Raw genomic sequence first — 72,089 nt, forward strand, 5'->3', positions numbered from 1 at the left:
TGTGACTAGCATGTTGACAAGTTTGGAAATAGTGCAGTCAAGTTTCTTCATATAAAAATTCATGATGAATTGACTATATGAACTGGTAAGAGATTAAAGGATCAGATCCATCTGTAATTCTTTTTGCATATCAAATTCGAGCTTCTCAAGCTCCTCAATATCCTTGATCACTGTCATACAGTGCTCATGAACAGATTGTCCCTCACGCATCTTGAGGTTAAAGAGTCTCTTGGATACTTCGAAGCGCGTAGTATGGCTTTAATCACCATACAACTCTTGCAGGTGAGTGATCATAGCCCGAGTAGTGGGCATATGCTCGTGCTGGCTTTACAACTAGTTTGACATGGATGCCAGTACATAACACTTGATCCGACTGTCTTCATCCGTCCACTTCTCAAAAGCTGCTCTTCGCTCAGCAGCTGGACAGTTTGGTAATACAACGAGATCCTGATCGAGAATATGGCTTAACTTTTCTGAGGTCAGGACAACCCTAAGATTTTTAAGCCAGTCATTGTAATTATTATCGATCAAATGATTGGTTTCAAGGATGCAAGCTAGAGGGTTTGAGACTGATATGATGGTTTAACTGCAAGAGTAGAGATTCAAGTTAGACTTTTATACTTAATATTTTAATTTACTTCTAGCAATTTTAATATATAAATAATGACTCTCACTAATTTTTCGGATCCCTCCACTCTCCTGGAAAAAAATGAAAATCCTAACGCGACAAAAGATTCCTAGTGGATGCTGCGGTCCCACCGATGACATGCACCTCACCTAACAATTATTGGTAACATGCACACCAATGCATAGGCAACTCTTTACCCAGATGCTTCACTAAGCATGTTGCAGCTACTGGTCTCTAAGTCATGTAGGCTCACTTAACAGTTATTGCCCACACTTCTTAGTTAAGCCCGACCTACCGTTTACAAGCAAGTGCAAGGTCGTCATTGGGTCCCTCACCTAACAATTATTGGGCCCAACCCCATCCTTACCCTGGAGCAACTCTTTGCTAATAGAGTGGTTGCATGTTTCCGATGCAACTGAACCATTGTGACCAGTCGAGAATAATCAATGCTAGTAACACACCCGCACATCTACAATGATGGAAGACCTATGGACTTAATATTTATGGAGAGATTTGAGTTTAGATCTCATCTAATCAGTCATCATATGACTGATCTAACTGGCATGGGCTAAACCAAATCGCTAAGCAACCTAATTCAAACCCAATTTTTTAAATTGGCTAGGTAAGTGAAAAATGGTGGGGGTCTCTCCGTTGCCTTCCTTAGACACCAATGAATTGATCAGATCAGCTAACGAAACTAATTAAATAACTACATCTCATTAACTTGCCTTAGATACTAATAGGTCAATTGATCAAAATTAGTTAGCTCAAGTGAATCGGGCTCAAACCAACGAGCCAAATTAGGTCCTTAGGTTAATCGATTCTACATATGAGACTCAATCGATTTGATCAACAATAATTGTATGATCATTAACTTAATTGATCTAACTCAATTTAACACTTGACTCAGTTTGACCAATTACTTAATTGAATTAGACCCATATGACTGAAATCAAAAACCTTAGATGTAATCCTATTACATGATCTAATTTTTAATTTTTTCATGACCAAAACTCTTATGAATAAACATAAATTTTAGATTCTAAAATATGAAGGTAAGTTTTAAAATATGAAAATAATTTTTAGATTTTAACATATACAAACATATATCATATATATGCATGTATAATTAAATCTAAACTAAATTTCAGATCTAAGCATGATATTATATATCTCATATACAGTCATGAATGAGATTAAAAATAAATTTATGATCTAAATATGCAATCATATATCACATATATGAATCAAAATTTAGATTATAAAAAATTTTAGATTTTATGTATGCATATATATTTCACATCAATATTAACTAAAACTCTTTCTAGATCAAAATTCAGATCTATGCAAGCAACAACATATCAACTATATATTCTAAAATTAAATCTAAAATTAAATTTTAGATTTAAAAATCTATCCACACATCTCATGTATCAAGAAAAAATTAATTTTAAATTTTTTTCAAAAATATATATATCAAAATTCAGCATATAAAAATCTATGGCTCTGATACCATTGTTAGAATTCTGAGTTTGATGCATGCAAATACATTTTAAAATTTTTATTTTCTAAATACTACAGTCGAGAATAAGATTAAAATATTTTTAATCTAAATTTTACATGTATAAAAATATAAAACCACATGGATCTATTTGATAAGTTGAAATTGATATATTCTGAAATTCAGATTGTGATCAAATCACATACCTGTTTCATAATTTCTTTCTTCAAAACTGGATTTGAAAGAGATGAGACTCTCTGTTAACCATACAAACATCTAACCTCTATGAGTATCCACTCGAGATCAGTCTGGAATAGCCCTCTATAATCTAAAATTTGATTCTTCAAAATTCAGCATGCTGAATTTGAACAAAGCCTGGATCGCGATCAACACTTGATCTTTCTCCTTTATCTTCTTCTTTTCCTCTGCTCTAGAGTTTTTTCTTACTATGTGCTACTATCAGATACTAGAAACTAACAAGAAAGAGGCACCCAAACTCTTTTGGGCATAGAACTCCTTGAGACATGCATTCCAAAGAAGGGGTGTATAAAACACCCAAAAGAAGAGAAAAGGAGAGGAAGAGAGAGCGTGGGAAGCTCTTTGGGTGTGGAGAGGGGGCGGGTTGAATAATCTTAGGATCTTAGGAGAGGTCCTCTTTTATAGGTACAAAGATTGAATCCTATTCAATCATATAATACAAGTCCTACTTATATTAGGATTCCTATTAACTTAAGTTATCCAACTTATATTAGGAAGTCCATTGGGTGCCAACCATTGGAGCCTTTGCATCTATAATTAGACACCCTCTTTTGCACCCAAGAGACATCTTATATGAGAACTAAAGGCCCTCTAATCAATGGACATACCCAAATTGAATAATTCAAAGTGGCACCTCATAATAACTATCAAGGAGATTCATAAGGGACCTGCATCCTTAATTTATGTGATTCATAACTTTAGACACTCAATATTTGAAGTCTCATAAATCTTATTCATGTAGGTAATCAGTAGATAATTAAGTTAGAATTAATTTATCAAATAAATAATCCTAACTGAAAGATGAATTGGATCCAACTATGTGCTAGTAAGGTTACCATGAATCCAATGGATTTCTCTAAATTCAATTGACACTTCATAAGCTTAGTTACTAATTTCAAGCATGATTTCTTTATTCTGTGACCTCATAGATTCAATTTTATCTGGTAGTGAGATATACAATGATATCTATCATTGTATCATTAAAACTCATTTCAATGGGTCGAAATAATTTCACTCTAACTCAATCAAGGATTGTTGATCCAAAACAACCCTAGTGAGCTCTCACAATCCATCAGTGATATCTAGCAGTATATAGTGACAACTCAGTAGAACTGAAATAAATCTCTAGGTGTGATTCAGTCCCTCTATCGTGAGTCCCGACTAGATGGCAGGTCATGGATAAATTGTCAAACCTCAACATCAGTCATATGATAGATTCAATTAGCTCAATTCCAGATGTGATGTCTATGAAAACTCTTTTCTATCAATCATTCTACTATGATCACAGATGCATGAATTTAGCTTCTCAAATCTCATAGGACTACTACTCTCTATCAAGGTTGATAGATCCTATCTTGATACGCATTCTACTCCTACAGTGCCAATATCCATTACAAGAACTCATTAAGACCCATATTTATATGTCAATCAAACTCAACAGTCTCACTGTGAGCAGTAGTACCATCTCAAGTCAAAAAATCAGTCACACAACTACAGCATCGAGATAATCCCTGACGATTGAATAGAAATTCAAGTGATCTATCATATGGTCATGCTCAATGCTAGTTGTTCTCTAACAACCACCTACACTCATCGTCCTATGTCTCTACATAGTAGATTAGAGACCCATCTATCTCGAAAAAGTGATTTTATGTCAGTCTATCTGGATCTATCATCGTCCTCATGATGATCCTATGATCGAAAGCCTTTAGGAATTAAATACATATCTCTAATTCTCAACACCTTGAGAATATGTATCGAAACTAATTCCATAGATGATTCAAAGACATATTACACTTGAATAAAAAAAATTTGCCCTTTTATTGATCATATCAATATATTAAGTACAAAATTGTACCTTAGATTAACCACAATGAGAGAGCCATATTAACTTCTAGGATATACATCTAACACCATCTCCCTCTCCTCTCCACTCTCTCCTCCTCTCCCACACCCAAAGGTGTTGGGCTGATCCACTTGAAGTGCTCGAGGGGTCGGGTGCTGGTCGATCTATGTGAAGAAAGAAGAAGGTTGCGATTAAAGATTGATCAAGGTTCTGTCGGAGATCTGATCAAGGGCTGATCCAAAGGCTTACTGATCCATCTTGGAGAAAGATGGATCGAAGTTGGAAAAAGCATCCTAGTCTAACTCTGAGTGGATACTTATAGAAATCCGATACATTTGCGGCTCGACAGCGAACCTCAACACCACAATCATCGGACAGCGGTGTTCACTACTCGCACAAAGGTGATGATGCGATCATCATGATAATAATCATATTTTAAATTATTTTAAATTTTTTTAATCTTAGATTCATGAACGCTCTGACATAGATCGAGATGCGATCTCTATCGGATCGCATGTAGAGTCAAATTTTAAATTCCACTGCATCTTGATTCTATCAATCAGACGTGTGGTCTTCCCTTCACTTTGTAGCTTACAAGTATCCCCCAAAGTACATCTACTAATGTACCTTTATTCATCATTTTTTTACACCAGAGGGTGTATTTGAATCTGTTTAATAGTAGAGAGCTGTAAGTGAAATGAAGGAAAATTTTAGGGGTGGTTATCGAAATTTTATAATTTAAAAGGGGATGAGATTTTGACATTCAAAAAAATTGAGGGGTGGTCACTGAAACTTTATAAATTATTTCAAATTATTACTTTATGATATTTTAACTTCAAAAAATGAATTTCATATTGGTTCTCTTTTACTATGCTACTAGTGCTTACTTCAGGACATGATTTTGCAACCATATGAATTACATTTGAGGAAATACATTACATGTTTGTCCTTTTACTATGCCTACTTGGGACAAAAAAGCATCTATAGAATTAATGATGCAAGAATTACAACGAGCATATATGCTAGCAAATTTAAGAACAGGTTTCTCATTTTCTAAATCATTAGACAACAAGTTAACTTAGAAATTTTCCAAAATAAAACACTCATATTTTGAACAAACCTCAAATATTTAACCCAGCATACTTAGTACATTTAAAACTTAGACCCCATTACATAAAAAATCATAGCAATCCAGCATGCTATCAACTAGTAACTAGCCTATTTGACCTTTCTTTTGTAGCTCGAAATTTGGTCCTCAAGTTTCTTGTTCCATTGCAATAGTCTATTCATAATATCCTTATCCCTTGCATTTGAAGGCAAATCATGTGAATGGAAATAACCATAGCCCCCATTTATCTGAAAAAATAATATGGGGTGGGAGATTAAAGCCAAAAATCAGATAAAAAATCGAAAATGAGAAAAATGGCAATTATCTCATACATCCCGCATCCAAAGAAACATCGGCCAATATTTCTAGTAGTCCATGAGGTCCTCAAAAGTAATCTTGTTCCATAGTGGCAAAAATCGATAGTTCAGAAGGAGTAAATGGAAGAACCTAATTGGGAATCCTCCATTATCTCCTTCTCTCTTAACAATCCTTCTTTGTTTCCTCAGATTTCTTCTCCACCCATGGCTTGATTGAAGATCTTTTCTTCTCCACCCATGGCTTGATTGAGGATTTCTTCTCTTCACATGGTTTGATTTTAGGTTTTGTTTTTCTTCCCTTTTGATTTAGGGTAATTGGGTATCATTACCTTAGGTCATGTGAGGCACATGCTTTGACATTTTTGGCACTATAGCTAACACTCTACTAGCAACTAAAAGTAAGGTACCTATTGTCATTTCATAAAAATAAGATATCATGTAAGGGTCATGTGATACCATTCCATTAACGAAAATAGATGGTAGGGCCACATTCATATACTCTATTAAATATGAGAATCCATTTGATACATTTTAAAGTACATGGGGTGTAAGTGAAATCACACTAAAGTTGAGGGGATGTTCCTATAATTATTTCTATTTCTATCTCTCTCTTGGTAAAGACCCCCATTGTTAGGCCACATTTGATTGGTGGACACCTAACTAGTAGGTTAATAACCTTAACTGATATCCACCAATTACCCAGTTAAACATCAAACTTATCCAGCCCTAAAAAAAATGCATTAGTAAAGAATGGTAGAAGGTGAGGGGAGAAGGATAAAATGGGAATAAATGAGGGAGCTTAACCAAGTGGTTCTAAGGCATCTTTGACCAAATTAAGTGGGCAAATGAGCACTAATCGGTACCATAAAAGTGATAATGTTCATCTGATTAGTTGAATAGCTGATACCCCATGAGGGTTATGCACAAATCAAACAGAGCCTTAAAGTCCATGTAATAAGATAGGTCCTTAAATGTTATTCCCGTCAATACAACTTTTATAAATGATAATTTCTATGAATGCACCATTCCTCCAAATAGGCACTAAACTTACTATTAGTCGTTAACACCGCAATTAAAAAAAAGTTCTACAAATTTGGACATGTATTAGGCACCACTTATTAATGGAAAATTACTCAAAATTACTGTACTATAATAAAAGATTCTGTTGCTGCAAGGCTCTGGAGGTAAAGTCGGTGTTGAACCAAGCTAGAGAGTTGAGAGCTGTGCTGATGTGAACTGCGAGCAAGATCTATAAAAGAAGTCCTAAAATTATGGGGTTCCCTCTTATTTAGGACCCTCCGATGCTTAAGTCAGCTAGGCCTTGAGAACAGATAATAGAAATGAAGAAGTAGAAAGCAAGAAGTGAGAATTTGAGTGGAGAAAAGAGAGAGAACTCTTTTTTTTTTTTTTTTGAGAAAGCTGATAGAGTTTTATCTCTGTTCTCTTCGACTTGACCTAGACTTACCTTCTGAAGAGCACCTTGTCCCCCTTTTATAAAGAGAGCTTGCTTAGGCCTTAAGAAAATGCTATTTAGGCCATTAGAGATCTATTAAATCATTAAAGATGGTTAGTCTATTGGGTTGTTGTAACAAAATGGCCAGCTATATAGAGATCGTGTGACGGTTGCCCACGTGGCAAATGAGTTGGAATATAAATAAAAGGCAATTATGGCTAAGCTAGATGACAGTTATCAGATGAATATCTGTACTTGTGATGACACATCAATAATAGACTGATGTAGAATGACTAATATCAGTAAATATCTGAACTAGATGTCATGCCTTTAGTGTCAGTAATCAGGTCAGTCAGAAATCAATGTAACTTCTAATTCGATGAGAGAGATCAGCAAATAACCGAGGTGAGTATCTTGCTTACTAGCAGTTTTGGACTAAGCCGATTTAGCTGATAATACTAAAGAGTTAGGTCAGCTAGAGGCTGACATAAATTGAGAGTGTCATTAACTCAGATAATGATCTACTGGCACATGCCCAAATGAGGATGATCTCAGCCTTCTAATGAGGTCGGCTTTTCGATGACCTTGACTTTCTGATGAGGTCGGCCTTCTGTTGAGCTTAACCTCCTGATGAGGATGACTTTTTGATGAGCTCGACCTCCTGATGAGGTCAGCAGTCAAGGATCATATCAGTATTCTTGTCAACTCGAGAGCTCCTAAGCCTCGAAGACATTAGCTGAGGTGCGATCCCATAATATTTGCCCACCACTTATAAGCCAGAAGAAGTTTGAATGAAAGTAGTCCATGAAAAAAAAAATTAGCTTGTCCTGGGTGATGAATCTAGGCCATTTGGTTCAAGTGAACCATTACATCCTTCCCCTTGAGCTCGAAGTGGGCAGATCGCATCTCCTGCATATTTGATAGGATTTCAATCTTTAGTACCTCATTTTCTTCTCTTTCAAAGGTATGTTGTTTGAGAATTTAAACCAGAACTTGTCAAATTGACATTTTAAGAGGTCCGATCCGAAGATAGGATATCTCATTTTTTTGTCTTGGTCCTTTCGGTGCTTTTGGTCCAATCAGGACTTTGGATTTTTGTGAGGTCCAATCCAAAAATTTGATATCTCACTTGATCTTGATCCTTTCGAGACTTTGGTCTAATCGAAACTTCGAATTTTTATGAGGTCCAGTCCAGAGATCGGTTATCTCAATTGATCTTGATCCTATCGAGATTTATCTCGATCTGAAATTAGTATTTTGGTCCTCAAGGAGACTTGGCCCATTGGGGCTTTAAATCGACCTAGAGATCGGATTTTTAGTCCTATTGGGACTTATCTTGATTCAAAGATTGATATTTTGGTCCTCAAGAGGATTTAACCTATTGGGGTTTTAAATCGATCTAAAGATTGGACTTTTGATCTCGTTGGGACTTTTCTCAATCTAGAGATTGATATTTATAAGGTTTTAGGGTGGAGATGCACAGTGAAAGCATAATAGATTTCAAAAAATTTAAATTAAGAAATCTTAAATATTAAACTCTTAAACTAGCATCATCTTAATGATTAACAATCATATAATATATATTCATAATAAAATTCAAACTATAGAAGAATATCTGCAATGCTTATTCCAAATTCCGACAGAACCTCCACCAAGTGCCCAAGTGTTCGTCCTCCAACGGTGATCTACACAAGGCTATGATCAGGACACCAACTCCTTAGGATGATTCCTCTTTCAAAATTCTTACTCTGAGAATTTTCTTGGCAGCAAGACCTCAAGACCTTCTTCCTCTCCTCTTAGCCTTCCTATCCCTTCCTTTCTTCTCTCCTTGTCTTCTTTAAATCTTTTCCTAAGCTCTTGTCCTAAAATCGAACTTGTCCTTACTATTTTTGGACTTATCTTAATAAGACAAGGAAGAGACTAATTGGACAATAGGAAGAGGATATAAGAAAGAAGGGAAGAAATTAGAAATCTGAATGAATCAAATCTCCGATGTAGCCTCCTTTAAATAGTTAGCAATAGGTTGCCTTCGGAAATGACTCCCACCCTCTCCATGTGCCATCTCGTGCCTATCCAAAATTTTTCACACCCCAAGATAAAATCTCATGCCCATCAGGAAGCTTCTGACATATGACAATCATCAAAAAAAATTCGAGAGATGCTTCGCACAGAAAGACTCTTCGAAATATTTTTCTCGATATTTCTTCGATGCATCGCGAAGCTTTCTTGGGCGTATTTTTTTTCTCCACTACATATTAGTGCACTTTGGCCATCCAATGGACCAAAATTGAGGTGCTAACCTAAAGATGGCATGGAAAACAATCAGAGATAAGATGTGGTGTGACATTTAGATTAGAATCCTTAATAGATTGGACTCTCTATTAGGCACATGGATTGATTTAGCAAGGTTTCAAATTTTAACCAATTTTAATGATTAAACCAGAAGGTGATTTAGCCATAGAAGGACTCCTCTGTACTCAAAATTAAATCATGATTCTCAAAAAAATTATTTTACCATGAAAACATTGGATAAGGATAAGCAAGGGGCATCCCATCTCATAGGATGCCAACTCATGTCTTGCACACAAAAAATGCATCCCACATGCAAGAAAAATTTTTGATGTGTAGGGACCTGATTATATGGTGTCAAATTCTTGATACATGTAGCCAATGGTTAACCCAACTCAAACCTAAAATTAATTTGAATAAATTTAGACTTAATTAGCCCAATCTAGAATCAATTTCGAACCTGATTCGAAATAAGCAGCTAGGATTTGCAACATGTGCTAGCATGTCAATTTTGCAAACATGATCTAATCCAATTAGATCTCTAATTAATTTTCTTTGTATATAACCCATTAGGTTCCACATCTAGCTAGCAGTAGATCCGAGTGCAAGTCGATCTAATTTGATTAGAATTTAATCTAATCGATCTAGATCCAATTGAGCTAATCTGATTTTAGCAATTAGAACCTTTCTAATTGGTGATCGAATTAAACTCTTGAATTTGATCAAATCCATAAGACAAGATTGACGTCTAGCAATATATCATGTCTATCTGAAAGATAAAAATTTTGATAGAAATATTAAAAATATCCTTCAGTAAAAAGTTACCATGCAATTCAATCCTACGATCTCTCTACATCCCGAATATGACTCTAGATATAAAATGATATCAAATCCAATCTCATATTCATATCTTTTTAATTTTTAATGATGATTCGATTAATGAAATATTAGAAACTCTTTCTAATTTTCATTCTGTTTTGATCAAAGGCTTCCTAAATCATCAATCGATTAGAGTAAGTAGGATGCGATCTCCTTTCACCAGGAGTGATCGATTCCATGTTGACCTACTCACAATCTGCATACACATTCCACCATATCTAGATCATCCCGTACATGACAAGTCATGAATGAGTATGAACCAAAATATTGATTCATGTATATAAGGTTCTATGGTAGTCTCAAGTCAAAAGATTACATGCACAACTCTCACTATAAGAAAATATCTTTTGACGGGTATGTACATTCCAAAAGATGTTTCTTAAATCGGATCAATTCAGTGAACTTATTCTCTAATGAGCACCTAAGTTCTTGTATTAGTATCTCATATAAGTGGCTTATAAGATCAGCTACCCTCTCCATCGAGCATACATAAAAAGTACTAGTCTATCCGAAACATTGATCTCCTACTAAATGTTCCTATGACTAAGAATATTCTAAATCAAAATTTTTAAGATTTTAGATCTCATCATAACCCTAAAGCCATTGCCTTGATTTTTAGAGTTCATCATAATCATTACAAAAGTAAGATACAGCATATGATGAAAAATATCTTTTATTTATAAAATATCAATTACATGAGTCTAGAAGATTAAAAAAAAAATCTATGAAAATATAAATTTCGATTGGCTTGTAGGGTATTTTTCTTTCAATCTCTCACTTACACTAAAATTAATCGCTCTTATATTTTATCCCCATACAATCAAGGTGGCGATTGAACTACTGCTGTGGTAGAACCTTAGTGAACGGGTCTGCTATATTATTCTTTGTTTCTATTCGTTCAATGACTACATCTTGTCTTTTGACTATTTCACGAATGAGATGGAAGCGCCTTAGAATGTGCTTAGATTTATGATAAGACTTCGATTTCTTTGCTTGAGCAATTGCTCCAGTATTATCACAGTAAAGTGGTATTGGATTCTTAATCTCAGGAATGACATCTAACTCAGTGATGAACTTCTTCATCCAAACAGCTTTTTTGACGACTTCACTTGCAGCTATATATTCTGTCTCAGTGGTTGAGTCAGTTACAATCTGCTGCTTAAAACTTTTTCAACTTACTGCTCTACCATTTAGAATAAAAATATATCCTGAAGTGGACTTACTATCATCAGGGTCTGATTGGAAACTAGAGTCAAAATAGCCTTCTAGTTTTAGATCAGATCCTCCATATATCAGAAAATTATTTTTAGTCCTTCTCAAGTACTTAAGAATATTTTTCACTGCTTTTCAATGAGTCTCTATCGGATCAGCTTGAAATCTACTAACTATGCCTAAGACATGGGCAATATCAAGCCTGGTATATAGCATAGCATACATGATTGACCCTACTACCGAAGCATAGGGAATAGAACTCATTCTTTTAGAGAGATGTATGCCTTGACTCATGGGTAAGGAACCTTTCTTACTCCGATCAGCTTGAAATCTACTAACTATGCCTAAGACATGGGCAATATCAAGCCTGGTATATAGCATAGCATACATGATTGACCCTACTACCGAAGCATAGGGAATAGAACTCATTCTTTTAGAGAGATGTATGCCTTGACTCATGGGTAAGGAACCTTTCTTACTCCCATCCATGCTAAACCTTTTTAGCACTAAATCTATGTACCTGAATTGGGACAAGCCTAACATCCTCAGTAGGATAGTAAAAGAGGTATCCTATACTCTCTTTAGGATAACCTACAAATAAGTATTTATCTATCCTAGCACTCAGCTTATGTCTAAAATTTTTCTTAACATAAGCTGGTCAACCCCATATCTTAAGATACTTAAGATTAGGCTTCTTTCCTTTACATATCTCATATGGAGTGCTTGACACAAATTTTGAAGGTACTTGATTCAGGATATAGACAGCAGTTTCTATGACATATCCTCAGAAGAAAATAGGTAAGTCTGTAAGGCACATCATGGACCGCACCATATCTAACAAAATACGATTCTTCCTTTCTGCTACACCATTTAGCTGTGGTGTACAGGAGGAATTCACTCTAAGAGAATTTTATTTTCTTTAAGATGTTTTAGAAACTCATTGGATAAGTATTCTCCTCCTCGATCAAATCAAAAGATTTTAATACTTTTTTCAGTTTGTTTCTCGACCATACTTTGATACTCTTTAAATTTATCAAAGACCTCAAATTTATGTTTCATAAGATACACATATCCAAATCTAGATAAATCATCAATGAACATTATAAAATAAGAGTATCTTCCTCTGACTTCTGTAGTCATAGGACCACATATATCAGTATGTACAAGTTCTAATAACTCATTTGTCCTTTCTCCATGTCTACTAAATAGAGTCTTAGTCATTTTTTTCATAAGACAAGATTCATAAGTTTTTAATGATTTATAATCATAAGGATCAAAAAAATTTTCTTTGTATAATTTGTTAATCCTTGTCTCACTTATATGACCAAGTCGATAATGCCAAAGTAAAGTATTATTTATTTCTTCTCTCTTTCATATTTTATTTTCATCAATATGAAAAATATTATCATTAGACAGAATCAGAAGATTATTATTAACAATGCCATGATAGAGAATTTCATTAGAAAAAAAAATTAAGCAACTATTGTTCTTTCCATTAATTTCAAATTTTTGTTACAATAGCAAGGGTACAGAAATAATATTTCTAATGATCTTAAGTATATAATAATAATTTTCTAGCTCTAAAATTTTTTCAGAAGATAACTTCAACATATATATCCCCACAGCTTCTATCTGGATGGATTCTCCTCCAGCACCGTAGAGTTCGAAGTCACCCTTCCTCAATACTCTAATATTCTGCAACCCCTGCAATGACTTGCATATATAAGAACCGCAGGCGATATCCAATACCTAAGAGTCTGAATTAGAAGAACTTAATGATAAAATTATATGTATCTCATACATAGTTTTTGGTACGTCGCTTGCACCAGCCTTTATAGTTGCAAGATATAACTTGCAATTCCTCTTCTAGTATCCTGCTTTACTGCAGTGAAAGCAGGTATCTTGTTTGGAGATTTTCTTTCTGTTCTTCTTCATCTTGCCATCCTTAAGGTTCAATACTTTCTTTGAATCCTTAAAACCTGACATCTTCTTAGAGATTTTACCCACAAAAAGAAGTGGATCCTTTTCTTTCTTTATCTGGCTCTCAGCTGTCTTAGCATGTTTAACAGCTCAAGCAAGGAGGTATTCAGTTTGTTCATATGACAATTTATGACAAACTGAGTAAATGACTCAGAGAGAAATTGTAGGATCAAATTCTGACTTAATTCTCTATCCATCACAAAACCCAATGGACCCAATCTAGTGATTAGGTCATCAATGACCTTTAGGATATGATCTTGTACGGATGACCCCTCGATCATTCTAGCACAGAATAACTACTTAGATATCTCATATCTAACAGTCCTACTCTGTTCTCTATACAACTCTTTAAGATTGAGAAGTATGGATTGAATATCCATGCTCTTATGCTGCCTCTGTAATTTATTGCTCATAGAGGCCAGTATGATGCACTTGACAGTTAAACTGTCATTCTTCCATATCTTGTATGTGGATCTCCTCCTCAGTGGCATCATCTCCAACCACTTGTGGTTTAGGAACATCAAGAATATAGGAGATCTTTTCTTGAGTGAGTATAATCTTTAAATTTCTCAACCAGTCCACATAATTGGGACTAATCAACTTGTTGGAATTTAAGATTCATTGCAATGATAATGAAGATGCTATTTGTAGAATTTAATTTATAATAAATAAAGAATATTACATAAGCAAACAACTCACGTTGACTTACACAATTAAATAAGATCTTTTAGACTTAATTGTATCTCTCACTATTTTATCGAACATCCCTCTACTATGATGAACGAGACATATACTATATTTATCTTAGTGAGATTGAGACCCTAATTTCTCATAATGATCTTGTATTAACACAATAAATCCTTATGAGTTCATAGGTAAGAAACTCTTTTCAATTACATCTCATGCAATTCTTAATATTATTTCTTGGCCTCTAAAATATTATTAGCCTTGTGGTAACACAACAAGCTATAATATTTTAATTAAGTAAGACCCTTCATTTCAATATAGTTAAATTTGAATATAACTGCCCTTGTGGTAACACAACAAAGTAGTACATCCATATTATCGTAAGCATCTTTTATGCACCAGGATTATATTATATCAACCTTATGACAAGCCTTGTGGTAATAAAATAAGCTTGCCATAGTTCATGATATAATATTAACCTAGCATGAAAGAAGGCCCTTAATAATATTTTCAACATTAAAATTTTTCCAATATCAAGATCACTTAATCAAATTGACCAGATAAGTAGGTAGGAGTCCTCCCGTTACTTTTCTTAGACACCAATAAATTGATCATATCAATCAACAGAACCTATTAAAGAACCATCTGTAGTATTTTTCTAGACACCAATTGATCAATGGATTAAGAATTAGTTAACCCATTATTGCATATCACCACCACTTAATATAATTTTTTAATGAGGCTTCTTTGGTCTCATACATATTCTAACTATATAATGTTAATTTATACTAATATATATTAGTATTAAAATATTTTATATGTGTCAGTATAATATATGGACATTCATCATCCTAGGACAACCTTGCAGCATAACCCCATTATGCAAAGACAGCCTTATGTCAGGATGATGAATTGGTAGATCAGATATGCATCAATTCATATCATCACATGAAAGCATAATTGATGGCATAATTAATTTCATAGCATGAATTATAATATGCATCACATAAATATTGTGTATATATGATTGAACCAAATAAGGCCAGCTCTAATACCACTGTAGAGTTTTAGGATGAACATGCACAGCGAAAGCATAATAAATTTTAAAAAATTTAAATTAAAAAATTTTAAATATTAAACCTTTAAACTAGTACCTTTTTTATGATTAACAATCATATAATATATATTCATAATAAAATTCAAGCTATAGAATAATACCTACAACGTTTATTCTAAATTCTGATAGAACCTACACAAGCGTCCAAGTGTTCATCCTCCAACGGTGATCTACACAGGGCTATGATCAAGACACCAACTCCTTAGGATGATTCCTCCTCCAAAATTTTTACTTTGAAAATTTTTTTGGATAGCAGGACCTCAAGACCTTCTTCCTCTCTTTTTAGCCTTCCTATCCCTACCTTCTTCTCTCCTTGTCTTCCTTAAATCTCTTCTCAGGCTCTTGTCTTAAAATTGGACCTGTCCTTACTATTTTTAGACTTATCCTAACAAGAGAAGGAAGAGACTAATTGGACAATAGAGAGAGGGTGTAAGAAAAAAGGGAAGGAATTAGAAATCTGAATAAATCAAATCTCCGGTGCAGCCCCCTTTAAATAGTTAGCGATAGGTTGCCTTCGGGAATGACTCGTGCTCTCTCCACGCGCCATCTCACACCTATCCAAAATTTTTCATGGCCCAAGATAAAATCCTATGCTCATCAGGAAGCTTCTGACATATGACAATCATCAGAAAAAAATTTGAGAGATGCTTCGCACAAAAAGACTCTTCGAAATATTTTTTTCGATGCTTCTCTGATGCATCGCGAAGCTATCTTTGATGCATTTTTTTTCTCCACCACGTATCAGCACACTTTGGTGATCCAATGGATCAAAATTGAGGTACTAACCTAGAGCTGGTGTGGGAAAAAAATTAGAGATAAGATGTGGCGTGACATTTAGATTAGAGTCCTTAACAGATTGGACTCTATATTGGTGCATGGATTGATTTAGCAAGGTTTCAAACTTTAACCAATTTTCACGATTAAACCAAAAGGTGATTTAGCCACAGAAGGACTCTTCTACACTCAAAATTAAATCATGATTCTCAAAAAAATTATTTCACCATCAAAACATTGGATAAAGATGAGGAAGGGGCATCCCATCTTATGGGATCCCAACTCATGTCTTGCGCACAAAAAATGCATACCACGTGCAAGAAAAATTCTTGATGCATGGGGATCTGATTATATGGCACCAAATCCCTGGTACCAAGGGTTAACCTAACTCAAATCCAAAATTAGTTTGAATTGATTTAGATTTAATTAGTCCAATCTGGAATCAATTTCGAACCCAATTTGAAATAAGGAGTTAGGATTTGCAACATGTGTTAGCATGTCAATTTTCGCAAACATGATCTAATCCAATTAGACCCCTGATCATTTTTTTTTTATGTGTAACCCATTGAGTTCCATATCTAGCTAGCAGTAGATCCAAGTACAAATCAATCTAATTTGATTAGAATTTAATCTAACTAATTTAGATCCAATTGAGCTAACCTGATTTCAGCAATTAGAACCATTCTAATTGGCGATCGAATCCACAAGATAAGATTGACATCTAGCAATGTATTATGTCTATCTGAAAGATATAAAATTTTGATAAAAATATCAAAAATATCCTTCAATAAAAAGTTACCATGCAATTCAATCCTATGATCTTCCTGCATCCCGAATATGACTCTGGATATGGAATGATGTCAAATTTAATATCATATTCATATTTTTTAATATTTAATGATGATTTAATTAATAAAATATTTAAAAAAATTCTAATTTTTATTCTGCTTTGATCAAAGGCTTCTTGAATTATCAATCGATCAGAGCAAGTAGGATGTGATCTCCTCTTATCAGGAGTGATCGATTCTATGTTGACCTACTTACAATCTCTATACATATTCTATCATATCTAGATCACCCCGTATATGACTAAGTCATGAATGAGTATGAACCAAAATATGGATTCATGTATACAAGGTTCTATAGTAGTCTCAAGTCAAAGGATTACATGCATAACTATTATAAAAAAATATCTTTTGACAGGTAAGTAGATTTCATACGATATTTCTTAAGTCAGATCAATTCAGTGAACTCATTTTCTAATGAGCACCTACATCTTTGTATTAGTATCTCGTATAAGTAGCTTATGAGATCAGCCACCCTCTCCATCGAGCATACATAGGAAGTACTAGTCTATCCAAAATATTAATCTCCTACTCAATGCTCCTATGACTAAAATATTCTAAATCAAAATTTTTAGAATTTTAGATCTCATAGGTATGATCTCATCATAACCCTAAAGCCATTGTCCTAATTTATGAAGTTCATTATAATCATTACAAAAGTAAGATGCAGCATATGATGAAAAATATCTTTTATTTATAAAGTATCAATTACATAAGTCTGAAAGATTAAAAAGAAAATTCATCAAAATATAAATTTTGATTGGTTTGTAGGACATATTCCTTTTAGTATTTTGATCCTCAAGGGGACTTGGTCCATTGGGACTTTAAGTTGATCTGAAGATCAAATTTTTGGTTCTATTAGGACTTAATTCGATCCAAAGATTGATTTTTTGGTCTTCAAAGAGACTTAGCTCATTGGGGCTTTAAATCAATCTGGAGATCGAATTTTTGATCCTATTAGGACTTATCTCAATTCGGAGATCGATATTTTGGTCCTCAAAGAAACTTGGCCCACTGAGGCTTTGAATTGATTTGGAGATCAGATTTTTTTTCTTGACCCTTTCAAGGCTTAAGCTTGATCCAGAGATTGACTTTTTTTCGACTCTTTCAGAGCTTAAGCTCGATTCAAAAATCAGCTCTCGATCTGAAGATCGGTTTTTCTTCTTGATCCTTTTGGGACTTAAGCTCGATCTAGAGATCAGCTCTCAATTCGAAGATCGATTTTTCTTCTTGGCTCTTTCAGAGCTTAAGCTTGATCTGAAGATTGGCTCTCGATCCAAAGATCGTCTTTTACCAATTTGGTTTAGATGAAGAAAGATTCTTTAACAGAAACTTTGGCCAGAACACTGTCTTTATTTGGACAAAAATTGAATTCTTTGTTGAAAAGATCTCATTGATAATACATTCTGAGATTTTTAGCATTCCATATTTTTGAGATGGTCGTACCATCTAGATTTTCATTTCGATAAACTCCTGGGTGAATTACTTCCGTGATCTGATAAAGCTTTTCCCAGTTTGAAGCGAGTTTCTCTTGTTTTGTTGGCTTTGAAACTTCAACTCGTCGGAGAACTGGATCACCTTTATGAAAAATTTTAGGCTTCACCCGAGAGTTGTAATATTTGGACAATAAGTAATCTGGATAAGCAATGGATCAATCTAACTTGGCTTATGATCAATTTGAACAATAAGCAAAATCTCAATACTAGGCTTTTCAAGAATATCAATAGAAATATTTGAATTGAGTTCAAAAAAATCCGATGTGGCTAGATGAGATGGAGCATCAGCTCGGATATTTTTCGATCAAAAATCTGTATAACCTCCAAATCTTCGAAATTTTTTGATAATTCTTTCACATTATGTAAATATTGAGATAAAGTAAAATCTTTAGCCTCAAATTGATCTCGTACCTGACCGACGATAAGTTGAGAATCGATAAAGACTTTAAGCTTTTTAACATTAAGCTCTTTAGCTATCTCAAGCCTGCAATTAATGCTTCATATTCTGTTCTATTATTTGAGATATCAAAATTGAATCTTAGAGCGTGTTCAATAATAACACCTTTTGGGCTAGCTAAAATCAAACCAACTTCACTTTCTTTTGAATTAAAGGCTTCATCAACATGCAATATCTAGAAAGAGTCTGTATTGATATTTTTGAAGCTTTTTAAGATAGATTCTTCATCGAGAATAAAGCATTCAACAATAAAATCAGCTAACACTTGAGCTTTTAATAAAAATCAAGGACGATAATAAATATCAAACTCACTCAATTCAATGGCCCATTTAGCAATTCGATCTGAAGTATCAAGTTGCTGTAGAATAGATTTCAGAGGTTGATCAATCAAAATTATGACAGAATGAGCTTGAAAATAAGGTCGGAGCCATCTTGCCGATGTAATAAAGGCATAGATCATCTTTTCAGTTTTAGAATATCGAGTTTCAACATCTCAAAGTAATTTACTTGTATAATAAATTGATCTCTGTATTCCTGCATCACTTCGGACCAAAATCGAACTAACAGTATTAGTCAAAATAGATAAATACACAATTCCTCACCTTCCACCTACAAGGTTCAAGATCTGAGATGATGAGATCGAATGAAGCTGAGCTGGAGGTCGGTGGATGTCCGATCTGGCAAGTCTTCAAGAAAATCTGTAAAACAAGTCAAAAATCGATAGAAATCCTCCTGATGAGGTCGGTCCCCTTCTGATGGCCCTTCTGATAAGCCCTTCTAATGAGCTTTGTTTTTTGATGAGATCGACCTCCTAATGTGGTTGGCCTTTTATTTTGCTTGGTTCTTCAGGTGAATTATTGTATCCCTTTCGATAAGTTTTCAATATAGATTGTTAATGTGTATTTGCCGGTGACTTCTACCTCGAATCCTGATGAAAAGTTTTAGGTGACCATGGATAGTGTCAAGCTTGACTTCCTCCACTTCGGATCTTGCCAACGATGGCTGTAGATGATTTTTGATGACTTCGGATCCTGTCGAGATTAGTTTCTTCCACCTCGAATCTTATCAAGGCAACCTCAAATTTTGTTGAAGATTTTTTTTTTTTGATTTGGGTTTAACTATCCTATATAGGACTTAAATGATTATATTTATAATGAACTATTGTGGTCAAGGGGTTAGATGGCTCGGATGATTAGGTTAACTCTGCTCCCATGTATATGAGGTATTGTCCGTTTTGGCTCATGACCATCTTTGGGCTTTAGTGAGCCTTAGGCTTCAATGAGCCTTAGTCATTTGAAGCTTATGATTTTATCCTTTATGGGGAGAGAGAAAGTTTCAATCCATACTAGCCATACTTTCTCTTAACTCACAACTAATGTGAGACAAAAGATGTCGTCCCCTTATAATATGAACATTATCTGACCTCAATTTGGTCAATCATGAAGCCTCAGTCTGATGTCGTTATGGGCAGATTAGGTCTCCCATATATCAGATGAGTTTCATCTTAAGATATTTTATCTCCTTCCCTTTTAAGGGTGTATTGTCTTAAAATCTCAAGTTGGAACTTGAGTTTCCTCAAATAGATATCTCATTTGGATAGGCTTTCTTGTCCTTATTTGATCAGACTTCATGACTTCATTTTGACAAAAGATGCTTCAACTTAATTGTAGAGATTTGATCTCTTGTGGATAAGAATTAAGATATTGAAGAAAACTATACTGAAGGCTCATTATCAGTGTGCTGCCTTTTTGGGGAAGAACTTTCATCTGCCTCCCAATCTCCATCAAGATTTGACATTATGTTGATGATCCCAGTAGTAGGCAGATTGTAATGAATTGGTTGTTGATTGTGTTGAGAGAAAGTTTCTTGAGAAATTGTCTCTAGTTGCTACTCTGTGGTGCATTGAAGCTTTTGTACCGCAGCAGTAAGAACTTGGATTTGCTGAACTAAAAGGTTGAATTGCTGAGGATCAATAGTCATTGATGGTTGATTGACTTCTTGAGCATCTCTAGAAGAGAATGTGGTAGGCAGAGGATGAATTGGTGCTTTTTTGTTCACCATTTTCTACTAAAAAATTTTTGGTACTCTCCTTCTAGCTATTGCTGCAAAACTCCAAAGATGAGGTCGATGTTGAATCGAGCTGGAGAGCTAAGAGCTACACCGACGTGAACTGCGAATAAGACCTACAAAAGAAGTCCTAAAATCATAGAATGCACTCCGATTTAATATCCTCCGATACTTAAGTCAGTCGGAACCTTGAGAATAGGTAGAGGAAATAGAAAAGTAGAAAGCAAGAAGTTAGAGTTTGAATGAAGAAAAGTGGAGAGAACTCTGATTTTTTTGGAGGAAACTGGTAGAGTTTTGTTTCTGCTCTCTTCGCTTGATATGGACTTATCTTTCGGAGAGCACCTTATCCTTCTTTTATAGAAGAAACTTGCTTAGGTCTTAAGTAAAGGCTGTTTAGGTCATTAGAGATCTATTAGACCATTAGAAATTGTTAGGCTGTTGGATTATTGTAACAGAATGGCCAGCTGTGCAGAGATCATGAGACGACTGCCTTCGTAGCAAATGAGCTGGAATACAACTGAAAGACAGTTACGACTGAACTGGATGATAACTGTCAGATAACTATTCGTACTTCTGATGGCATATCGATAATAGATTGATGTGAAATAATTGATATCAGTAAATATCTGAACTGAGTGCCATACCTTGAATGTCAGTAATCAAGCCGACCAGAAATCAACGTAAATTCTGATTCTATTGAGGAAGATTGGCAAATAATCAAAATTAATGCTTTACTTACTAGCAGTTCTGGATTAAGTTGACTTAGCGAATAATATGAAGAGTCAGATCTACTAGAGGCCAATGTAAACTGAGTGTCACAAACTCAGATAATGATCTACCACCATGTGCCCAGATAATGATATTTCAGTCTTCCGATGAGATTAGCCTTCTGATGACCTTGGCTTTGTAATGAGATCAACCTTCTGTTGAGCTTAGCCTTGGATGAGGATAGCTTTCTAATGAGCTTGGCCTCCTAATGAAATCGACAGTCAAAACTCACATCGATATTCTTGTTAACTCGAAGGCTCTTGAGCCCCAAAAATATCAACTGAGGTGGTAAGATCTAACAACAGGTTGTACCAATTTGGTTGTACATGTCAGGCATAACCCTCTCTTGGTGAAGTTAATAAAGACAACATATCTTTGAGACTACACTTGTTGTAGGTTAAAGGAGAATAAGCAACCATTAGAAACCCATTCCTAGAGGCCTCCGAGAGAGGGTTTGCTCGTCTAACTTAAATATAAAAGCAGCTATGTCCTGACCAGGAGGATTCTTCAAAGTCCCAATACCAAACAAAGGCAGTAAAGAATGCAGATTACATAGATATCACTAGTGAAGCCTTTTTACCATAGAAATGAATCAGAATATTTAATGCCTTATTTTAGGGATATAGATGGCATCCCTGGCAGTTTCAATAAACCAACCAAATCCCTGGTACACCCGAAGTAGGTTTTTTCTTTTCAAAAAAAAAAAGGGAAATAACCTGACATGAAGCAACAATATTGCCGGATATTACAGTGGCTTTTTTCCTTTTTCCTTTTTCCTTTTTGAACAATACTAGAAGTCTATTTAGCACATTGCTGGCACAGATCTGAACACTTCTGAGTATATCCCGCAATCAGATTTTACATCTCAACCAAACCCCAAGAAATAAAACCTACACTCAATGAAGAAACCAAGCTCAAATCCCGAACCTTACACAAAACCGTTTGAATTCAAATTCTCTGATAATATCTCCTTGGTTAGCTCTATATAATTAACCCATATAATATACGACATATGTAAACTTCCCAGTCATGCACCTGGATTACAGGATTCCTCATCTATCATAACCTTTGATGTTGAAAAAATAATCTCCCTATGCTGCAACTCCTGCACATGTGGTCACCAACAATTAAGCATTAGCAAATTAGGAATCTCCATTTATACATATGAAGAACAAAAGGAGAGAAGTTGAAACTCCAGTGCATCAGAGCAGGAAAAGAAAATCATTTTACATTTTCACATTAACTCCGCTCCATTCTTGATAAGGACATATCTAACATGGAAAACATGCACACAAGAATTTCAGTGTTCTGCCAACATAAATTTCCACATATTAGAATGTACGAGAATGACATAAGAATATGTAAAAGAAATTATCATGCATACGCTCAAGTGACAAGAGAGGAAGGCCTTGACACAAAGATAAGTTTGCTCCTTGTGATATGGATATCACAGGTTTGAAACATAGAAACAATCTTCCCACACACAAGGGTTAGGTCTGGTTTTGTTTGACCCTTCCCAAACTCCAGTGTTAGGAGTCTCATGCACCGTGGCATCTTTGTTTTACACTCAAGGGATGAGAGACAAAAATCTTGACACCATTATTTGCTTATTCTTAAGCCAATTTTTTCACTGCTATAAAGTCAGCCATTGGGCATTTCTTTGTGCATTACGTTTTACACAAGTCATCTGAGACACTATTGTGTGTATAAAAAGCAACTAACAAAATTCCACGCAAATGGCGATATAATTGAAATATATTCCAAAATCAAAAGAGGATTACATCAAAATCAAACATACATTTGTCAACTTTTTTAATAATCATTTTGCCTTAGAAAAAAGTTTCAGGACATAATGATTCAACTGTTCAAGTCAAATCCAGTATATCAAACCAAATTCAAGGGGATACATCGATGCCTATTCTGTAGAATAGAAAGCCCCACAGCCTTGGTGCACACTAGGGCGGAGGTGGATTGCATTAACTTGCTTCTGATTAGGATCAGACCAGAAAAAAATAAATTGGTCCAACCTGAATTGAAGTCATTTGGATTAGACCTGGATGGAAATCTGAACACCAAGGACCTGAAAATAATACAACATGCTTTTCATGTCCCTCAAATTTAGGAAACTAATTTGCTATTACCAATAACTTTTAGGTAGTCAATTTATCAACCTGTGTTGCTTGTGACAATTGATGTTGCTGTCAATTTCCCATACCAGATTGGCATGAACTTTATTGTTAATTGTGTCAAATGTTGTCATATTGTTTTACTACTATTTTCTTATGTTATATGTTTAGCATTAAACTAATTGATTGTTTTAATGGCTGTGTTTGGATTATTCATGATCTAGTTTGATCCAACCTAAGAGAAGGAAGAATTTTCTCAACTCGCTCAACTCAAATCTCTCAAAAAGATGGCAAAAGTAGAGTTTAAGTCCTCTTTTCTTTCATTGATTATCAATAATTCAATTAATGAATTAAAATTGAAGTACATAGTCTCCATTTATAATAATAGTAGTATGGTCAACTTTTGCATAATTCGAGCCCAATCCCACTCCTAGTTTGAATATCACTAGCTTTTCAAAAATAAACATGACTATGAGAAATAAGTACGAAAAAAATAAAATCCTATAGGGTACGACTCCTATATCAACTTTGCCTTTTTGTCACTGCCAATTCTTCTTAGATTCTATTGACCCTAGATTTGATTTTGATGAATAATAAAATCTTTGAGTATATTTAGTACTAATAAATTATTTGAGTGCTTAAAAAGAAGTTTCAGAAAAACTAGGATCCTATCTCAGTGAAGCTCAATGATTTCGAATGGAAGATCCAAAGAAGAAAAACTTGAGAGGTCAAGCCAAGTATTTTTCAAGAAAATAGAATTTTGAGTTGACTCAAAAGAAGCTTGAGCCGACTTTGGCACGAAATCATATTTGGCATAGGCGTTGAGTCGACTCATGCACAGGATGAGTCGACTCCGACACGCAGACTAGCACCAGTACAAACAATAAATCGACTCAAGCACAGTATGAGTCGACTCCCTGAGAAAAGACAGAGAAGCTATTTCTGATCCTACTACTCGAGCAAACTCAAGAAGACCAAGAGCCGACTCATGAGGATCTTGAGTCGACTCAAGGATTAGATGAGTCAACTCATCAGCTCTCGATAGCTCTAACGGCTAGTTTTCAGAAAATTATAGAATTAATCCGAAAAGCTTCAAACAGCTATTTCTCGTGCTCCAACGGCTATAAGCCCATTTTTAGTGATGCTAACCTGGATTAGAGGGTGTCTAAGCTATTATTAAAGCAAAAAAACTCAAGGAAACAAAAATATACATGAGAAAAATCTTAGATACATTTGAAAATTCTGTTCAGCCCTTCAAGTGAGCCTTAAAGAGTTTTTTCCCATTCCAACCACTCAACCAACTGTGCAATCAAATCATTCTCAAGTGAAGGAAGGGAGCATTCATTGTAAGAGCCCTCTAATCTCTCATCTTACGTATCAAAGTCTTACATCAGCTCATTAAAGAAGTTTCTATTTGTATTTAAATTTTTGCACTCATATATTTGTATTTCAAATTTCAATAAGATTTGAAGCTTGGGGATAGATTCATCCAAGCCTTGAATTGGATTTGTACAAGCTTAGGAGTGGTTCGGGGATAGGTTTTGGTTGGTGAGCCCGTAAAACCAACTGGATTCAGATTGTGATCCTGAAAAATAATCTTGCTGTAATCAGTTGATTATAATGAAATTCCAAAAAAATTGCTTAGGAAGTGAACATAGATGTTGAAGATTGACACCGAACCACTATAAACCTCTTTATTTGTGTGTGTGATCTTGCTCTTAAGTTATTTAATTTCAGCATTCATATTTCTGTATATTAATTTACTACATTGACCGCATACACACTCAAATTCAGCACGTTCTTATTTAAATTAGAGAAAATTTTTGAAATCCCAATTCACACTCTCTTGGGTTGTATCTCTGGACAACAAATGGTATCAGAGCAGAGACTCTTTCACTTATGTGTCTTGTGATCTAAAGAAAAAGATCAAGATGACAACCCAAGTAAATATTTTTCTAGTAAAAGGACAGTCCACTAGCCGACCTCCTTTATTCAATGGTTCAAATTATATATATTAGAAAGCACACATGTGCATATTCATTCAAGTACTTGATTATGACCTATGAAGTATTATAATCAAATAAACCACACACATCCACAATCATCATTGATGGCAATATTGCCCCAAAATTTGAAAAGGATTGGGATAACAATGACAAGAAAATGGATCAATTAAATGCTAAAGCAATGAACATTCTTTATTATTCACTTGATGCAAATAAATTTAATCGGATTTCCACTTGTATTTTAGCCAAAGAAATACGGGATAGACTGTTGGATTTTCATGTCAGAGGCATGCATGTATGTTTCAAAAAAAAAATTTCTAAACAACGCAGTAGAATAAAAGATTAAAACATCTTTTAATCTACATCATGCATACATAAAATATAAAGCACTAAGATCTACTTCATATGCTGAAATTGAACACATGCTGAATTTTATGTTGAAATTGAATATGTGATCGAATCACATACCTGTTTCGCAAATCCTCTCTTCAAATCTGGATTTAGAAAAGAATAGGTTCTTCCTTAGCCGTACAAGTGTCCGGTCTCTATGGATATCCACTCAAGATCAGTCTGGAATAGTCCTCTTTGATATTTATTTTTCTTCTCTAAGAAAAATCAATTTGCGAATTTGAACGAAATCTGAATCGCGATCAACTTTTTGATCCTTTTCTTGATCTTTTTTTTCTCTTCTTCTCTTACTTTTCTTCCCTTGATTAAGAAGCAATCAGGGATTAGAAACTAGCAAACAAAGGGGGACGCCCAAACTCTTTTGGGTGTGGAAGATGAACGACACCTAAGCCTTGGGCATTGGCTCTTCAAGGGAGAAGAGGGGAGAAGAGAGGATGCGTGGGCACTTCTATAGAGGCATGGGGCTGCTGGATTTCAATGCTTAGAAGCCTTAGGGAAGGTCCCTTTAAATAGATAAAAAGTTTGAACCTATTCAAAACCAAACAACCACTTAATACAAGTCCTACTTGTATTAGAAATCTTTATTCCTTTAGTTATTTGACTCCTTTTAGAAGATCTTTTAGGCGCTAACTATTGGAGCCTTTGCACTCACAAATACACACGCCATATGGCACCCATGGGACGCCCATGCTGGTCCCACATGCCCTCTAATGGGTGGGCACGCCCAACTTGATCAAATCAAGTGGCGCCCAATCAAAACTATCAAGAAAATTAATTAAGGACTTGAACCCTTAATTAATTTGATCCAAAATCCTAGACACCCAACAATTGAAGCTCAATGAATCTAATTCATTTAGATTATTAGCAGGTAATTAAATTTAAATTAATCTTATCAAATAGCAAATTTAAATGTAAAAAAAAATTAAGTCTAACCATGTGCTAGCATGATTATTCTAAATCCAATAGGATTTTTCTAAACCCAATTGAGACTTTATAAGCTCAATTGCTTATTCCAGATTTAATCCCTTTGTTGTGCGATCCCATATATTCAATTCTATCTAGTAGTGAGATATACAATGATCTCTATTATAGTATTATTAAAACTCTTTGCAATGGATCGGAACAATTTTACTCTAACTCATCAAAGATTGTCGATCCTGAGCAATCCTAATGAGCTCTCATAATCCACCAGTGACACCTAGCAGTATGTAGTGACAACCCAGTGAATTAGAAAAGAACCTCAAGGTGTAGTTCACGTGTGATTCAGTCCCTCTATCGTAAGTCCCGACTACATGGCAGGTCATGGATAAATCGTCAAATCTCATCATCAGTCATATGATAAATTCGATCAGCTCAAATCCAATTGTGATCTTTATAAAAACTATTTTCCATCAATCATACTGCTGTGGCCACTCTCAAACTTAGTTTCTCAAATCTCATAGAACTACTCGCTATCAAGTTCCATAGATTCCATCTTGATGCGCATCCTACTCCTACAGTGAATCAACTGTCGTCAACATCCACTACAAAGGCTCATTGAGATCATATTTATGTGTCAGTCAAACTCCAGCAGCCTCACTGCAAGCAATCATACCATTACAGATCAAAAGACCATTCACACAACTACAGCATCGAGATAATCACTGATGATCAAGTAGAAATCCAAGTGATCTTTCATATGGTCACGTTCAGTACTAGTTATTCTCTAACTACCTGCACTCGTCGCTCAGTGTCTCTACACTGTAGACCAAAGGCTCATCTATCTCGAAGAAAGTGATCTGTGCACCGATCTGTCTGGATCAATCATCATCCTCATGATGATACTATGATCGGAAGCATTTAGGAATTATATACATATCTCTAATTCTTAATACTTTGAGAATATGAATCGAAATGTTAATTCTATGGACGATTCAAGGACACATCACACTTGAATGAAAATTAAATTTGCTCTTTTATTGATCAAATCAATGTATTAAGTACAAAATTATATCCTAAACTTATTACAATGTATCAGCCATATTGACTTCTAGGACATACATCTAACAATCTCCCACTTGCACTAAAGCCAATTGGCCACTAATTTAAGTACCATCTTCTCAAAGTGGACTTCCATCTTTGGCTGGCTCAATTGCTTCGTTAGCGGATCTGCCACGTTGTCCATGGAGTCTACTCTTCGTACCTCGATATATTTTTTTTCGAGATAGTCGTGTATACCGCTGTTCTGTGCTTGGACTTCTAGTGAGATTTTGACTCCTTAGCAAGAGCTATGGTGCCATTGTCTTTGCAGTACTGTGTCATGATATCTAATTGTATGACATCCACTTCTACAGCATACTCAGCTTCCATTGATCGATTATTCAAAATCCTTTCAATATATCAAACAAGAATACACCATGATGTAGACATTCTATCATCAGCATCCATGTATCCTCCTACTCTTAGTTTTTCTCTAAAAACCAAAAATCTAAGTCCTTGGTGCTTCTCAAGTACTTAAGGATATTTTCACAGCAATCCAGCACTCCCAGTCTAGATTCGACTGATATCTGCTCGTGACATTCACAGCAATGGTTATATCAGATTAAGTATATAACATGGCATACTCTTATACCTAAGAGGTAAAAATTTTCTTTCAAAGTTTTCTATGCTGAACTCTTTCAGCATCTCCTCTTTGTACTTTTCTGTGAAAAGCCAAGCATCCACTTGGATCTATTTCTATAGACCTTAATTCAAAGAATATAGGATGCTTCTCCTAGATCTTTCATGAAGAATTTCTTAGACAACCATCTTTTGACCATGGTCAGTATGGGAATATCATTTCCAATAAAAAGAATATCATCCACGTACAATATAAAGAATATTATTATGCTCCCACTGATCCTTTTGTATACACAAAATTCTTCTTCGTTCTTGATGAAATCAAACGATTTGATCGCATCATCAAAACGAAGATTCCAACTCCAAAATACTTGCTTTAATCCGTATATGAACCTTTGCAGCTTGCAGACTCTATGATCACCATCACCAGATATGAAACTCAAAGACTGCTCCATATAGATATCTTCTTCAAGATATCCATTCAGAAAAAATAGTTTTTACATCCGTCTGTCAGATTTCATAATTATAATAAGCTGCAATAGCAAGCAGAGTACAGATGGATTTCAACATAGCTATGGACAAGATTTCTTGATAGTCAATATCCTCACGCTAGCTATAACTTTTTACTACAAGTCTAGCTTTATAAGTCTCTACCTTATCATCAGCACCTATTTTCCATTTGTAGATCCATTTACACCCAATGGATACTATACCCTCGGGTGGATCCACTAACGTCCATACTTGGTTCAAATGTATCGAGTCAATTTCTAACTTCATTGCATCTAATCATTTCTCGAAATTGATGTCAGAAATCACTTCGTCAAAGATATTAGAATCATCACCATAACCCTTATCCATAAGGAACATTTTCTTTACTTTCTCCGTAAGCATATCCATATACCTTTCAGGAGATTGGAAGATCCTACTAGATCTACGAGATGGTAGCAGGATTAGAAATAGCTATGTCTGTGAATGTCACAAGTAGATATTAATCGAATCCAGACTGAAAGTGCTGGATTGCTATAAAAACATCCTTAAGTACTTGAGAAACACTAAGGATTTAGATTCCTGATCTTTGAAGAAAAGCTAAGAGTGGGAGGATACATGGATGCTGATGATAGAATGTCTACATTAAGGTGTATTCTTGTTTGATATATTGGAAGAGTTCTGAGTAATCAATCAATGAAAGCTGAGTATGCTGTAGATGTGTAGGATGAATTCTGATTTTAATGTTAGTTATAAAATTAGATGTCATGCCATTAGATGCCATGACACAGTACTACAAAAACAATGGCACCATAGCCCTTGCTAAGGAGTCAAGATCTCACCAGAAATCTAAACACATAGAGCAGTGGTATACGCGACTATCTCAAAAAGACAGCTTACGAAAGACTCCTTGAGAAAAGACATAGCTGTTTCTAATCTTGCTACTCTAGCCAACTCAAGAAGACCATGAGCCGACTCATGAGGACCTTGAGTCGACTCAAGAAGACCATGAGACGACTCATGAGGATCTTGAGTCGACTCAACGATTGGATGAGTTGACTCATCACCTCCCGACAGCTCTAATGGTTAGTTTTCAGAAAGCAACAGAATTAATCTGAAAAACTTCAAACAGCTATTTCTCGTGCTCCAACGACTACACATCCATTTTTAATGATGCTAACCTAGATTACAGAGTATCTAAGCTATTATTAAATCAAGAAAACTCAAAAAAACAAAGATATACATAAGAAAAATCTGAGATACATTTGAAAATTATGTTTAGCCCTTCAAGTGAACCTTAAAGAATTTTTACTCCATTCCAACCACTCAACTAGCTATACAATCAAGTCATTCTCAAGTGAAGAAAGGAAGCATTCATTGCAAAACCCCTCCAACCTCTCATCTTGCACATCAAAGTCTCATAGCAACTCATTAAAGGAGTTTATGTTTGTATTTAAATTTCTGCACTTACATATTTGTATTTCAAATTTCAATAGGATTTGAAACTTGAGGGATAAGCTCATCCAAGGTTTAAATTGGATTTGTACAAACCTAGGAATGGCTTGGAAAAAAGTTTTGACTTATGAGCCCGCAAAACCTACTAGATTTAGATTGTGATCTCAAAAAATAATATTGCTATAATCAGTTGATTATAGTAAAATTTCCAAGAAAATTGCTTAAGGAGTGGACGTAAATATTGGGGATTGATATCGAACCACTACAAACCTCTTTGTTTGTGTGTGTAATCTTACTTTTAAGTTATTTACTTTCAGCATTCTTATTTTTGCATATTAATTCACTGCATCCATTGCATACATACTCAAATTCAATACATTCTTATTTAAATTAGTGAAAGTTTTTGAAAACCCAATTCACTCTCACCTCTTAGATTGTATCTCTAGGCAACAGATTCATAGATATGTCTAATCAAAATCCTTCACAAAAAAAAAAAATTAATTTGACCAGCCCATCTTGAGGCTCAAATAATGAAATTTGGCCTATTTGAACCAAGATTCACCATCTCGATACCGGACCCCGTATAGGTAAAATTCTGCAGTAATGTCGGTACGCGGTTTGTTATGGTACCATAGTGTCAATATGCTCCGAGATGACATACCGGTACAAGACCGGTATGATACGGTATGCCTCGTATCGGGTAGTACGGGGTGGTACAGTATTCTATAATTTAAATCTTTCTTAAAAGTTGGCTCTATATTGTAGATCTTAAAAAATTATCCCATTTGATAAAAAGGATCATCTTAATCAGACATTATATAATCAAATTGTAGCCTTTAAAAATTGATTTAGTTTTCCAATATGGCAGACTTCTCTCTTGAACCTTATCCAACTCCACTCGTAGTGACCAAAGTAATCCATATTAAGTCTACTGATCCTCTTGGATTAAGGCTTCCCCTGATTGAGAAATTTAACCCCTACTAATTCAGAATTGAAAGTGGCGAAATGTCTGCTTTCCCATCTCAAGGCCTAACCACTTTGCTTTGCTTGGAGATGATTTCTAACCTTGGTCTTCTTTACTAAATGGTAAATTCTCATTTATAGATGTGGAAGATAACTTTGCTACATGAGTTACTTATGCTTATGTTAAAGACATTGTGATATCATCTCAGTGAGTTGGGCAATCTTCTTTTTTAATTATGTGAGATGCTTTTTTGTCTCATTATCCATCAAGATAGAACTAGAAGTCGTACTCACTTTTGTCCTTCAATATACTTCAAACATAGAAAGTTATTCTCTACTTGTACTGTTTGCATGTTTAGACCATAAAGGCCTCTATAGAGATCTAAAGAATACAAGCTCTGAAACCAACTTGATCCGATCAGGAAGAAAAAAAAGTTCTAAACCGCTCCACTCAAATCTCTCAAAAAAATAGAAAAGATGAAAAAATTGACAAAAATAGGATTTAAATCCTCTTTTTTTTTACTAATGACTAATTGATAAATCAAAACTAAGAAACATATACTCTATTTTTAATAATTGTAGAGAGGTCCATTGTTGCACAATTCGAATCAGATGCCTCTCCTAGTTCAAATAGGACTAGTTTCCAAAATTTAACATGACTAATAGAAGTAAATATGAAAAAAACTAAAATCTTATAGAAGGTACATTTCAACTCCTATATTAACTTTTTCTTCTATCACTCTGCTTAATTCTTCTCAGATTAGGAGACATGCCCGATCAAAATCTTTCCCATAAGAAAAATTTTCGATCTAACCAGCCTATTTCGTGGGCCAAATGATGGAATTCCAGTCTATTTGAAACCATTTTAGGGGGTAGCTCTACATCGTAAATCTCAAAATGTTACCCAATTTGAAAAAAAGAATATCATCTTGATCGAACATCATAAGACCATATTATGGCCTTCAAAAATTTAGCACATAATTCATCTTCCAAATATGATGAATCTCGCTTTTGAACCCTATCTAACCCTACCCATCATTGTCGAAATAGTCACATCAAGTCTAGTGATCCTCCTAAATTATAGTTCAACCTTACTATTGACCCCGCGATTGATTTTGATAATTACCAAATTTTGAGTATATCATATATTTAATCATGTGCTTCAAAAATGTTTATAGGTCTTTTCAGGTATTAAAATTGAAGAAATATTCATTGAAAAAAATCTCCACAAAATTCACTAAGTCAAAGTCTTCCAAAGAGAAAATTCAAGCTTAGACATAGTAGAGTCAACCTCATAGCAAGATAAGCCGACTCCTTCACTGAAACAAGGATGGCTCGTTATAAAGAAAGTGAAATTGAAAGATGAAAATATTATTTAGAAGAGATTGGGATCAAAAAATCTAAGTTTGGAAGGTCAAACAATGGAGAAAAATAAAGTTGAAAAATTGAGTCAGATCTGGCACAGAATGCTCTTGATACTTTGGTTTAGCACACAGTCGAGCTAGCTTAAAATGGATCCGAACGAACTCTCTCAGGGTGACAGAGGAGATATCTAGGCTCTACAGGTCGAGTCAGCTCAAAACAAGATCCGAGCCAGCTCTCTCACGTCGATAGAAAGTTGATTTTTCAAGCCTGCAGGTCGAGTCAGCTCCAGACAAATTTGAGCTAGCTCGAGATAAATTCGAGCCAACTCTCTCATACGGACAGAAAGGTGAATTTCAAGTTTTGCAGCTCGAGCCAGCTCAAAGAAAATCCAAACCGACTCTGTCAGTAAACCAGAAAGTTGAATCTTTATTTTTGCAATTCGATCCAACTCGAAACAAGCTCGAGCCAGCTCGAATCCAAATCGAACCGACTCGAGACCAGTTCGAGTCAACTCAATGGCTCCTAACATGTTTAACGACTAGTTTTCTGACCATTGCTCAATAGCTATTTCTCTACTCCAACGGTCATTTCAGAGCTTCCATTGGCTAGAACTCACTCTCTAGCCATCTCCAAGTATATTTAAGACTAGAGAATCAAATTGAAAGGGAGTTTTTGAGGAAATGAGAGCTTAAAGTGAGACATCTTCAAGAATAAGGTTGAGCCACATTGCACATCTACAAGAAAAAAAAGAGAGGTTTTAAGTACTGAATTCAGAGGACATTTCAAGAGCAATCATCTACAGCTTTTCAAGCATCCTCTCAACATTCAAAGAAGAGAAATCAAGCTTCAAATGAGCGATCCTTTTAGCCTCTTCTTTAAGCATAAAAGAGTTCATTGTTTTGTTTTTATTTGAACTGAAATCTTTATCTTGTTTTATAATTTCTTTACAAATTTTTTTGGGGGAAGAAACTTGGAGATTAGACCGGTCCAAGCCCGTAATTGGACGAGTGTAAGATTTTAGTTGGTTGGTTCGAAAAATCAACTGGATTGTTAGTGAGTCCGAAAAACTAACGATGTAAGATTTTAGTTGGTGATCCTAAAAATCCAACTGAATTTTGTTTGTGAGCTCGAAAAAACAAACACACTGTAATCAAGGGAGGATTATGATGGAAATCCCAAGGAAAGCTTGAGGAGTGAACGTAGATGTGGGTCGCTCCAAATCACTATAAAATCTGTTTGTGATTGTGCATTGCTCTCTTCGCTCTCTTGCTTTTCTTGCTTTATTTGCTTTTAGTTCTTGTTTTTCATTAGATTATTAGTTACAAAATTTTGTTGATCATTTGCTTTTACTGTTGCACATATTGATCACATTATAAGCATTTAGTTAAATTTCAAATTGAGAAACATTATTGTTTAGAAAGCAAATTTGATTAAAATTTTTAAATAACCCAATTCACCCCCCCTCTTGGGTTGCTACCTCTGGACAGCAAGTAGTATCAAAGCAGGTGCTCTAATATTAGTTGTTGATCTAACGGTCTAGAGTAAAAGATCTTGCAATCCAAAATGAAATCTTTTCTTAATGAAGGTTATTCTATATATAGACCTCCAATGCTTAATAGATTAAATTATATTTATTAGAAAGCTTGGATGAAGATTTTCATACAAGTACAAGATTATAACTTATGGAAAATTATCATCAATGGCTCATACATACCTAATGCATTAATAGATGATAAAGAAATAATCCAACTAAATGCTAAGACTATGAATATTCTTTATTATTCATTGGAGTTAAATGAATTTAACTTGATTTCTTCATGTATTTCAGTGAAAGAAGTTTGAAAAAATTGGAAGCAATCTATGAGAGAGCAAATCAAAAAAAAACATCAAGCTCCTATAAAGAGAAAGAAGCTCATCCCAACTTATGCCTCAGACTCATAAGGATGAAAAGAAGAAGAAGAAAAATGAAAAGAAAAAGAAAGTGTTAATTAAGGGGGAGCAAAGCAAAAAAATGAGAAATGAGAAAGAGAAAGAAAGTGGTACAAATTTTTGCCTCATGACTAATGAAGATGAGATAAAATTTGAAAACTCTTCCTAATTTATATTTGATGAATTATTTGAGGCCTTTAATGATTTAACACATGAATTTAAGAAGTTAAGGCTGAAAAACAAAGAGCTTTTAAAATCTAATCTTTCTCTGGCTGAAGAGAAACAAAATTTTGAATGAAAAAGAAGATCATTTGAAAAATATGGAAAACATAGCCAAAGAAAAGAAAAATTTCTTGAAACAAATAGAAGCTTTAATTAAGAAAAAGAAAAATTTTGCAAAATCTGAAAAATCCTTAGTTGAAGAAAAAGATAAACTTTTGAAATCTCAAAGATTTTTAGAGGATAAGAAAGATAAATTCTTGATTTCTAAAAAATCTCTTTTATAAGAAAATGCCAAATTAAAGAAAGAGATTGAAAGCTTGAAGTCTATGCTTCAAAAGTTTACAATTGGATCTCAAAAGCTTCAAGCCATTTTAAATAATCAAAGGACTATTTTTGATAAAATTAGAATTGGATACAATTCATTAAGAAAACAAAAATTTGTCAAAAACATGCTCAACAAAGCTTTAATTGAAAATTATTTAATTAAATATTTTAAATATAATAAAGTTGGTCACAAAATTTTTAAATGTAATGCTCAAAGAATTGGCCAAACTTCTATTAAACAAATTTGGGCTCCAAAAGTGATGATGTGCTCTAACCTCCATCGACCCAAGATGACTTGGATATCAAAAATTAGTAAATGATTTTGCAAGTACACCAAGGATCCAATGAAATGAAAAGAGAAAAATATTATGTATGGATGCCTTGAAAATAAGCTTGGATGGATGATGATGTTTCGCATAATCTAAATCTTTCTCACATCATTCCATCAATGATTGTTAAAATTATTTTGATTGAATCTATTTTAATGATCTATTAATATGATTTCATATTGTGTTTACTTGAAATACTTTTCATGTACTGATAAGATTAATACGATTAATTGATTTTGATGTTTGCAATGAGTTAAATGTTTTCATTTAAAAAATCAATAGGCTCTCCTCTATGTTTCATATTTTGAATCAATTTGAAATGAACTTATCTTAAAATCCAGCATGATATTCTAGCTTCCCCATATCACAATTTGCAATTGATAAACCTAAATCGAAAGAAGCTTAGATTTCTATGAATGTTTTTTATCACAAAAATTATTAATTTTGACATCCCCCCCTAAGATGCTAAATTATCATAATTCCCCTAATAAATGCATGAAATAAGTACTTGAAGATAAGACAATCATAAAACTCAAGTACTTGTTATGTTGCATTGCATCTTAGGTTTACCCCTAAGGATTTAAAAATTTCCTAGTTAAACCAAAATACATAGAGCTTTTATCTAGATTTTCTTTCTTGATACCTTCAATTTGATTGATTATCTCACCCTCAATTGATCAAAATTTTTGATTCTCAAATTTGATTTGAATATCATTTTTGATCCCTCTGGAATTGACTTGTTTTTGAGATAGGTCGACCCCTTTTTTGGGACAAGGCATTATAACCCGAAACGTTCCTTTTCCCTGCTCTTTCTATCTTTTCTATTTTGAACCAAAGCTTTCCCCTAAAATTCTATTGCCTAATTCATCCTCTCTCCACTCAAATTCTGCCCCAGTTCTGATGATTTAATGGCATCTTAGAAGTTTGTGGCTCAACGGGCTAAGCGCTCACGGTTTCTGATGAGGCTCTAGCTGCAGTTCCACTGACTAATACTCAGGCTGAGGAGCCAATCATTCAAGTTGCAGAGGCACAAACAAACCATCCAGAAGGTTCAGACAGATCATATTTTAGATTGGACAATGATGCACTGGTTGAAAGGATCTCCTCCCGAGTCATTAGCGAGGTCAAAACAGAGTTTCAACGATTAGCATCAAAGACCTTCGCCTTGATGGGAGAGAAATTTTAGAGGCTTGCTTCAGTAGGGACAGACTCTCGGGGCCAGTCATCCAGAACCACCAGATCACCATCCCCTTTCCAACCTGATCCATCATCTTAGAGCCTCTAGATCATTTTATTAGGATGCTAGGACATTCATTGTAGAATCATAGTTCACCTAGCAATCCAATTTTTGATTGTTTTGCATGTATACATCATTTTGTGTAAACACCTTCGAAATTAATTAAATGTGCATGGTTTAGAAGGAAAAAAAATGGAATATCAAGATAAGTGAATCATTTGGTACTAACTATGAAAAATAGAGAGAGATAACATTATTAGAACTTAAAAAAAAAATTACTTTGAAACTTAATGAAAATAAAAATTATTAATTTATTTGTATACCTTTGTTGCCTTGATTTGATCTTGAAAAATCATTTGTACTTGATTTCATCATTCACACTTTACATAGTTTAATTGTATCAATATTTTGATAATTAACTAATATCAAAATTATTTTGCATCGATTGATCATTTTTTTTTAAATGCTTTTCATAATTTGTATCAAACTGAATTTGAAAATACGAATCCTTATTTTATTCAAGTAATGAATCTAAAATTTTATCTTCTTTGATCTTTAAGTGGCATCAAACCTTTAAGAAAATTTTGATTTGATCTAAATTTCATTTCATTTGGTATCAAAAAAAAAAATTCAAAGAAGTTACTATTTGGATTGATTTTCAAGATAAATAGCATAAAGAAGATTATTTTCATAATTGGTATCATCTGTTGTCCTGCACTCAATTATTTAAACCTTTTGACAAAATAAAAAGATTGCTTTGTTTTAAATATGTTTTGCATAACCTTGACATTATAACTATGAGACAAATTCTAAAGATTAATACCTTTATAAATTAAATTGATTAATACTTCTTTAGAAGAAAAAGAAATACTTCTTATAAAATTAAATGTCTTATGTCTCGCTTTGAATCATCTACTCAACATACTCAATTTTGAAAAGATCTACCTATTTGAGATCTATCAAGTTTAAAGTAATTTTGTAACTAAATTTAAGAATCTACTCGATGCATCTATCTTATTCAAAAAGGGGAAGAAAAAGTTTTTGAATCTATATTATTCTAAAATTCAATCTGAAATTTGAAAAGGAGAAAAAGTTGTGAAATTTGAATACAATTATTTTTAATGAGGTTCTTTTAAATCTTGCCTTGCACTCTATTGCATTATTTTTGGTAAAAGAAATGAGTATTGTGTCTCAAATTAATTTTGTATTGATATATTTCTAATATAACATTATTTGAGATGAAGCTAAAATATGTTCTACACTTGACTATCATAATCAAATTCTTTTTAAAATTTAAAATTTGAATTTAAAAGTCAAATTTGGTATTAATTAAAGGTCCTTAATTTGAAAGAAAAAGAAGGGGTGAAAACATCATGTAATAAAATTTTCTAGTATTTGCTCTTAAATATAGGGGAGAAATATTGATTGAATTAACTCATTTGATTTAATTAGAAATACCAATAATTTTGAATATTGACCTTAAAATCTCAATCAATCGTTTTATAGTTTTCTTAATTTACACTTTCATGTGTTTACTCCATTTGATTTACTTGATTTGATTGACAAATCATTTTTGACAACTAATTGGAGTTGAAGTAAATTTAAAATATATTCTCACTCCAAATAAATTTATTTTGACATAAATTTTCAATTTTGAAACTCATCATACCGAAGTTTTTATATGCTGATTTTATCATTCTTGACAATCAAGTGGAGTTAAATTGAATTGTAAACTCATTCTTACTCCAAGAAATGAATTTTTAAATCAATCTTGCAAATTATTTGAAAATATGAAGATATCACTAAATTTTTGATGTGCAACAAAAAAATTTTATAAAATTATTTTTGCTCTGATACTATCTTTGATATATTTTCGATACATACCTTTTCAAAACTCAATTAACTGAAATTTATTGAAAAAAGGAAAGAACAAATACTGATTTGTATGTTATATCTGTTTCTCGACTTAAATCTTTTAAAAAGCTCTATCCCTCAATATCGATTTGAAAAATCAAAATTTGATCCATTTAGAAAGGGAGAGTGGTGTCAATATGAATTTGGTATCAAACATGCTTATTTTGGTATCAGATGTGCCATATAGTTTAAATTTGATACTCTTTTGAAATCAAAATTTTCTGTATTTGATACATTTCTCTATTTAAACTTCGATTGATTTTGATGATTCCTTCCATTAGCTTTCTGATGCTATCAAAAAGAGAGAGAAGTATGTTGAATATATGCTTAAAGGATTAATGCTTAAAAAACTCAATGCATTTGATGCTTGAAACTTTAATACTCATTGATTTGAATTGAAACATCATTTTGATACGAATTAAAAGCTCGTTAAGAATTTTCATTCATTATTTATAATATCTTGATTCACATTATTTGTTTCTTTAGCATACACTCAAAGTGTTGCCATCATAAAAAAAAAAAAAGATTGTTGACCCTGCGATTGATTTTGATAATTACCAAACTTTGAGTATATCATATATCTAATCATGTGTTTCAGGAATATTTGTAGGTCTTCTCAAGTGTTAAAATTGAAGAAATATTCATTGAAAAAGATCTCCACAAAATTCACTAAGTCAAAATCTTCAAAGGAGAAAATTCAAGTTTAGACTTAGTAGAGTTGACCCCATAGCAAGATGAGCCAACTCCTACACTAAAACAATGATGGCTCATTATGAAAAAAGTGAAAGTGGAAGATGAAAATATTATTTAGAAGAGATTGGGGCCAAGAAATTCAAGTTTGGAAGGTCAAACAATCGAAAAAAATGAGGTTAAAAAATTAGAGCCAATCCACCTAAGAATTGAGCCAGCTCTAGCACGAAATGCTCTTGATACTTTGGCTTGGCACACAGTAGAGCCAACTCAAAATGGATCCGAGCTGACTCTCTCAGGATGACAGAGAAGAGGTTTTTAGACTCTACAGGTCGAGCCAGCTCGAAACAAGATCCGAGCCAGCTCGATCAGATCGACAGAAAGTTGATTTTTCAAGCCTGCAAGTTGAGCCAGCTCGAGACAAATTCGAGCCAGCTCTCTCAAGTGGATAGAAAGGTGAATTTCGAGTTCTGCAGCTCGAAACAAGATCCGAACCGGCTCTGTCAGTAATCAGAAAACTGAATCTTCGTTTCTGCAGTTCGAGCCAGCTCGAAACAAGCTCGAGCCAGCTCGAATCCAAATCGAGCCGACTTGAGATCAGTTCGAGCTGACTCGACAACTCCTGACAGGCTTAACGATTAATTTTCTGACCATTGCTCGATGGCTATTTCTCCACTCCAACGGCCATTTCAAAGCTTCTAATGGCTAGAACTCGCTCTCCAGCCATCTCCATGCATATTTAAAGCTAGAGAATTAAATTGGAAGGAAGTTTTTAAGAAAATGAGAGCTTAAAGTGAGATCTTCAAGAATAAGAGTGAGCCACATTGCATATCTACAAGAAAGAAAAAGTGAAGTTTTAAGTGCTGAATTTAGAGAGCATTTCAAGAGCAATCATCCACAGCTTTTCAAGCATCCTCTCAACATTCAAAAAAGAAAAATCAAACTTCAAACGAGCAATCTTTTTAGCCACTTCTTCAAGCACAAAAGAGTTCATTGTTTTGTTTTTATTTGAACTAAAATCTTTATCTTGTTTTATAATTTCTTTACAAGTTTCTTTGGAAAAAAGAAACTTGAGGATTAGGCCGGTCCAAGCCCATAATTGGATGAGTATAAGGTTTTGGTTGATTCGTCCGAAAAACCAACTAGGTTGTTAGTAAACCCGAAAAACTAACGATGTAAGATTTTGGTTGGTGATTTCAAAAAACCAACTGAATTTTGTTTGTGAAACTGGAAAAACAAACACACTATAATCAAGGAAGGATTATAGTGAAAATTTCAAGAAAAGCTTAGAGAGTGGACGTAGGTGCGGATTGCACTGAACCACTATAAAATCTGTGTTTGTGATTGTATATTGCTCTCTTCGCTCACTTGCTTTTCTTACTTTTCTTACTTGCTTTTAGTTCTTATTTTTCATTAAATTATTAATTACAAAATTTTGTTGATCATTTGCTTTTGCTACTGCACATATTGATCACATCACAAGCACCTAGTTAAGTTTCAAATTGAGGAACATTTTGTTTAGAAAGCAAATTTGATTAAAATTTTTAAACAATCCAATTCACCCCCCCCGGGTTGCTACCTCTGAGCAACACTTACAAATATGATAGATCAATAAATTAAATCTAAACCTGATTCTATCCAACCTGAACTTCTAACCTAGATGATATGAACTAGATCTTGATACTGCTGAACTCCAAATCAAAATGATTTGCTCGGCAGCCCAAATGCTAGCAGACTAATGTTGTCGTATTCACATAATAGAAGCAAATCCTTCGAGCCTTCTAGAAGAGTATATTGCCCTCAAAACAACCTTGGTTAGATGTAGCTGAGAATGTTGAGAAATCTTGTTCTAAAACAAAGCAGCAGAAAAAGGAAGCTAGCATTTCTTTTGCAGATTAACTCGACTATAACTCCACTTGCAGAACCTTAAATTTATGCCCTTAAAAGCCTCATATCGATTTCCACAGTGTGCAAGATGTGCTTCAAACAATTGTTGCATGCACAAGTGAAATAGATGGACACAGACAACATTTCATTCGTAGGCTTATTTTTTTGTCATTGCTGTCATAAACATAACATCATGCAACTTAGCCCATGCATGAGAAGAATGGACATGCATGCTTGTAGGGCTGAAATAGACTGATATCCACAAGCTAATAGGCTCCTTTCATTTGGTCAGCACTCACCTAGGAAACAAACTCATCTCAAACAGATTTTGAAGTTCATAGGCCAGCCAAGCTTGAACATTATGTGCTTGCAAGAATAAATACAAGCCATCTCAGCTCGATGAGCAGCTCATTCAAGCTGGCTTAGATCTCATACAAGCCAAGCTTCAACACCTATTAACCACTATTTGAGGGCAATTAACACTTTGATAGAGCAAACATCGAACAAATAGTCTACTACTCAGCTCATCTTGGCTTGTTTACACCACTTACATGCCCATCCAGGCCAAGGGCAAAAGCTAGAATGCACCCTGGTCCTTAATACATGAAAGTTACTAAATGTCCCTTGAAGTTACATATAATTAGTGAATTTGAGCTTTTTTCCAATCTAAAGTGGGAGGGCACCAATGTGAGAGTTTAAAAGTAGAAAGTTTATTGATGCTGCCAAAAAAAAAAAAAATGGTTTGCATAACTGCCAGCTAGCAGTTAAACTCAGAATACATGGTAAATTGGAAATAGTTCATAAGTGTTGTTCATATTTCCTTAGGAAATAGATAGAATATGCCATAGCTCTTATCCTATGGGCACAAAGGTTTATTCCAACTGTTCATCATGAGAACTTTTACAATTTTTATTATCTTGAAATTCTAAACCTTGCATATGTAGTTACAAATTATAAAAACACAGATAGAAAAACAATTGAAAAACTCTTTGCAGTTATATATAGCATCTCATCTTAATCTACCTGATGGACCTAAGGTTCACTCAAGCTTAAATTTCGCACCATGTCAAGCCAGGAATGGACTTGGTCAGTTTAGATTATGAAATGTTATGCCTGGTGACACTTCATTGCCAACTGTAATATGCTCATATTTGGAATCATTATAGTTATCAACTAGTGTGGAGTTTCTTGAGCAAAATTTACATTCTTATTACCTTATGCCATGTCATCTGCTCAAAAAAATGTAAATCGCTATATTTTGACAAGTTAAAGTATAAAAATTTGAAACATAAATAATAATATTTACAAAAATTAGTTTTCGCTTGCAATACCATAATAGTTCAAGAAATATGTTGTTTTGCAGAATGCGCATATCCTAGTTACATGACTTAAATATTTGGTACTCATTCTTGCTTAGTATCAGTTGACCAGTTGAATATACATGGTTACAAGTAGTCCTACTGGAATTAGACAATAGAAAAGGATAAATGTGGCATTGGATAGATGAGTATCCTTTAATTATCTTTGGCCATTGTCACCATATTGCCAGATCTCCTTCTACTCCATATGAAAACAAAAGCAATCTTTCTGAATTGAGCAAACTCTTTTTATTTCAAATCTATATTCACCGGTCCGTAATTTCTATCATGTCCAATTTATATTGTGGCTTGCCACCACATAGCCATGCATCTAGTCAGGGATTGATGAAAGGTGAAAATGTTCTGGGATGACCAGCTCATGTGCATCATGTGCCAGCGGTGGACCAATAGAGACTTCAAACTAGGTCGGCAATGGAAGTTGTGACAATGGATATGAAACCATTTCCATTTCAAAGGGCAAAATCCTGGATTGTGAGATCAATGGATGACATAGAACTATCTCCAGCATGGTTGTTTATGTTGATGTGTATATTTTGCACAAACACCCATTTTGATTCACCACACTGCCTGAAGCTCTAGGAGAGGAAAGCAAGAGCTTAAGCTCTTCCTTATTCCCACAACCTTGCCAACCACTTTAAAAGACCGACAGATATCCAAAGATCAAAAGTATGATTCTTTGTTATATAAAGAGGGAAATAATGCATCTTACAAGAATTTGGATTAAGTTATAGAAATTTCTTACCTCTATTTGGCTGTCGACTGGTAACATTATAGCCACCCATATAACCTATAGAGTCCTTGCCCGTGATATCTGAAGCCGCAATGTCAAGCCCATAACCAAATGGGCCAGCACCATCAAATTCAGAGGATACCGATCTCCAAGTTGGATCACCATAAACTGAACTACCACCATATAGCTCTGCGCAGTTTCCTTCATATCCACTGGTTATTGCAGTAAGGGAACTGTTGCCAGCTCCAGTTCCACCACTCCTTCCAAAACTGCTTGCCAAACTAAAGCTATTCTCACCATTTTCATAACCCAAAATCCTACTATTATAGCCAGATCCAACCCCCATGACTTGAGATGATATAGGCAAAGAAGATCCAGCCCAGTTCAGGCTACTACTGCCAATGCCACTGAGACTCCCACTTCCTGAGGTCATGTAGGCATTAGAACTTGCAGAGTTTGTAGTGTAGTTAAGGCCACCATTACCCCATACATTACAAGCCATTGAGCTGAAAGCTGACCCAGAATTACCACTACCTCCACTGTACCCAGTAGCACTGTTGTACCTACTTGAATTCCCGCTATAATAATTGTTCAAACCTCGACCATATCCAAAGTTGTTGCTGAATCTAGAACTTCCTCCAAAACTTGCACACCAACCAGGCTCAAAATTCATCCCCATTCCAAAACCAGGACTAAAAGAAGGGAAGCCATTCTTTGCACTTGCTGGTGGTCCCAATCTACCATCTATTCGCATTCCATAGCCACCTATTGAACTGGTATTGTAACCCTGAGCATACCCATTAAGAAAGCTACTGACCCTATTCAGGCCATAGTTATATCCGCCAATTGGCAAGCGCATGTTGGGGCCAGGGGACAATTCTTTAGGAACAGCTCTCTTGACCTCAACCATCTTACCATTCAGCTCATGAAAGGTATTAAGCAATACCTTATCCACAGCATCCTCTGAGTCATAAGTGATGAAACCAAAACCCCTTGGCCTTTGAGTGTTGTGATCATACATCACGACAACATCAATGATATTCCCAAACTGATCAAAGTACTTTTTGAAGTCACTCTCTGTTATAGTTGATGGCAGACCTCCCACAAATATCTTCTTGGTGCGGCCAGGACCAGAAGAACCATAAATACTAGTGTTGCTTCTACTAAGGATGTGCTGATCATCCCTGGGAACAGCCTTTTTCGCCTCCACCTGAGGATTATTCATGGACCAAATAGTAGTTATAACATAGACATTTGTTTCTTGACCATTCTCTTAATTCACGACATTCCAAATCCACAACCATAATTCACTATCAGCATTACCTCAAACAAAATGAATCAACAACAATTAATATGAATCAAGAAAGAAAATTGGAAGTTACCATCCGGCCATCAATCATGTGCTTCTCCATGATGACTCTCTCAGCCACAGCTGGGTCTGCAAACACCACAAACCCGAAACCACGGGCACGGCCAGTGGTCCGGTCCTTCATGATCACAGCCTCAACCACTTCCCCATAAGTCTTGAAGTACTCCCGGAGGTGGTCTTCATTTGTATCCCAAGAGATCCCGCCAATGAAGAGTTTGCCGAGATCTGACTCCATCATCTCTTCTGCAATTCGCACAACACAATCCATCATCATCATCCCATATACCGAAAAACCCAATTTAGAAATCATCAACCTTACCCGCTAATCAAAAAGAATCGAAACACAATTCAATGTACATCCAATCGTTCTCTAATAGATCCAGGCTAAAACATTCAACTGGAAGCGGAGGGGAAAAGGATTTTAATACAAAATTATATCTGCATATACACAGGTTTTGATTAAATTTGGCGAATTATTGAGTGAGAGTCAAAAATATCAGATGATCCACAAGACAGATCCCGTAATAAATATCTGAGCTAAAGAATCCAAAAGACAAGAAAGAACAAATCCGGCAATAAACGCAAGATAGGCAATGAATTCTTCTGATCTCGATCGAGGAGATCTCATATCCTTGGAGGATCCCATTCAATCGAATCGAAGACTCCCAAGTCTCGATCGTATAAACCAAAGATCAGTGGCACAGCAAGTAGGGGAGGAATCGAGGAAGGGCTCACCGATCCGAGGCGAACTGGGATCAGCGAAACCAGGACGACTTCGATCGACCTCTGTTCCTAAGATCTGGCGGTCTTCGCCATGAGAAGAACAGCAGCGGGCCTCATCCCTGCACTCTCCTCACCGCCCCTTCTTGCCATTATTTATACACACTCACATACAAACACACGCATATGATATAACTTTATTTATATTTTATATAAATAAATCTCTTGCTCTCTTTTCCGACTACTTTACCTCTTCGTTTTCTTCCTCCAATGCCGCTTCATGCATTTGACAATAGAAGGAGGAAGAAATGATTCAATATATTTGTGTCTATATGTAAAGAACAAAGGAAGAGAATATAAATAGGGAAGACAGATTGTGAGATAAGAAATGTGTAGGGGAGGTGATGAGCGATGATGATGCTGCGTGCGTTGGATTTTAAACATTGAAGTATTATATTTTTGGGTATACATCTAACAAAATCTACTTTGAATGATCTTTTCTGCCAATTTATATGGATAGCCTATTGCCTATTAGTCATTCATTTAATAAATTAAATATAAGTATTTCAAAGAAATTATTATTACTAATTCATAATTCTGAGGTTTTTTATAAATGGAATAAAAGAGAGGAAATGCCAGCAGCCCTTTGGAAATTCTTACAAAAGTCTGGGTTTGCTGTGGTCAATGCAACGCAGGACATTCTTGTAATTTGAACGGTAAGGATAGGATGAAGGCAGACCTAGAAACAATGGAGAAGTGAGAAATCCACCAAGTGGAAGCATGCTAGCCTGACATATGCTAGTATACTCTAACATGGGTGATGGCCCAATGCTGCCTATCTTTACTCCAAACCGTCGCTTTTTAGAACTCGAACATGGATTTGCCCACTGGATATTGGCACTATCGTACCTTGCAACGACATATTATTCCCAATCTATGAAGCCTGAGAGCATCATGTCGAGGAGTGGATAGCTAGATACAAGGATCAATTAATTAAATATATTTATTTGATGGATAAATTTAGATACCCATGTTGTGGTGTTGGAATTTTTGAGGTGCTCATGCATCTGGATTTTAAATTTTTTTAAAAATTAAAATATAACAAAATAATAGATTAAAATATTTTTTTAATCTAAACATGCATACATCATATATAAGTATATAAAGATCTAGTTCATATGCAGAAATAATATGATCTAATTTTTTATCTGAAAAATAAACACGTGATTGGATCACATACCTGTTTCGCTTTTCCTTCTTTAGATCTGGATTTTCATCGTGAGTCGATCTGCGAAATGATAATCTTGGATGCCCTCAGAAAATCCGTTGAAGCTGCACAAGTGTCCGGCTTCTACGGATATCTACACGAGGCCTCGATCTGATCAGAAACCTTTGATCTCATCGAAGTACTAGCTCCCTTGCAAAGATCGTATCTTGACGGCTGATGAGAATTCTTCTTTTCTTTCGAAATACTCTTAGAGAAGAAGAAGATCAGGAGGATAGAGATAACTACACTAAAATGATGAGAAGAACACTTCTCTTTCTTTCATGCATGAGAGAGAATCTTTCTTTCATTCTTTTTTTACACCTTCAAGAGAAACATTTCCTCTCTAAAATCAACACATGAAAAGAAAGACTCTTCTTTATTTTCTTCAGCCGATAAGGAAGACCTTCTTCCTTATCTTTTTTATGCCAAGAAGAGAAATGTTTCCTCACTTTCTCTCGTGCCAAGGACCTTTGATTTCTGCATCAAAAGCAACAGCTAAGCCTCTCCTTTCACCGCCCAAGAAGCCTCAAATTTTTACATGAATTTCAGCTTACAATTCACGCAAATATGGGTCCCTTATTATGGCATGGAGGGAGTTTGAATAAGAGTTGAATTAGGAGTTTGGATAGGGTTCAACTCCTTACTATTATGGCATCAAGAAAAAAGGGCGTGCATGACTTCCTTTTATGTGGAGGAGGACATGAGAAATCTCATGTAAAAAAATAAGAGATAGCATGGAGTTTGAGGCGGTTTCATAGATGAGGCATGGAATATAAGGTAGGCGGCTAAGATCATGTGAATTCCTAGTCAAACTAAAAAAACTTGATTCTTGATCAAATCCCTAACTAATTCTTGGACCAATCTCAGCTAACTTAGGAATTAGTTATAATCAAATAACTAATTAGGTCCTAGCCCAATTAGGAATCCAATTAGGTCCTAATCCAATTAGAAAATTAGTTAAATTAAATCCCATCAAACTAAGAATTATTTTCTTGGATATAAGGCCATCTCATAATCAATAAGACTTGATCCAATCAAGTCTGTTATTGTTAGAAAGTCGGGTAGGACACATGCACAGATTTTCAAAATCTTTTCAATCACAGTGAAAAAATAATCAGGTTAAACCCTTTAACCCCACATGCATTAGATTTCATCTAATCCTACCCAAGTCCCGAAGTAAAGATATGCATATAATCTGAAAATAAAAATAAGGATAAAATCAAATCTCAATATCTTTACGCATGTAGAAATTCACCATAATCGATGATCTCAGATTTGAAGGTCCTCGAGCCATCCATGTGTTCGTTCTCTACAGGATCCACCGGGATCAACCTTAAATCCTTCTTCTCGTGATAGATCCTTCTTCTCCAAGTAGGATCTCAGTCCTTTAGAACCTTAATCAACTCTTTGATCTTGACTGTAAACTCAACTATTGAACTGCAGCCTTTTTCTCTTCGTTCTTCGCTGTAGAAGAAAACCTTCTCAACCTTGACGTGTAAAAGGATAGGATGCCTAACTTTTGGACATTGGAAAGAGAAGAGAGAGAGGGTGTGGCATGGAGGAGAGAGGGAGAAAGATCTAGTTTTTAATTAAAAACAACTAACTTATAAAATTTTAGGAGATCTTCTCTTTATATAGGCCATTTTTTGATCCAAATCAGAAACCAATTAACTTAAAAAGGCACATCCTTATCTCATAAGAATTTTTACCTTTTTAATCTATTTTTTTCTATTAAAATCAGACTTAATTGGCAGGATATCAACCTCTTTTAGTAAGTATATGGGGTGGCCTAGTCAGATAAGGCAATCTAAGTGGGTGCCCCATGTAATATAAGGCAGATGGTTGGAGCACCAACCCTTGGCACCCCATTCTAGGGTTTTCATGCAAGAGAAGGGGCATGGCCCCTTTCTCTCTTTCCTTCCATGCCTAGCCACAAGAGGAGGTGGGCCCCTCTTACATTATTATTCAAGGAGTTGGCACCCCTTAGTCCTGCCAAAAATGGAGGAAGGTGCCACCCTTATTTCCAATAATTTCACACACACTATGAGGAGATAATTTAGCCAACTCATTGACTTAATCTAATCCTCTTGGGCTCATAATTAAGCACCTAATTAAATCCAAATAGATTTAGGTTAGATTCAAAGCTATGGACTTGATCCAATCGAAGTTTCGAGAAGAATTAGATTTAACCATATGCCAGTATGGTTTTCTTAAACCCAGTAGGATTTTAATAAACTCTAACCCAATTAGAACTTCATAAGTTTAATTGACAAATTCAAGATTAAATCTCTTAATGTGTGATCCCATAGATTTTATTTTATCTGGTAGTGAGATATATTATGATCTCCAGCACAATATTATTAAAATTTTTAATGGATTGAAATAAATTTAACTCTATCCTTTGAGAGTCATCGATCATCAAGACGATGCCTGATGAGTCCTACAATCTACCAATGACACCTAGCAGTATATAGTGATAACCTAGTAGAATGAAAGTATGAATCTCTAGGTACAGTTATCGTATGATTCAGTCTTTCTCTCATGAGTCCTGACTTGATGGAGGTCATGAAGAACTCGTCAGACCCCATCGTCAGTCATATGCAAGATTGGCTTAACTTGAGTTCATTTATGAATCCCGTAGAAACTCTTTTTCAGTATTTATACTTGCTTTGGCCAAAAACTTTCTAAACTCAGTCTCGCAAATCGTATAGGACTTCTCATTTTCTATCAAGATCGATAAATTTCATCTAGATGCATCATACTCCAAACAGCAAATCTGAACGTACTGAAACTAACATACACAGCAAAGACTCGAATGGCTAGGGACCAAAGGAATGTGCAGTCAAACTTAGTAGCCTCACTACGAATAGCCAATGATACCACAGATCAAAGGACCACTCACACCACTGCAGTATTGAGAAGACTATTGACAAGTGAGTAGACATCCATATGATTTCTTATGTTGGTTACACTCAGTGCAAGTTGTTCTCTAACAACCACCCACACTCTCACCCAGTGTCCCTACACTGCAGATCCGAGACTCATCTACCCACAAAGAAGATGAACTGTGCACTGATCTCGAATGGATTGATCACTATCCTCTATGACGATCCTCTAATCAGAAGTATTTAGAAATTAATCACTAATTAATGTATGTCTCAAATTCTCAATACTTTGAGAATATACAAAAAATTATCTTTGTTAATTTTTAAGACAAATCTGAACATATAAACATATTGAAATAAAAAAAAATTTTATTGATAATAAAAATATTATAAGTACAGGATTAAGTCCTGAAATTACAAAATGTGTCAGCCAATAATTGACTTTTAGGATACAAATCTAACAAACTCCCACTTGACCTAAAGCCAATTGCCCATATACTTAAGACTCACCTTCTCAAGGTGAGCTTTGTTATTCTGCTGGCTGAGAGGCTTGGTCAATGGATCCGTCATATTTAGCATGGAGTCGACTCTCCGCACCTCGATGAACTTCTTCTCAAGGTATTCGCGTATGATGTGAAACCGCCACTATATATGCTTAGACTTTTGGTAAAATCTAGGCTCCTTAGCAAGGGTTATGGCGCTGTTGTTGTTGCAGTACAGTGCAATGGTATCGATAGCATCACACCCAGCTCTGCAATAAATTTTTTGAACCAAAAGATTTTCTTAGCAGCTTCAGAGGTGGCGATGTACTCGACTTTCATAGTCAAATCTATAATAATCGGCTGCTTGAAACTCTTTCAGCTAACCACACCATCATTACACAAGAAGATACATCCTGATGTAGACTTTCTATCATCGATATCAATCATGAAGTCTAAATCGGTGTATCCGTCAACTTTCAACTCTGATCCTCCATCAAAGACCAACAATAAATCCTTAGTCCTTCTCAAGTACTTAAGGATATTTTTAACAGCAATCCAGTATTCTTCATCTGGATTCACCTGATATCTGCTCATGATACTCACAATAAGGGTTATCATGTCATGTACATAACATGACATATATGAAGCTCTCTATTACCAAAGCATAAGAGATCTTGCTTATGCGCTGGATCTCCTCAGGTGTGTCAAGATACATCTTCTTGGAGAGATGAATGCCATGTATTAGGGGCAAAACATCCCTCTTGAAATTTTTCATGCTGAACCTCTTCAGCACCTCCTCTATGTACATTCACTGTGAGAGTCCTATCATCCTCTTAGATCTATCTCTATAGACTTTTATACTAAGAATGTAAAAAGCTTCTCTTAGGTCTTTCATGGCAAACTCTTTTGACAACCATACTTTGACTGATGCCAGCATGAGAATATCATTTTCAATCAGGAAGATGTCATCTATGTATAATACAAGAAATGTGATAGTGCTCTTGCTGATCTTTTTATACACATACGGCTCCTCATTTTTGATGAAATCAAATATTTGATCATATCATTAAAGTGAGTATTCCAACTCCGAGATGTTTGCTTAAGTCCATATATAGACCTTTGCAGCTTGCAGACCTTGTGATCACTATCACTGGATGTGAAATCTAAAGGCTGCTCCATATAGATATCTTCTTTAAGATATTCATTTAGAAAGATAGTTTTTCTATCCATCTATCAAATTTCATAATCATGAAAAGCTGCTATCGCAAGCAGAGTACAGATGAATTTCAGCATGGCTATAGATGAAAAAGTTTCATGATAGCCAATATCTTTGCATTGAATATAACCTTTCGCAACTAGCCTTGTCTTATTGATCTCTACCTTATTATCTGACCTAATTTTTTTTTTATAAATCTATTTACATCCAATAGGTATAATACCTTCAAGTAGATCTACTAAAGATCAAATTTTGTTGGAATGCATGGAGTCAATTTCTGACTTCATCGCTTCCATCCATTTCTCAGAGTCTATATCTAACATTATCTCATCATAGGTCTTGGGATCATTCCTAATATCCTTATCTCCCACAAAGAATGCTTTCTCTAAATTTTTTGTAAGAATATCTAAGTACCTTTCAAGAGGATGGGAGACCCTACTTGATCTATGAGATAGAGGAGGTATTACATCTACTAGCTCATTATTGGGTTCAAGTTCTTGCACTATAATAAAATTTATTTTTAGTGGCAATTAATTAGAGGTAAAAGCCTAATTGCCATGAATGTAATTTAAGATAACAAAATTTAGTGACAAATTAAAATAATTACCATTAATATCTATTTTTTATCGATAAATGTATAAATTGCCATTATAAAATATATTTATATCGATATTTATTAGTAATTGCCATTATAAATCATATTAATATGGGCATTTATTAATAATTACCATTATAAAATATATTTTTATCTATATTTATTAATAATAATTATTATAAAATATATTTTTATTGATATTTATTAATAATTATTATAATTTATTTATTATTTTTTATCCATGTGTATTGGCACCCCAGCACACCACCCTTCGGGCCAATTCCATGCGCACTCTACTCTTGTTTCGCATGTGGAGGAAATGTTTCCCGCTCTTTTCCACGCATTGGCTCAACCCCGCACAAGATTTCCCATGAACTCCAAGCCTCCTCCTAATTAGAATATGTTCCTTCCCCTGGTGCTTGCAAGGATAGAAAAGAAATCAGAGTAAAATCGAAAGGGAGACAAGGAGAGATAGAGAGAGATCGACGTCGCTCCTCCCGTTGAAAGGGTAGAGAGAGATCGACGTCACTCCTTCCATCGATCTTCCATCAAAATGGAGACAAAGAGAGATACAGAGAGACTGGCATCGCTCGTCCCATCGATCCCCCACCTCACAAAATTCGAAGCCTCTCCGATCGATCCCGTCAGTCTTCCCCACATAGTCGAGGATTCCGATCGATTCCTTCTTCCTCAGGTTGGTCTTCCATTCACCGTTCTCCAAGTTGCTTTCTTTGGTGATGGATGTCTTATTTTGGAGAGAAGTTCATTCAAAAATATAAGATTTTTGTGTCCTATTTTGTCTGATTTATCTTCGATTGTTGTTGCTTGAGGATTTTTACAGCATATTTTGATCATTTTCTTGTCATGGAAATGATTTTCTGACCCAAAATCCTATCTTTTTGGTTGTAAATTGTAATAAAGATCAAGATTTTGGGTCACTGTTTGGGCTGATTTCTCCTACTCAGGGGCATGCGCGTGATCGCAGCTCATCGAGTGGAACACCGACGTGCTCACCTGTGTGCATGCATAGCACTTGCCCGTTGGTGATGACGTCCCAACCTTGCCATCACCGTCATCGCCAACACCAACGTTGGGGTGAAACCTCCATCATCGGGGGAGCCGGGAGAGTTTGATGGCTTACCAGCAAGCAAAATTGGGGGAGGGGTGGCGGTGACGGCGAGTGGAGCTGATGTCGGCTAGTGGATTGCTGGATATAGTGCGCACTTTACGTTACTCTCTTTCCCACACACTCATTTGAGTAGAAATTAGTGGTTAGAATCATTCTAACAAAAAATTTCTGCACATGTGGATAGTGAGGACAAAAGTCGGCATCAGATCAGATTAGATGAGCAACTTATTTTCTATTTATACTTTTAGTTTATATTTAGCATTGGTTCTCTAAAGCATAAGATTCTAGACAAATGCACATCTTCATAATGATATGATTATTATATACTAATTTTGATCTTTGAGATTATATTTGAATATTTTGACTTTTGTAATATATTTTATGTATAATGTACAAAATAAAAATATATGCTGCATCTCCATTAATTTTTTTTTAATTGTAGGGCAGCTAATTATTATGGATAATCGTAAATGCAAGAGATGGATGGAGTGTAGTAGAGTGAGTAAGGATTACTTGGATGGGATAGAGAGTTTTCTCAATTCAGCATTCAAATCTGGATCTATTGATGGAAAAATCCATTATCCTTGCAAAAAGTGTGTACATTAATATCATAAAAACCATGCAGAGATTTATGATCATCTTGTAGTCAATGGTATAATGCATGGGTATGATGCTTTGGAGTCTATTACATGTGCAACCATTTCTAATGGAATCACTATTAATGAGGAAGAAATATCTAGAGGTAATGATATGGTCGAAATGATACGTGAAGCATTTGGAGTTTATGATGAAGTAAATTTAGATTCAAATATAGAGCCTTTAAGTGAGGCAAATTTAGAAAGATTTGTAGAATCAGAATCTATAGAGCATTTTCTGTCAGATGTTGAAAAATTCAATAAAGTGATGGAAGATGTAGAGAAAGAATTATATCCAGGCTGTAAAAATTTTACAAAATTATCTTTTTTGTTACATTTATATCATGTGAAGTGTTTGTATGGATGGTGCAACTCGAGCTTTGATGTGTTGTTAGATGTTCTGAGGTGTGCATATCCTAATAGTGAGATACCAAAATCTTTCAATGAAGCAAAAAAGGTTATTGAACCGCTGGGGCTTAAGTATGAGAAGATTGATGCTTGTCCCAATAATTATCTTTTATTTAGAAAGGAATATGCTAATGATGATTCATGCTCAAAATGTGGGACTTCTCGATGGAAAAATAATGAGAATGATCAACTTAATGATGTATCAACTTCAAAGAAACGGAAGAAGAAGAAAGTTTCTATAAAGATTATAAGGTATTTCTCCTTAAAACAGAGACTCGAAAGGTTGTTTATGTCATCTAAAATGACAGATTTGATGAGATGGCATGCAAAGGTCTACAAGAAAGAAAATGATATTTTGAGGCATCCAGCTGATTCTGAAGCATGAAAAAATTTGGACTAAAGATATCCAAAATTTGCTAAAGAGTGTCGTAATGTCAGGTTGGGGCTAGCTAGCGATGGTTTTAACCCATTTGGGATAATGCAAAGTGTATACAGCATATGGTTAGTGATTCTAATTTCATATAATTTACCACCATGAAATTGTATGAAGCAAGAATACTTTATATTATCATTGCTTATACCTGGCCCAAAGTCACCTGGAAATGATATTGATGTGTTCTTACAACCTCTTATAGAAGAGTTGATTGAGTTATAGGAGGTTGGTGCAGAACATATGATGCTTCAATGAAGAAGACATTTCAAATGCATGCAGCAATTATATGGACTATAAATGATTTTCCAGCATATGGGAATCTTTCTAGTTGGTGCACCTATGGTCGATATGCATGTCCATCTTGTAATGTGGATACCCATTCGAGGTAGTTGACACATGGAAAGAAGTTCTGCTACATGGGTCATAGGTGTTTCTTAGATTCTACACATAAATATAGGCATGATGCAAAATCATTTGATGGGTCTAAAGAATTGGAGCATAAATCTTTCACTCGATCTAGATCTGATTTGTTGGATCAATTAAAAGGAATAAAGTTCAGCTTCGAAAAGATGAATGAACCAGCAGACGAGGTTCAAAAGGGAACATAGAGAAAGCAGAGTATTTTTTTTGAACTTTCTTATTGGGAGCACCATCTCATCAAGCATAATCTTGATCCAATACATATAGAGACAAATGTATATGGTAACTTTGTGCATACTTTATTGAATGTTGATAAGAAATCAAAGGATAACTTGGGGGCTCATTGTGATTTGTGAGAGATGAAAATAAGACCAGAGTTATGGGCTGAAAAATGAGGTTCTAGAAGGGCTTATTTGCCCCCAGCATGTTTCACAATATCTCCTTATGAGAAAAATCTTTTTTATGAAGTCTTGAAAAATATAAAGTTTTCAAAAGGTTGTGCATCAAATATATCATATTGTATTCACAAAAATCATAAAGTTTCTAGACTTAAGAGCCATGATTATCATGTTCTAATGTAGCAACTTATCCCTCTTGCATTACGAGGGATATTGCCTGACAAAGTTAATTCTGTTTTGATTGAGTTTTGTAGCTTCTTTCAAAGACTATGTGGTAAGTCTCTTAAAGTAGATGAGCTTGAGCTTTTTGAAGAGAAAGTTGCTCTAATTCTTTGTGAAATGGAGAAAATTTTTTCACCATCATTCTTCACTATTATGGTGCATTTGATCATTCATCTAGCAAGAGAGGCAAAGATTGCTGGCACTGTATTCTATCGTTGGATGTATCCCATTGAGAGATAAAATTTTCATTAATCAATTAGTGTATTTTGATGGTATATTGTATATATAGCAAATGAAAAGTAATTGGAAACTATCATTTACATAGGCATCAGCAAGGCTAAAATCTTATGTTCAAAACCGAGCACATCCAGAGGGTTCAATTGCAGAAGCATATATAGCAAATGAATGCTTATTCTTTTGCTCTCAATATCTCCAAGCATCTACAAATGATACTGATAATAATCTAAAAGCAGAGAAAGGATCATGTCTCTTTCCAATTGAATGACAGTCATATGGAAGTGTTGAAATATTTATGATAGACAACAAAACATGGACTCAAGCACATCAATATGTGCTTTTTAATTGTGAATCTAAAATGATAGCACACCTTAAGAGGTTAGTACAATAGATATGTAAATATTATCTACATATATATAAATTCAATAATAATACTTTTATATATTACAGAGAATATGAGAAGTCAATCAAAAAAAATATCGTAAATCTCATTTAAATCCACGTGATTTAGCAGCTAAGCATAATGAAGAATTTCATGAATGGTTGAAGGAACATGTAAGTATAGGCTATTTTCTTTAGTAAAAAAGGCATTTAGAATCAAAGTCTGAATATAATTTTTTTTCTTTTTTTTTTCCAAACTATCCTGGTTATGAACTTTGATGATGATGAAACCATTGGGCCAATCTCTAATGAGATTAAAATACTTGCTCAAGGGCCAAACCATATTACAAGAAGGTTTAAAGCTTTTGCTATGGATAATGGTTATAAATTCTGAAATGAAAAGTGTGAAAGAGAAATGAATACCCAAAATACTGGAGTTATAATTTTAGTAAAAATAGAAAGTAATACAAGTAGACGGGACATATGTCCAAAGTTGGGAGATGTTAACTATTACGGTAGACTTACTGACATTATAGAGTTGAATTACTATGACAGATTTAAAGTTATTTTATTTAGGTATGATTGGGTTGATGTCATACAAGGAAAAGGGATAAGAAAAGATTCCTTGAGATTCACTCTTGTTAATTTTTCTCGATTGAGACACACTGGCAAGCACTTAAATGATGAGCCATTTGTGTTTCCCTCACAAGCTGAACTGGTAATATTTATCCAAGACCCTAAAGATCATGAATGGTTCATTCTAAGACAGATAATTTTTAGAGATACCTTTGATTTGAGCATAGAAAGTAGGTCTCAACTTTCGACCACAAACTTAGAGAATGAAACCGTCGATTAGGTTAGAAGAGATATTGATGGGATATTAGTTGATATTGAGGAAGCCAAAGCTGATAATAAAGAAGAAGAGATGCAACCCACTAATTGAGGACAAGCTATTGAATTTAAATATTATTTAATTTTTAATTTATTACAATAAAATATTTTTTTGATGATGTATATGATAATGATTTATGATTTTACTTATATTGAGTTTTAATTTTTTCTTTTATTGTTATATGTTAGATTTTTTTCAATTACTGTATTTCTTTTTATTTACTGTTATTGAATTGCCATTAATCCAGAAGATGTTGTATTTGACATGTTGTTGCAGATATTATAAGAAAATCAAGAAAACATCTTATGGAGCCTTTAGTAGACAATCGTAGCCGAAAGTGATATGCCTTTATGATCTCAACAACAAAGTCTACCCAAAAGCAAAATGTGTCTCATTTCCAACACTATAATCGATCTAATGGTCCTATAGAGAATAATGATCAATTTCAAAATGGAGATTTCGAAGAAGAAGGACAAGTGGAAGAAAATACATCGGGCATAACATATTTAGTTACAAAGTACTTATCAATCTAAGAAAGTAAACATTTTGTCTTTAATTTATTCTTCAGCCCAACCAAACAAGATAGCAAAGGATTGTAACACCAATATATATGATGAGGCTTGCAAGAAAAAAATTGAAGAAAATAAAAGAAGAATTGAGGTGATTGATTATAAATTTGTCAAGTCTTACATTTCTTTCCTAATTATTAATTATAAGTTAAAAAAGAATGATTCTTTAATCAATTGCTTTAACCATTCTCTTTTTAAAGAATTGAAAATTTTGAAGTTCTCAAAAAGCTTGACAGAAGTCACAAATTTAGTAAAAAAGACCTTGGTATAAGCTTAAGTTTTTATTGATTAATTCTTTATTAAAAACCAACTATTTGCTTGATGTCTATTTCTCTCTCTCTCTCTCTCTTTATATATATATATATATATATATATATATATATATATATATATATATATATATATATATATATATATATATATATATATATATATATATATATATATATATATATATATATATATATATATATATATATATATATATTAAATTTTTACAGCAGCAGCACCTTTCAAAATAGAGATCATCCAAGAGCAATATTGTATTGGAACCAAGGAGCTCTTCTCGTTTGGATCATCAATCAAATAGTTATATGGAGAATGATGAGTCTCACTCGGAACATTGCAATAATAGTGATATTGTCTTTTATGATAATGAATCTAGTGTTGAAGTAGAAGAGGAAGAAAATGCATCAAGTATAATATAGTATTATATAGTTGTTTGTGACGTAGGATAAAATCTAATGTATGGAGTCTTTAAAATTTATGACATAGATATAAGGAAAATGCCTGAACAAAGGGCTGTACGTGGACCTACTCTATTAGCTGATGTTTGGGACATGCTTGAAGGAAACACAATTGTTGTAAAGTTTAATGTTCATGGGCAACCCATTGATGAAAAAGGATGAGTGCTCGCTAGTTTTTTAGGTATTGTGGCAACGGATGCTATACTAACTCCTTTGAATTTTAGCGATAAGAGAACCTTTCCAGTGGAGAAAAAAAGCAAACTTTTGGCATTTGTGAAGGTAAAATAGTTACTCATATTTATTTTTTATTATTAAAATATTCTGAGTTTTATGGAGTCTGCATTTCATAATTTGTTTTTGTTATTTTTATCTCTTTGCATGGTAGACAAAGTTTACTATTCCACGAATTGGTGATGATGGGGTACTTAAGTCCATATTAATAAAATGGAGGGATCACAAAAGTAATTTAAAGACTGAGTACATAAAAAAATATAGAACTCTGCAGGAGCTATGTTCGAATAAACCTGACTGTATACCAAGAGATCAATGGAACACCTTGGTCAGTTTGGCATTCAGAAAAAGAGAAGGTATAATTCTTATCTCATTTCTACTCAAGTACTTATAACTATTTTTTTTTTCTTTTTTACTTGTACTTTTAGGGTTTTTTAATCACAGACATAAATAGAAGTAACCATGCAAAATAAAAGATGGCTCACACTACAGGATCAAAAAGTTTTGCACATTTGATGGCAGAAAAGGTATATTATAATTAAATACTGCATACATTAATATACAGTGTCAATTATTCATTACTCTTTATGATTAATTAGGCAAAAGATGATGTGAAGCCCTCACGTACAAAAATATTTATAGAAATACATAAACAGTAAAAAGATGGGAGACCAATTGATAGTGAGTCAGCCCAAAAGATTGTGAGCATATATGATCCTTCAATATAGAGCATTTTGGTGCACTATTTTTTTTTTTATTATTTTTTTTAACTGAATTGCTTTTTTTCTATAAATAGGTGATGATGCAGAAAAAATTTAGCAATAATCAACATAATAATGAAGAATCTAAAGACAGTGTTGCTTGGGATGGTGATATATACTCACAAGTGATGGGGGCAGAAAGAGTTGGTCAAGTACGTGGTTTAAGACTTGGTCCAACTCTCTCTAGGATGTGGGGTAAAGATAGTGCAGTTTCTTCAAGTAGCATGCCATCAGAGGAAAGAGTTTAGATATATAAGTTGCAAGAAGATATGAAAGTGATGCAACAACTTCATCTTGAGGAGATGAATATCATGAAACAAAAGCAAGAAAAACTAGAAGCTGAACTTGCTTTGATGAGATCATATATGAGTAGGTTCATACATCTTGAAGACTTGCCTTCAAGTTCAAATGATACAGCAAATAGACATGTAATATTTTTTTTTTTATAATTATATATCATTTGTTAGATTAATGATAATCAAGTAAAATAATTTTTTTTTTACTTTTTTAGGAGGTTCCAGATGTTGCTAGTGCTCATGGGAATACACAATGGATTCATGGACAATGCAACACCACTCTAATTCCTTTTGTATCTCAACCTCCAAGTCAAGGTAAAGCATTGTATTTTATAGTTGCTGTCTTCAGAACTTAGTTTGCTATAGTGGCTTACTTATTTTTCTTTGCTATTTCATTTATATCATACTTTTTAAATGAAAAAAAGTATCAAAACAATTGGAATACTGGACAATTGAGGAAGATTCAAGTTTGAGTTATTTGGTTTCGAATGGTAAAATCTGGCTCTTGATATAATTAAATATATCTTATGCGAATTATTTGAGTTATTTGGTTTTCTTGAATGTGGTTGGAGATGAGCTCTTGCTGATTAGTTTAGTATGCAAATTTATAGTGGCCTTACCATCATTAAAGTAGATCTACTACCACTTACTAGTTACCACTTACTAGGCTCTTGGCATGGCATAAATTAAGTTTTCACCTACATATGTAACTCCTATATCAAAGATAAGTAATTATAAGAAACAATGACTACAACAGTATAAGTTAATTGCTTTTGGCTCCTGTAAATGGTCAATGAGATCTTTAGTATGACTTAAGGAATGAATTTCTTTTAGAAATATATGTATATGCATGTAAATGTACCTAACATTAGATGCTAGTTCTCAAATGAATGTATACATTGAACCTAATAAATGCACAAGTGGTGGTAATCAGTGCATATATAATATTGGTCAATATAAATTTTAAAATTCTTAGTTAATAGTCAAAACCTATAGGGATAGAATTATAATAGTCTAGTGATAAAGTCCAAAATATATTGTTCCTGCAAAATAAAAATAGAGCAAACTACTTTATAATATGGATTTCTTTTACAAAACACCTCCATTAATAATATAAATATATACTCTAGAATCATCATAATTTAAGTACATTCAGTAAAAAATTTTACATCATAACTTTGAGACACTATGAAAAAAAAAAATAATCTGTTTGACACTTTTGTCTGCTGTAATTTACAACCAAATATGACGTTAACTGGGAGCAAAATCTCCTAACTACGATGAGAGATCTGGCTGGTTCTCTTTACTAGTTTGTTACTACAATAACTATTACTGCTAGTGTAATGTCAAGTTTGCACTAAAAAGTAGCTAATATGCTTTGGTACAAATTTCTTTGACATGACTCATGGTAGATTTATAATACCTTATAATCTTCAGCATTATCATTTTCTATGAACAAATTACAATATGTGCAGTTTCCAGCATAGGAGATAGGTTAGAAAGGTAACAGTTGAATCGAATTTAAATTTGAACCTTCAGTTATAAAGTTTTGCTATAATGTAATGTAATTTGATAAGATTTTTGATCATAAAAATAAATTCTGTGTCTAATGACAACTAGGTGTCTATTTTAATATTACAAATGGAGGAAACTGAATTATTATTCCTTTTTCCTTCAACAGGAACATAGTATATCAGAGAAAATAGCATTTTGTGGTGAATTAGAGTTGGATTTTCAGTAGGGTTTCAGATCTCCCAGCTCTCAGTTTTTCTTCTGGTCTCATATTTTTTGCACCATGAGTTCCTTGAACTATTGCTTTTAATGGAAAGGTATTGTTTTGACAAGTGTGTTTCAGTGTAATATATTGTTCAAAAACAGAGGTCTGTATGCAAATTGAAAAAACTTATGTTGCAACTTTTTGAGTAATAGTATCGATTATGCTGTTGCAAATTTCATAGTTTAGTAATATATGAAATCTTTCTGGATACTTATTATTGATCTGAGAAGCTGACCAATAATAGTAGATATCATAGAGGGGTTATATGATGCCAATGAATATCAGATAAGAAATTTCAGCTATTTCTAGAGCAATGATCTTGCAGCTGTTGTCTACTACCATGGCAATGTAATCAAGTCAAAGTAGATTATCATATAGTGGAAATGATACCACAAGCTATCTTTTGGATAATTATGATTCATGTATGTGTTTCTGTTCTGACTTCTGAGTTTTTGTTAAGTAGTATGTGCCTTTATTTAATGATCGATGCAGACTTGATCCCTATTATAGTTACCTCAAATATTTGAGAGATAAGGAATTAAAACTATATCTATAAATAATTAGAGTTATATTTTGGTGGATCATATCTTATTTTTGTTTTAGTCTAGCTTTATTACTCTTTCTATCAAGAAAAATTATATAGCATATAAATATATGATTCAGAGCAACTTTTTCATGGCAATTTCATGGCAATACTAATTATCGTAAAATATAGAATTATGATTTTAACGACAATTGTTGCGGCTGTAAAAGCTTAGACTTAGAGGCAATATTCACAAATTTTAACGGCATAAATATTTGCTAGTTTAAAATTTGAAAAAACTTTTCTCGATAATTATAATTGCCATAATATATGTTCTAACCTGTTGGGTATAAAATACCCCCAGCCGAAGTCCTCAACAGAATCAACGACTCCGCCAACAAGGCCGACCTTAAAAGAAGACTCCGTCCGGGCTCCTACGGGAGCCGGGCTTCATCCTCGACTCCAACGGCTGCAGACAGACTGCGCTCGGACTCCCACGGGAGCCGGACTCCGTCGATAACTTCAACAGCAAGTAGACTCCGCCCGGACTCCTACGGGAGTCGGGCTCCGTCCTCAACATCAGCTGCCGGTAAGCTCTGTCCGGACTCCTACGGGAGCCGAACTTCGCCTCTGACTTTAATTGCAGGAAGACTCCGCCCGGACTCCTACGGGAGCCGGGCTTCATCCTCGACTCCAACAGCTGCAGACAGACTGCGCCCGGACTCCTACGGGAGCCGGACTCCGCCAACAACTTCAACCGCAAGTGGACTCCGCCCGGACTCCTATGGGAGCCGGGCTCCGTCCTCAACGTCAGCTGCCGGTAAGCCTTATCCGGACTCCTACGGGAGCCGGACTTTGCATCTGATTTTGATTGCAGGGGATTCCACCCGGACTCCCACGGGAGCCGGGCTCCACCCACTACCCCAACCGCAAGGAGGACTCCGCCCGGACCCCTACGTGGGGTCAGACTCCGACCACTGCCGAACTTCAGCCGACAGATCTGCACTCCCAGGCCACAATCATGGCCACGATTCTGCTACACTTCCTGCGACGGATTCCGCGCAGCTCCACCACTCCCTGACAGGCCGCAGTAACGATCGCAGCACTACTCCACTCCCTACGACAGATCCCACGCAGCTCCATTACTACCTGACAGGCCACGATAAACAGCCGCGATCCTGCTCCACCTCCTGCAACGGATACCGCGCGATTCTCCCATCCGCTGGCAAGTCACGACAACAAACGCCGCCCCACTTCACGCGGCGGACTCCACGTGGCACGCCCCAGTGATAGCCACGGGTCCATTCCACTACTCTTTGCAGTAAACTCCGCCTGACCCTGGGCAGCCCACTGCCAGACGATTACAGATACCGCCATCAATCCGTTACCTCTCCCGCCTATAAAAAGGGGGACCCAGATACGTTATTCTATAAGCTCATTTCTTATCTCAAAACTCTGCTAAATTCTCCGTTCGAGCGCTCCATTCTTGTTGAGGCAGAGAACTGACTTGAGCATCGGAGGGTCTTGCCGGAGCAACCCCACCTCCGGTTTAGACTTCCCTTGCAGGTCCCGACGGTGACCGCGACTTCCCCGACTCTAGCTTCTCCGGCGCAAGCGGATTTTTGCACCAACAGGATTGGCGCTAGAGGAAGGGGGCGTCTTCGCAATACCCTTGTTCTTAAAGGAGTGCTCAACGGATCCACTTCCGGCCATCTTCTCCGGCACCCACTCTCCTTCCTTCATCTGATGCCTTCTTGCGAGGCCTTTGCACAATTATCTCCGGCTATGGTCGTCGATGAGGAGTGGCCAGATGACCGGCCTCTGCCGAATTCCGTCAATGCCATCTTGGGAGAATCCCGGTGGGGGACAACCAACATACCAGCTGCATCCCCCAAGCGAAAAAAAGTTGAAGAACCCATAACCTTTACCGAAGAAGACACCCAGGGAGTCCAATTTCCTCATGACGACGCGGTCGTAGTTTCCTTGAATATAGCAAGCTACGACGTCCGTCGCATTCTCGTCGACAATGGAAGTTCGGCCGACATCTTGTTCTACGATGCCTTTTCAAGAATGTCCACTCTTGGCGGTCATCTGAGACCGATTTGCTCCCCCTTGATAGGATTTACCGATGACGCCGTTCCGACGGAGGGAATGATAGCTTTGACTGTGACCGCGGGTCAGTATCCAAAGCAGTCTAGGGCTCTGATGAATTTTTTGGTGGTAAAGGCGCCATCCGCCTACAATGCAATCCTTGGCCGACCCGGCCTCAATGCTCTTCGAGCTGTCGTATCGACCTACCATTTGAAACTGAAGTTCCCCACCAGCCAGGGGATTGGAGAGGTCCGGGGAGACCAAGCCCTAGCTAGACACTGCTACAACATCGCCTTGCAAAGAAATGATCAATCGGACCCCTGTCCTGTCGATGGATTGGATGCTCGCGATGACCTCACTGAAGAGAGGGGCGGCCCAATCGAAGATCTAGTACCAATCCCTTTGAATGATGGGAACGCGGATCATGTGGTGCTAATTGGTTCCAACCTGGGGGAGGAGGTGCGGACGCGTCTTATTGATTTTCTACGAAGAAATGCGGATGTTTTCGCTTGGGTTCCAGCTGACATGCCGGAGATTGACACGGAAGTCATGGAGCATCATCTGGCTGTTGACCCAAAGCATCGACCGATAAAAGAAAAAATCCGGAGTCATGCCCCGGAGAGGCAGAAGGCGATAGCCGAGGAAGTGGATAAGCTTCTCAAGGCCGGATTCATTAAGGAAGTCAATTATCCTGATTGGATTTCCAATGTTGTTTTGGTCAAGAAAGCAAACGGCAAGTGGAGGATGTGTATAAACTTCAAAAAGCTGAATAAGGCTTGTCCAAAGGACAGCTACCCCCTTCCCAGAATCGACCAACTGGTGGACGCTACTTCAGGCCATGAGCTCCTCACTTTTATGGACGCGTTCTCCGGCTATAATCAAATTAGAATGGCATCGGAAGATGAAGAAAAGACAGCTTTCATCACTAATCGCAGCCTTTACTGCTACAGGGTCATGCCATTCGGCCTCAAGAATGCGGGCGCAACCTACTAACGGCTGGTGAACAAAATCTTTAAAGAGCAGATCGGTCGAAACATGGAGGTCTACGTAGATGATATGCTTATAAAAAGCAGGTCTTCCAGAAATCATGTCGCCGACCTCGAGGAAACCTTTGACGCTCTTCGAAAGTATAGAATGAAGCTGAACCTAACTAAATGCGCTTTTGGGGTAACCTCAGGAAAGTTTCTGGGCTTCATGGTATCAGGGCGCGGGATTGAGGCCAATCCAGAGAAAATTCGCACCATCCAAGAGATGACCGCCCCAAAGTCGATCAAGGAGGTTCAATGCCTCACAGGGAGGATAGCGGCTCTTAATCGCTTTGTCGCGAGGTCGGCCGAGCGATGCTTGCCCTTCTTTCAAACTCTCAAGCAGCCGAAGAACTTCTGTTGGACCTCTGAATGCCAACAGGCATTTGAAAAATTAAAAAGCTACCTTAGCTCACCCCCGCTGCTGGCAAAGCCTGAACCTGGAGAGGAACTATTTTTGTACCTGGCGGTCTCTCCCACGGCCCTCGCGACCGTCCTTGTCAAAGAAGAAACGAAAGTCCAGCAACCAGTCTACTACATTAGCCGCGCGTTGAGGGACGCCGAGACCAGGTACACCAAATTAGAAAAACTGACCTACGTCTTGTTGGTTGCAGCTCGGAGGCTCCGACCCTACTTTCAAGGGCACACCGTGACGCTACTCACTGATCAACCAATCAAGACGGTTTTGCACCGAGCTGACACCTCCGGAAGAATGGCAAAATGGGCGATTGAGCTCACAGAATTCGACATCAACTACAGACCTAGACCGGCAATAAAGGCCCAAATATTGGCAGATTTCATAGTAGAGTGCACCATCTCAGAGGAGGTCGAGCTTGAGCAAGGCGAAGTTGACGACCTGAAGTCTCACCCGAACTCCCCCAACGAAGAGGCCGATCCCTCCGATTGCTTTTGGACCCTCTATGTGGATGGATCTTCCAACATGGCAGGCGCAGGTGCAGGCCTGATCTTGGTCAGCCCGGAGGGAGTCATCGCGGAGTATGCTCTGCGTTTCGAGTTTTCCGCAACAAACAATGGAGCGGAATATGAAGCTCTGATCGCAGGATTAAGGATCGCCAAAGAGCTGGGAATAGGTCAACTCCGGGTACACAGCGACTCCCAACTAGTGGTGGGACAAGTCAGCGGGAGTTTCGAAGCGCGGGAGGATAGTATGACCAGATACCTTGAGAAGGTAAAGGAGCTCACCCCCGCCTTCAGCAGCTTCAGCATCAAACAGATTCCAAGGCTGGAGAATACCAGAGCCGATCTTCTCTCCAAACTGGCGACATCGGCTCCGGCCGAATTACCCAAAGGCATCCTCTTTGAAGTTCTAAAATACCCGAGTATAGAAGAATCGCGGCCCGTAATGGAGATCGACCGCGAGCCCAGCTGGGTCGACCCACTGATAATCTATCTCAGAGATGGAGTCCTCCCCCAGGATGCGAAAGAAGCTCGGAAACTCCGAAATCAAGCCTCGAGATACCTCCTGTTGGGTATAAAATACCCACAGCCGAAACCCTCGGCAAAATCGGCATCAGAATAGCTCCGCCCGGAGCCGGGCTCCTCCGCAACATCAGAACAACTCCGCCCGGACTCCTACAGGAGCCGGGCTCCGCCATCGACAGCAGAACAGCTCCGCCCGGACTCCTACGGGAGCCGGGCTCCGCCTCCGACATCAACTGCTGCACAGCTCCGCCCGGACTCCTACGAGAGCCGGGCTCCGCTCTCAGTATGAACTGCTGGTAAGCTCCGTCCGGACTCCTACGGGAGCCAGACTTCGCCTCTAACTTGGACTGCTGGTAAGCTCCGTCCGGACTCCTATGGGAGCCGGACTTCACCTCTAACTTTGATTGCAGAGTGCTCCACCCGGACTCCTACGGGAGCCAGGTTCCGCTTTCAGTATCCACTGCGGGTAAGCTCCGTCCGGACTTCACCTCTAACTTTGATTGCAGCACAGCTTCGTCCAGACTCCTACGGGAGCCGGGCTCCGCCATCGACAGCAGAACAGCTCCGCCCGGACTCCTACGGGAGCCAGGCTCTGCCTCCGACATCAACTGCTGCACAGCTCCGCCCGGACTCCTACGAGAGCCGGGCTCCGCTCTCAGTATGAACTGCTGGTAAGCTCCGTCCGGACTCCTATGGGAGCCGGACTTCGCCTCTAACTTGGACTGCTGGTAAGCTCCGTCCGGACTCCTACGGGAGCCGGACTTCACCTCTAACTTTGATTGCAGAGTGCTCCGCCCGGACTCCTACGGGAGCCGGGTTCCGCTTTCAGTATCCACTGCGGGTAAGCTCCGTCCGGACTCCTACGGGAGCCGGACTCCACCTACAACCCCAACCGAAAGGAGGACCCTTCCCGAACTTCTACAGAGGCCGGACTCCTACTGCTGCCGAGCCTCGATCAACAGATCCGCGCCCCTTGGCAGATCACAATAACAACCATGATCCTGTTCCACTTCCTGTAGCGGATTCCGCACGGCTCCATCATCCCCTGCGGCGGACCCATTACTTTCTGACAGGCTGTGCCAAACGGCCACGATTCTGCTCCGCTCCCTGCGGCAGGTGCTGCACGATCCCACTACTCGCTGACAACTAGCGGCAACGGACGCTGCTCCACTACCTGCAACAGGCCCTACGTGGCAGGCTATGACAATAGCCACGAGTCTACCCCACTACCCTTCGCAATAAATTCTCCTGACCATGGGCGGCCCACTACCAGACGGTTACAAATGTCGCCATCAATCCGTTGCCCCCTCCACCTATAAAAGGGGGACCACCCAGATACGTTATTCTCTAAGCTCATTTTCTTATCTCAAAACTCTGCTAAATTCTCCGTTCGAGCACTCCATTCTTGTTGAGGCAGAGAACTGACTTGAGCGTCGGAGGGTCTTGCCGGAGCAACCCCACCTCCGGTTTAGACTTCCCTTACAGGTCCCGGTGGTGACCGCGGCTTCCCCGACTCCAGCTTCTCCGGCGCAAGCAGATTTTTGCACCAACAGGATTGGCGCTAGAGGAAGGGCCTGTGTCTTCGCAGCACCCTTGTTCTTGAAGGAGCGCTCAACGGATCCGCTTCCGGCCATCTTTTCCGGCGCCCAATCCTCCTTCCCTCATCTGATGCCCTCTCACGAGGTCTCTGCACAACTACCTCTGGCTATGGTCACCGACAAAGGGTGGCCGGATGACCGGTCTCCTCCGGATTCCGTCAACGTCATCTCGGGGGAATCCCGGCGGGAAGCAATCAGCACATCAGCTGCATCTCTCAAGCGACAAAAAGTTGAAGAACCCATAGCCTTCACTGAAGAAGACGCCCAGGGAGTCCAATTCCCTCACGACGACGCGGTAGTGGTTTCCTTGAACATAGCAAATTACGACGTCCGTCGTATTCTCGTCGACAACGGGAGTTCGGCCGACATCTTGTTCTACAACGTCTTTTCAAGAATGGCCACTCTTGGCGGTCATCTAAGGCTGATTTGCTCCCCCTTGATAGGGTTTACTGGTGACGCCGTTCCGACGGAGGGAATGATAGCTCTAACTGTGACCGCGGGTCAGCATCCAAAGCAGTCCAGAGCCCTGGTGAATTTCCTGGTGGTAAAGGCGCCGTCTGCTTACAATGCGATTCTTGGCCGACCCGGCCTCAATGCCCTCAGAGCTGTTGTTTCAACCTACCATTTGAAATAGAAGTTCCCCACCAGCCAGGGGATCGGAGAAGTTCGGGGAGACCAAGCGCTAGCTAGGCGTTGCTACAACATTGCCTTGCAAAGAAGCGATCAGGCGAACCCCTGTCCGGTCGATGGATTGGATGCTCGCGATGACCTCACTGAAGAGAGGGGCGGACCAATTGAAGATCTAATACCAATCCCTCTGAATGATGGGAACACAGAGCATGTGGTGTTAATTGGCTCCAACCTGGGGGAGGAGGTGCGGACGCGTCTTGTGGATTTCCTCCAAAGAAATGCGGATGTTTTCGCATGGGTCCCGGCAGATATGCCGGGGATCGACACAGAAGTCATGGAACATCATCTGGCGGTCGACCCTAAACATCGGCCGACAAAAGAAAAAATCCGGAGTCATGCACCGGAGAGGCAGAAGGCAATAGCCGAGGAAGTGGATAAGCTTCTCAAGGCCGGATTTATCAAGGAAGTCAATTATCCTGAGTGGATCTCCAATGTTGTCTTGGTCAAGAAAGCAAACGGCAAGTGGAGGATGTGTATCGACTTCAAAAAGCTGAATAAGGCTTGCCCAAAGGACAGCTACCCCCTTCCCAGGATCGACCAACTGGTGGACGCTACCTCGGGCCATGAGCTTCTCACTTTTATGGACGCGTTCTCCGGCTATAACCAGATTAGAATGGCATTGGAAGATGAAGAAAAAATAGCTTTTATCACTAATCGCGGCCTTTACTGCTACAGAGTTATGCCGTTCGGCCTCAAGAACGCGGGCGCAACCTATCAGCGACTGGTGAACAAAATCTTCAAGGAGCAGATCGGTCGAAACATGGAGGTTTACGTGGACGATATGCTCGTGGAAAGCAGGTCTTCCGGGAATCATGTCGCCGACCTCGAGGAAACTTTTGGTGCTCTTCGAAAGTACAGAATGAAGGTGAACCCGACCAAATGCACCTTTGGGGTAACCTCAGGAAAGTTCTTGGGCTTCATGGTATCGGGGTGCGGGATTGAGGCCAATCCAGAGAAAATTCACGCTATCCAAAATATGACCGCCCCAAGGTCGATCAAGGAGGTTCAGTGCCTCACAGGGAGGATTGCGGCTCTTAATCGCTTTGTCGCGAGGTCGGTCGAGCGATGTTTGCCCTTCTTTCAAACCCTCAAGCAGCCGAAGAACTTCTGTTGGACCCCTGAATGCCAACAGGCATTCGAAGAATTAAAAGGCTACCTTAGCTCACCCCACTGCTGGCGAAGCCTGAACCTGGGGAAGAATTATTTTTGTACCTGGCAGTCTCTCCCACAGCCCTCGCAGCGGTCCTTGTCAAAGAAGAAATGAAAGTCCAGCGGCCGATCTACTACATTAGCCGTGCGCTGAGGGATGCCGAGACCAGGTATACTAAATTAGAAAAACTGACCTACGCCTTGTTGATTGCAGCTCGGAGACTCCGTCCTTACTTTCAAGGGCACATGGTGACACTACTCACCGATCAACCGATCAAGGCAGTTTTGCACCGAGCTGATACCTCTGGGAGAATGGCAAAATGGGCAATCGAGCTCACAGAATTCGATATCAACTACAAACCTAGACCAGCAATAAAGGCCCAAATATTGGCAGATTTCATAGTAGAGTGCACCATCCCCGAGGAGGCCGAACCTGAGCGAAGCAAAGTTGACGACCTGAAGGCTCGACCGAACTCCCCCAACAAAGAAGCCAGTCCCTCCGATTGCTTTTGGACCCTCTATGTGGACGGATCTTCCAACATGGCGGGCGCGGGTGCAGGACTGATCTTGGTCAGCCCGGAGGGAGTCGTCGCGGAGTACGCTCTGCGTTTCGAGTTCCCCGCAACAAACAATGGAGCGGAATATGAAGCTCTGATAGCGGGATTAAGGGTCGCCAAAGAGCTCGGAATAGGTCAACTCCGGGTGCACAGCGACTCCCAACTTGTGGTGGGGCAAGTCAGCGGGAGCTATGAAGCACGGGAGGACAGCATGGCCAAATATCTTGAGAAGGTGAAGGAGTTCACCCCTACCTTTAGCAGTTTCGACATCAGGCAAATTTCAAGGTCGGAGAATACCAGAGCCGATCTTCTGTCCAAACTGGCGACATCGGCTCCGGCCGAACTGCCCAAAGGCGTCCTCTTCAAAGTTTTAAAACATCCGAGTACGGAAGAGCCACGGCCCGTAATGGAGATCGACCACGAGTCCAGCTGGGTCGACCCACTGACACCTACCTTAAAGATGGGGTTCTCCCCCAGGATGCGAAAGAGGCCCGGAAGCTCCGAAATCAAGTCTTCCGGTACATCCTTTATGAGGGCAAATTGTACAAAAGATCATACTCCTTGCCCCTTTTAAGGTGTCTCCGGCCCTCAGAAGCTGACTACGCTTTATGGGAAGTACACGAGGGAGCTTGCGGAAGCCATTTGGGTGCCAGATCTTTATCCCACAAACTACTCCGCCAAGGGTATTACTGGCCAACGATGCATCATGATTCGATCGAATATGTCAAGAAATGTGATCGATCCCAGAGATACGCCAATATCCAGAGACAACCCGCTACCGAGCTCACACCCTTGAGTGCCCCATGGCCTTTTGCACAGTGGGGGATGGATATTCTTGGCCCCTTTCCCATGGCGTCCGGTCAAAGGAAGTTTCTCCTTGTAGCGATCGACTACTTCACCAAATAGGTTGAGGCCGAGCCACTAGCAAAAATCATAGAAGCGAAAGTGCAGGATTTCATCTGGAAATCAATCGTATGCAGGTTCGGTTTGCCTAGAACACTAATCACTGATAATGGACGGCAATTCGCGGGAGCCAGATTTGCTGAATTCTGTGAAGATCTAAACATCTCCCACAACTTCACGTTAGTGGCCCATCCTCAGACAAACGGCGAAGCTGAGGTAACTAACAGAACCCTTTTGCAGGGAATTAAGACAAGGCTTGAAAGAGCGAAAGGAACTTGGGCGGACGAGCTTTATCATGTGCTATGGGCGTA

General features: G+C 36.8%; 1 protein-coding gene across 7 annotated transcripts; it reads right to left on the reverse strand.

Annotated features, from left to right (window-relative positions):
- Positions 1–22,230: 22,230 nt before the first annotated feature.
- Positions 22,231–46,299, reverse strand: LOC105034978 (uncharacterized). 7 transcript variants are annotated; one of them, XR_012142139.1, is made up of 6 exons: positions 46,070–46,298; positions 45,835–45,941; positions 45,113–45,342; positions 43,743–44,940; positions 22,913–22,990; positions 22,231–22,787 (listed from the first exon to the last, which is right to left on the reverse strand). XR_012142139.1 is itself a non-coding variant. In XM_073259529.1 (6 exons), the coding sequence occupies exons 1-5, from the start codon at positions 46,288–46,290 to the stop codon at positions 22,922–22,924; spliced, it is 1,788 nt and encodes a 595-aa protein (XP_073115630.1). In that variant the 5' UTR covers positions 46,291–46,299; the 3' UTR covers positions 22,231–22,787; positions 22,913–22,921. The 7 variants fall into 7 exon arrangements, 6 of the variants coding, with proteins under 6 accessions (XP_073115630.1, XP_019702724.2, XP_073115631.1 ...); XM_073259529.1 differs by having other exon boundaries at positions 22,913–22,953; positions 46,070–46,299; XM_019847165.3 differs by lacking the exon at positions 22,913–22,990 and having other exon boundaries at positions 46,070–46,296.
- Between the last annotated feature and the right edge of the window lie 25,790 nt (positions 46,300–72,089).

Source organism: Elaeis guineensis, chromosome 6 (genome assembly GCF_000442705.2).
Source record: "Elaeis guineensis isolate ETL-2024a chromosome 6, EG11, whole genome shotgun sequence".
NCBI lineage: Eukaryota > Viridiplantae > Streptophyta > Magnoliopsida > Arecales > Arecaceae > Elaeis > Elaeis guineensis.

Bases quoted from the DNA above. Each gene is read 5' to 3' on its own strand.
- LOC105034978 (XM_073259528.1), bottom strand. From the start codon at position 46,290: ATGTATACCCAAAAATATAATACTTCAATGTTTAAAATCCAACGCACG. The intron at 45,942-46,069 runs GTAAAGTAGTCG...AGGAGAGTGCAG, and splicing joins TGGAGGAAGAAAACGAAGAG to GGATGAGGCCCGCTGCTGTT. The intron at 23,763-43,742 runs GTAAGAAATTTC...TATTATTTTCAG, and splicing joins CAGTCGACAGCCAAATAGAG to GTCCTTGGTGTTCAGATTTC.